This window comes from Pteropus medius, unplaced genomic scaffold (genome assembly GCF_902729225.1).
Source record: "Pteropus medius unplaced genomic scaffold, Ma_sr-lr_union100, whole genome shotgun sequence".
NCBI lineage: Eukaryota > Metazoa > Chordata > Mammalia > Chiroptera > Pteropodidae > Pteropus > Pteropus medius.
This window is the reverse complement of record NW_024349800.1, coordinates 61258771-61330859: the sequence shown is the minus strand read 5'-3', so window position 1 is coordinate 61330859 and position 72089 is coordinate 61258771. Positions and strand designations below refer to the sequence as shown.

At 40.7% G+C, this 72089-nt stretch overlaps 2 protein-coding genes, 1 long non-coding RNA gene and 2 pseudogenes across 3 annotated transcripts in view; 2 read left to right on the top strand and 3 right to left on the bottom strand.

Moving 5' to 3' along the window:
* ADAM17 (ADAM metallopeptidase domain 17) overlaps positions 1 to 14152 on the bottom strand; it is a 37027-nt gene extending 22875 nt beyond the window's left edge. Inside the window, exons 1-2 of the mRNA XM_039888084.1 lie at positions 13868 to 14152; positions 4628 to 4760 (exon numbers count right to left, since the gene is read on the bottom strand). Of these exons, the coding sequence (XP_039744018.1) occupies positions 4628 to 4760; positions 13868 to 13964 (230 nt within the window). The 5' untranslated portion in view covers positions 13965 to 14152. The remainder of the gene's footprint in view (positions 1 to 4627; positions 4761 to 13867) is intronic.
* On the top strand, positions 11101 to 11219 carry LOC120622256 (uncharacterized; annotated as a pseudogene).
* Positions 14153 to 18546: 4394 nt separating the features above from the next.
* On the top strand, positions 18547 to 18665 carry LOC120622584 (uncharacterized; annotated as a pseudogene).
* An 11033-nt stretch (positions 18666 to 29698) lies between these two features.
* On the bottom strand, positions 29699 to 59014 carry YWHAQ (tyrosine 3-monooxygenase/tryptophan 5-monooxygenase activation protein theta). Its single transcript, XM_039888101.1, has 6 exons — positions 58865 to 59014; positions 58119 to 58473; positions 35961 to 36084; positions 33628 to 33791; positions 32870 to 32965; positions 29699 to 31075 (listed from the first exon to the last, which is right to left on the bottom strand). Exons 2-6 carry the CDS (start codon positions 58410 to 58412, stop codon positions 31016 to 31018), a joined length of 738 nt encoding a protein of 245 aa, XP_039744035.1. The 5' UTR covers positions 58413 to 58473; positions 58865 to 59014; the 3' UTR covers positions 29699 to 31015.
* Positions 59015 to 70336: 11322 nt separating this feature from the next.
* LOC120622074 (uncharacterized) overlaps positions 70337 to 72089 on the bottom strand; it is a 4547-nt gene continuing 2794 nt past the window's right edge. Inside the window, exon 5 of the long non-coding RNA XR_005658414.1 lies at positions 70337 to 70369. This is a non-coding gene — a long non-coding RNA (uncharacterized LOC120622074). The remainder of the gene's footprint in view (positions 70370 to 72089) is intronic.

Genomic DNA, 72089 nt, shown 5'->3' with positions numbered 1-72089 from the left:
TTATTAAAGACTGATATTATTAGACAGCATTTATTGAACACCTACTCATTGCAAGATGCTCTGTATATGTTATTTCTACTTCACACAGTAAAAATTGAGGCTTGGAGGTTAATGAACATACTACATGGTGAAACTGAAAACTGAACTTGGTTTATTTCAGAAGCCTGTATTATGCTGCCTCTAGCAATCAATTTTGCACAGCAAAATGCTACTTTATTTAAAAACACTCACGCTTTTCTTCTCCTTCTAAAAAAAACCTATCTGGAAAAAAATTAATCCATAATACCACGAGGACAATAAATACAAGGCAAATACAATGCTAACATTAAAATACACACTGCAGTTCTTTAGTTGGCTCAATATTCTTTTGTTTACTACAAGTTTTAGTCCTGACATAAAAACTGGGCATGGTCAGCAAGAATTTTTCAATTATTATTTGCAGAGCCCTTTCGATGTGCCTATGAACACCAAAGATAAAGAAAGGTATGTTTTTCATCTCAGCCACAGAACAAACTTTGTCAGCTGTGGTGCTGAAAATATGAAATGTTACTTCCCTCATGGGTTTGCATAAGTCTAAACTGCCAGGAAGAATCTAGACTGAGACTGTCTCCATGGCAACAAATATTTTTAACTTTTTGAGCATACCAAGGTAATTTTAGTTTGCCTGTGGTTTTTTAATGGTCACTGGGAAAGACACAATAGAACATTATTTCAGAAAACCTTGGAACATTTTCTCCTGCTATCGCAAAATGTATCTTCCCTCACATCTGCAGTTATATTTTTTCTAATCAGCTATGCTGTGAACTCTGAAAAGCATTGGTATTATAAATGCCTTATTATTTACTTTTAGAGTCTCGATATTACTTTTACTTAATGTTCTTTCCAGAAAAATCACTGAATTGTACTCTTCATTTTCTACACTAATAATCTGCTGTTATAAAGATTAAGAACCAAATGATGGTAAAATTCCTGGTTTTTTTCTGAGTTTCCAATCTTTACCTTTGAGTTACAAAACTTCCAAAAGGATATGTCAGAATTTATACTTTACTCTATCCTTCCAAAATTATGTGAAGTCCTGAACTTACAGACTTCTTTTAGCATTTTCATTTATCTTTATGCCTTCGGATTTAAAGATTTACAGTATCTACAAACTGGTGTTAATCCACTGAGTTAAAATTATCTTGATATCTATTTTTTTGTATATACCACAAAATGATCATTACAATAACTCTAGTTAACACCTGTCACCATATAGTCACAAATTTTTTTGTGATGAGAACTTTGATGATCTACTCTTAGCAACTTTAAATATGCAATATAATACCATTAACTATGGTTGCCAGGCTGTATATTACATCCCTAGGGATTTTGTTTTATTACTGGAAGTTTTACCTCATATCTATTTTTAATGGTCCATTTAGCTGGGCATATATCACTTTCATTTCCTTATCAGTTCTAGCCCTCTTCAAATAATTTGATATTTCACTTATAAGAGGAACAACTATCTAACTTTAAAATTACAACATTATCAAAAAAGTATCAAAACAATATCTGTAACTTTTTTATTACTTTAGAATAACAGTATTTGATTTATTTAAAAAAAGAGAAAATGTAACTTCTAGACAAATTTCAGTTTTTCCATAAAGCTACTTTTTAACTCATCATATATTCTCTTGATAGTTCCATGCTTTTCAACTGCTAACAGTCACATTCAAATTTAATTTTATGATCTTTGCTTAAATTATTTGGCTTTCCACTACTATCTCAAAACAGAAAATCTAATCATTTACCATCACCATCAATGAGTGGTTTCACATAGGTTAAATTCAATCCTATATAAAATGATCATTTCAGGTAACTCAATTTTTTTCTTTTAAGCTTTCATAACAAAGTATAATAGAAAGAAGGGTATGGGCTTTGGAGTCTGACAAATCTGGCTTGAATTCTGTCTCCACCACTTACTGTTTGATCTTGACCTTAACTTCTGAATCTAAGTATTGTCATCTACAAGTAGACATAATACCACCTACCAAGGGAATGGTTTCCAGAGTTCAATGAAATAAACTATTTTAGAGTACTTGGTACAAAGTTCTCATACATTGTTATATACATTTCCCAATAAATATTTAAGATGAAAATTCTGTAAAAGAAGTTACAAATTTCTCTTCCTTATACAGAGAGAAGATAATAAGCAGATACTGTTTAACATTTTCTTAAAGAATCAGAGTCATGTGTGAAACATGAAAAAGTAGTATATAAGGCTATGGCACTATTTGCCCCTATAGCAAGGATTCTACAAGCCACCACAAATCTAACTTAAAAAAAAAAAAAACTCAGAAAGTTAAAATTTCAGTTATCATTTTATAGTTTCCCCTTCTCTTCTATTGCTCCTACTCATTTCCACTATCCATCCTTCACCAAAGTATTCATCAGCGTAGCAGGAATAATACAAGTTTTGGAGTCGGACTTGTGTTCAAATTCTTTATCTTTCATTTACTAGCTGAGTAACCTTGGGCAAGTTACCTAACTCCTCTGAGCTTTTTTTTTGCCTTCAAAAAGGAAGTAACAAAAACTTCTGCGTAGAGTATGTCAGAATTAGAGATAATACATGCAAAGTACCTAATGAAGTAAATTATACAAAATAAGCACCTGATAAACTGTAGCTATTATTATTATCACCACTGTGCTCCAATTTGCTATAGGCCTGCAAGCTAGATAACCAATATTGCAATATTTTGACATGAAATCTAACAGAAAGAAATTATTTAAAAATTACCTAAGGATGATGGCAATAACTAGGAAAAATAAAAAGATACAGTAAAAAGATATTTGCACAAAATATTAGTTACACATGTGATAAATATACTAAGCACTACAATTCAGTATGCAAAATGATAAACCCAAAAAAAAAAAAGGTAAAAGGATATGAAAAGGCAAACAGAGAGAAATAAATGACTATAAACACATGAAAAGATGCTCAATTTCACACAAAATGAAAATCAAAACAAGTATGAGCTATCACCCCCTTTCAGAAGGGCAAGAGTTAAAGGCTGATAAAACCTAGTGCTGGCAAGGGTAATAAGAAACAGGTAAACGCATATAAAGCTGCTGGGTGAATAAACTGATCTGACATCTTTAGGAGGAAACATGGTATCAATAAACATTTAGAATATGTGTATACTTGACCCATTCTCCTTTGAGGAATGCATCCTATAAAAAGACCTAGACAAGGAATATTTACAAAGATATTCAATTGAGCATTGTCTCTTACAGAAAAAAATCACTTTGGTTTTTAAACAATATCTTTAGGGTACTGGTCAATAAATCGTTGCAATTCTATGCAACTTATTTATGTGGCTGTTAAAAATAAGGTAAATCTGTTATCCCTATCACGTACATATGCACAGATCTAAATGCAAAAAATATGCATTAAAATCTTTTGGAAGTCTGTGCCGGAAACCTGTCTGCGTCTGAGAAGTGTGACTGAGTTGGGAAGAAGTGAAAACTTCTTATACCCTCTGTAGTTTGTTTTTTAACACCAGTCAACCTTCCGTATCCACATACAGGGATTCAACCAACCATGGATCAACATATTTATTAAAAAGTTACATTGTTGCTGGCACGTACTATGTAGTTAGGCCTATTAAGGTTGGTTGCATCTGTACTGAACATGTACACACTTTTTTCTTATTATTATTCTCTAAACAATACAGGTAACTATTTGGATAGCATTTATACTGTATTAGGTATTATAAGTAATCTAGAGATAATTTAAAGCATACAAGAGGATGTAGGTTGTGTGCAAATACTATGCCATTCTATATAAAGATTCTTGAGCATCCACTGGTTTTGGTATCCGCAGGGGATTCCGGAACTAATCTCCGCAAGCCTCTGAGGGATAAGTTTATTATTTTTATTGTATAAAACATTTGTTGGAGAAGGCCTATCCTACGAGTAAAGAAAAATTCAGCCCATTTATGTTCTCCCAGTGTTTTTTTGATATCAGTAAAGCTCCCTAAAAAGACTGCAGAAAGAGGCCTATAATTATCTAACAGAATTACATCTGCAAAACAAGAGACACTAAAATTACTGCCCACATAGACCACATCTAACAATTTATGCTATGATGTGAAAAGTCTAGACCCAGCTCACTACTAACTAGGCTGTGGGGTAGTGAACAAAATCCTTTAACTCTAAAACTCAGTGTCTTCATAAATAAAATAAAGGTAGTACTTAGTACTCAACTGATGGTTCTAAAGTTGTACAAAAAAACAAGTATTATAATCATTCGATTAATTAAAATTCTTTGTTAGAGTCCATATATTATTACCATCATTAATATCTTTGAAATACCCATTTAATTTTTTAAAATAATCATCAGCATGAATTTTAGAATAAGCCATACACTATGTAAGAATCACAACAGACTAATTATATCAATTACAAATCCTTAAAACTGTAATTTCCTAAGACTTCAGCAGAAACCCATACATACCTGAAACTAATATATGACAACTATACTAAAAAACAATAAATAAATAATCAATCAATCAATCAATGGAGGGGACTTATTTTTCCACTTTTGCCAAACCAAGTCCCCTTGCCCCAAATCAATCATTCAAATTACCTTTTCAGCGCTGAAAAGGTGAGTAGTGTTTCCAAATGCGTCGAGGCCTGTAGATCCCTTTTTCTTACCGAGTGCTGCTGGATATTAGATAGAGAGAGGATATCGTAGTCTGAGAGCAAAGAATCAAGCTTTTCTGAAAGAGAAGTAAAAAGGTTATTAACACCTAGACCCACCAACCAACTGTAATTTACTAAAAGGAGAGTCAGACAACAAAGTCTTCCTAATATAACACATTATGAATGCCCTGCTCACAACCTATGAAGTAGTCTTATAAAAACAAAAAAACAAAAAAACACAAATTGAACCTGAACCTAATCAAGATCTAACTTCTAGTTTTTAAAACATAAATGTCAAATGTTGCCAAGTTAAATAACTTTAGGAAGCAATCAGCCACATCCAGAACGTTAGAATTTCTGCAGAACACATAACTCATTTCTTTAGGAAATAAATGGCTTGGGAAAGAATGGAGGGGTAGAGACATAATAGACAAGAACACAGCAAGCGAGCCAATGTATGAACCTTTTTATATCCTAGGTCAAAAGAAACCAGTTTAAAGATATTTGTGACAGCCAGGGAAATCTGAACATGAATCCGTGTTCCATTAAATGCAGATAATTTCGATATCTCAGAGTATCATATGATGCCATGAGTGAACTTCTAAACTGAAGGCATTACTGGCTTGTTTGTTTAGAAATTCTAAGATCAAGGTGGCCAAATCCACTGGCCCACTGTCAACCTGTCCTCCGTCAATTCCTTATCAGCTGATGTGTATAGTAACAAAGAGCAACAAATGTATAAATGGCCTGAGCAAACCAAAACTGGGAAAGCAAATATTTTACAGAAAAATCGCATATTCCAAATTAAAGAGTAAAAAAAGTGGCAACATCCCTATAACTGCTACTCTCAACGGATACGGCAGAGTAGCAATCCAATGGACACCAGGAAGAAGACGACCAAACTAATTCCTAGAAAAAAAAAACATTAGTTATTTTACCAGACTTACTTGGAACCCAAGAAAAGCAAAGATGCATTGCCCCAAGATAGAACAAGCACGAAAAGTTACTTGGTAGAGAGCAAGAGTAAATACTGTAAAGTACATGCTATCCCTAAGTAGGTTTCATCAACAGCAACTCTGCTGCCTCTTCCAAAATCAAGAGGATTCTTGGAATACAATTTTGGTGACTTAGTCTTTGTAGAAACTGCCTAAAAATATTTGAGCTGAAGCTTTCCTTTTCTCTCAACAAATATTACTGCAGAAGCAATGATATTCAAAATCATTCCTCTGGACTTAGAATGTCTTCAAAATACAGTAGCAGGAGCTCAAAATACAAGAGTATTGCTCCTGAGGTTAAATGTGCTCACAAATCCATGTTCAAAAGAAAGAATCGACCCAATAATCTTCTTCTTTCCCTAAAAAAATTTCCTCAACTGGTTCATCAATTTACTCATTCACTGCTATGTGCCAGGCACTGGTCCAGGTAGTGAGATAAAGCATTAAACAGAACAAAGTCCTTGCCTAACAGTATTCATTTTAGTGTGAGAGACAGACAATGCAAAGGAAAATACATGTCAATGCCATGGACTTAAAGCAGGATAGCTGAGAAAGGGGGCAGGAAGGGCCAGTTTATAGACAGGTCGAAGGAAAAATGCCTCAGAGTATAAACCTGAAGATGGCAAAGGTGTAAATTTAATCAAAGTCCGCTCAAGGGTCTAACTCAAAACAAGACTAAAGAAGGTGGCAGCAAATTTCACACTTGCTGGGTACCGCCCATCTTCTGTTAACAAAATTTCCTCTTACATTGAATCCAGAGAAAAACTGTTTCAGGAAGCATGAATCACTTTTATGCCTATGGACGGTTAGTGGTGGTTTGGCCTTGCTAATTATAATGCTTAGCAGCACCAACAAAAAACCTTCGAGAAGCTTACCATTTACTCAACAATTTTTGAGTGTTTGATACAAGACACCACACTAGGTGCTTTTATGTTACCTCCACAAACATCTCTAGGGTATTATCTCCGTTTTACAGATGAAGAAACAAACTCAGGGAGAATATCACAAAGCGAATGTAGTACAGAACCAGGATTTGAATTTTGGGCCTGCCTGGCTGAAAACACCAAGCTTTACTGATGTCATACTTGTGAAACCCCTTAAAAATAGTCTAGCTCTTCTTGGACCTTCTACTTCTTGGCCTCTTACTTTCTGACCTGTCCACAAAACATGATCTCGCCTCCCTCCGAATTCTGAAGCCCTTTTCTTATATCTTTATTCTGGCACTTTGGAGTTACGTCTGTCTTATCTCACGGATTTATGGATTATAAAGTGGCCAAAAGGGAACTCTGTTTTACTCACCACAGGATCCTTACCTGACAATACCCAGCAGAGAATCTTGCACAAAACAGCACTCCTATGTTCACAAATTGCACACATTTTCAAGGCTGAGATGCTGATTCAATCTTTCACTCTTCAACTTCCTGATACAGGTTAGTACACGCACCCAGTTTCATTCAAGATCATAATCACTCCTACTGACTGAGAAACAACCTCAATACTGTAGTTTCATTGTCAATAAGGTAGGTCAGTGGATCTCAAAGTGTGCTCCCCACACAAGCAGCATCAGCAGCACCTGAGAACATACTAGAAAGGCCAAATTTCAGGCCTCCTCTCTATCCTACTCAACCAGAAATTCTTGGGGTGAAAACCAGAAGTTATGTTTAACATGCCTTCGAGGTGATGCTGATGTACGTTCGAGTCTGGGAACCACTGGCCTAGGCTAAAGCAGGAAACAGCAAAGAAAAAACCTCGAACGCAAAGATGTTCACTGTCCGGCCTTGCATTATTTTTATTAACAAAAATCAGAAACAAGGTAATAATTGGGAAATAGGTAAGTTATAGCACTTCTAAATGACAAAAAAAAATTGACAATCATTTAAAATGCTGTTAACGGGTTTTTAAGAACATAGTAAATACTTATAATACTAAACAAAGGTGGATTTAAAAAAACTTCAATTGCATGATTATCTATTAATAAAAAATAGATCTAGAAAAAAATAAGAAGAACAAGACAGTAACATTGCTGGTTATCTTTAGGTGCACTTTCTCTATAACGAGTACTTTTTAAATGTAGCTTGCTAAAGCACTTTAAAACAATGTTTCTATTTTAATCTATCCTCTTTTAATAACTAGATATCTCAAAATGGATGTCCTGGAACCATTCCAAACAACATGGTAAAAGCACTCCCCTGTCCAACAAACTGACCTGCTCTTGCTACTGGTCCCATAACCTCTCAGATACTCAGTATTTCATTGCACTTCATTTCCCAAATTTCAACCATTGGTAGTCTCAATTTTCTATAGCTTTTTTTAAAACAGAATTTATATTTCCCCATCTCCCGAGAGATTGTATCCTTTATCCATACCCAAATCTCTCAATAAACTTAAGTATAAACCACTTAACTATCTTAGCTCAGTGTAGGGTCATATTATTTTTAAAAACTCCACGATGGCTGTCCAGCACTCTCTAGAATGAGAACACCTTCTTTCATTTCTACAGATTACTCCAGCAATCACCTGAAACTACTGAGCTTTTCTCATTTCAGCTGGCTACAAACACGAATTAGAAAACAACGTAACTCAAAAGGTCAGACTAGAGTACTATATTATATAGGTGGTCCCCTACCCATCCCTCCCTGTTCTCTGCCACACGCTTTCTGTCACTCGGTTTCCTCTATCTAGTTGTCCTTAGAGACCCTACCCTTCTTCACTGCTTCTGTACCTTTTCCACCCTCACCCCTTTCTTGCATATACATTCTGTACTTAGTTTTTCTCCCTTCCCCCAGACCTCACCTATTCATTTATTCAATAAATATTTATTGAAAACCTCCTACTTTCCAGGCACTAGGGATGTAATGGAGAGAAAGAGAAATATACTTCTGATGCTGACATTGGTGGAAAGACCGCCACGTAAAAATTATTATAAGTACGTCAAGCGCCAAGGAAGAGGAAGCTGGAGAAAGACGGAGCAGGAGCCGTGCCCAGTGAGCCAAGGATGCTTTCCCAGGGACACAGCACTGAAGTTAAGAACCAAAAGTATGAGGAGGAAGCTAAGAGAAGGGGAAACGAAAGGAGGAGGCTCTAAGTAGAGGGCATAACATATGCTGAGGTCCATGAGAAACACAGATCGGAATACTCCTCAGAGAAATGAAAGAGCTCAGACTGGAGAGCCGAACGGCACAAAGGGTGTGAAGAGTTCTGAGACTGGAGAGAAAGGCAGAGGTCTGGTCATTAGAAGCCATGGACCTAAATTAAGGATTTGGCCGTCGGATAAGGGCCACAGCTGTTAGAGAAATTTCACTGGACTGCAGTGTGAAGAATGGGCGGAGGAAAACAGACTAGAGTCTGGGAAAGCAGCTAATAAGCCGAGCAATCCAGGCGGAAGTGACAAAAAGACCCCCAAGTTTCTGGCTTGGGTACCTGAGTATACAGTGGTACCACTTCACTGAGATTAATAGAAGCAGGTTTGGAGGAGGGATTGATATAAGAGGAAAGTGGGATGCTGACGCATTCTGGAGTCCAGACTACCTGTTCCTTATATGCAGTCTGCAATTACACTGGTCACTTACACAGGACTCTTTTGCACCACGTTTGCAATTATGTCACTGAGAAGTCATACAGTGATTTTAGGCGAGGAGAGTAAATGTTATTGTATGACTTTCAACACTGACATCAGCGGTAAAAAGCAGTTGATACTTTGTCCCTTGTATTTGTTCTCCAAGAATAAAAGCTGGACCTTCAGCTTTCTGGATGTAGGTGTGGAGTGGCCTACAGAAGATGTGATAAACATTCCACCCACCCTTTTCATCCGTAAATTGTTTTGTTCTCAGGATCAGCTCTTGTGGCCGCTGACTTTGGTGTCATGACGTAAAGTATACCCATACTGTTTTCATCGAGCCCAGAGTCAACATTTTAAAAATAAAACTGACTTTTAAACAATGAAGTATTGTATGAGAAGCATCTGGGAACATTTGTGGACTTTTTTCTTAATTCCTCTTTTCTTTGCAATAAATTCCATTTCGTGGAATACGACTTGAAAGTATGATGCAGGACCCCTGCAGCTCTCTGCTCACTCTCAACAGCTGCTGCACGGAAAACAAAGTGTTCCCCCAAAACGACACTATCAGTGTCATGCTCCTACTTCTGGTGTCAGAGTGGAAAAGATAAAGCCAGGACTGCTGTTAAGTGCTTATTCTGCTTGTGCAGAAGACACACGAATCTGACTGCTCTTCGGCACTCCCCAAAACAAGCAAAACAAGGGGATGACCTGGCCTCGTTACTGGGCAGTAAGCCCTGGGCGTGGGTGAGGCCCTCCTTGGAACTCGGTGATGAGAAAAGGAGAGCACTGATCTCTGCTAGACAGCGGACCCAAGAGCCTGGACACCAAAAACTTGATTTCATGGCTGTATACCAATTAGGGAGAGTGGAGGATGAGCAACTGCAAATAATTCCCTATTAAGAGCTCTTCACGAGGGCTGAGACTTAACCCAGGCCAAGACTCTTCAGCAAGATCAGTCACATGGAAACTAAGCCCAAATGAAAGTCAGCACAGCCCAATGGAACCTCTGAAGAAACCTGGATAGGTCCATAAGGCTCTGTAGCTGAGAGGGATACAAAGTCAGGTTAGGCAATGAGACTGCTTTCACGGTCTCCAGCACCCCTGCCTAGTCCCAGACTAAAATTTTCATTCTTCAGTCCAGCAAATAGAAAAGTCATTTTGGACATGTCATATGTGAAGTGCCCGTGAACACCAAGGTGGAAGCATCACCTGGGCAGCTGGATACATGAGTGTGGAACTTCGGTGAACAAGTCTATGTCAGGAATATGATTAGAACACAGTCCAATGTAAGTGAAACCAGGCAGATGAGACTTGTCAGAGCCTACAACTCATGTTAAAAGGATAAAAAAACCAATTTCTTTTTATGGTAAAAAGTGGCGGAAAATACCCATCTCTTTGGTTGGTTTCAGGATTAAGTTAAGGGATATACGAAAAAGCACTTAATTTCACTTCCTTACCTCGGTGAAACCTATTCTGGTCCCTCCTTCCCTACCAATCTTTTTCATACTTTCTTCAAATTATACTTCCAACTAGAAACACCATCTCTCAGAAATAAAGATAATGAAGACTCCAAAGTCAACCACACTTGGCCTTGAAGGACACCTATGCTTAAGGTTCTGGAAAACCTTGTAAAGGCCAAAAGGATTTCTTCAGTTTCCCCGCCATGGCTCTCTGCTTAACTTCTATCCTAGAAATAAAATTTATCTGACTGTATAAAGCAGAGTTGCATTAACACTCCCTTGGAACAGTTAGGGTTACGTGTTTGAGTTCCAAAGGAATGCAGCCTGTAAGCAAAATTAACATCAAAAGAGGAAGCCAGATGTCAAAATACTTAGCAAAATGGTGCTGTCAATAATGAGAAGTGACTGCGGCCATACTACCCTGAACAAGCCCAATCCTGTTTGATCTCGGAAGCTAAGCAGGGTTGGGCCTGGTTAGTACTTGGATGGGAGACCACCTAAGAAGACCAGGTGCTGTAGGCGTAAAAAATAAAAAAAATAAGGGACTGTAAGCTGACAAGGTCCTTGCAATCTGTGAGGTCAACCAAGGGTTGCCTCACCTAAAAAATAATAATAATGAGAAATGAGCATTGCAATGTGGAGAATCCCCACACCAATAACCTCAAGGTAAATTTCTAAATATATATTTCAGATACAAGCTTTCATCCCTCATCTGTGACCTATATATTTTCCTTCCGCCCACTACATCCTCATTTACTAAAAGTAATACAAAGGGAAACTACTTTCGAAATCAAAGTGAGACTTATACGCCCCAGCCGCAACTTCAACAAGATATCATCCTGACTAAGCTCACATGACTCATAACTTTCCTAAATTATGCAATTCATAACAGTTCAATTAAAATCATTTTGGGTGACCTATGGAGTACTCCAAAAGCCAGGATTCTCTTATATATTTTGTCCTTCGGAAAATGTCACATCCCTAACCAGTATTTAGTACTGTGGTTATGGTAACATTTATAGGATCAGTAGGCTAATGAACAATAAACCATGCTCTTTATGAAATTATTCATTGGTCTTGACCGATTAAATCTAAATAATAGTAGAGTTAAAGTTAAGCAACAAATTATACCCTGAGTGGTCAAACACACACGAAAAGTCAATTCTCTTCAAAAGAAGAAAAACCCAAAAGACATACATTCATCACTAACTAAGTGAACCTGACAACTTGCTACACCTTTCTGAGACTCAGTTTTCCCACCGCTTTAAAAAAAAAAAAAAAAAAAAAGACAAAAAAACTAAACACGATCCTTAGGGTTCATTTCAACTCTTATGGTCTCTCAGTGTTCCCGTCAGGGATTGGCTTACTTTCCCTCTTCGCCTAACCTTAAAGTCTGGGCTAAAACATCATCTTCAGGGAGCCATGGTTCATTTTACAGGCTAGGTTCAGTGCCCCTTCGTGATACTACAATACCTGCAAGATTTTGTGCTCTATTACTCTCCTCCAGATTGCTTTAGAATTGTCTGTTTGGATCTCTCTATTCCACTATGACAAAAGCGTTTTGAAGATGGATTTTGTCTGATCTTGGTATTTCCAATGCCACACATAATATGTGCATACAGTTTGTGTTCTTCAAACATCTGGTGAATAAATGGGAAAGTCTGTGCATTTTTCTGGCATTGGTGGTCTGCACTTCACAAATAAAAAACACGTGGTCAAAAACACCCTTTATGATATCTCAATGTTGTTGGTAATTGATCTAGAATATAAGGTTTTCCTCTATCCTATGTGCATCCCTAGCATTCATGCTACTTATTTTTCCTTCTGTGAACAGAATAATAAAGATGAAACAGTTGTATTATAGTGAAAATTTTAAGCTTTCAAAATGTTTATTTTTATTAACATTAATCCCTATGGAGCGGATCCTTACCCCAACCCTCTCCTTCATTCTAACCACCCGTATCTCAAAATTTTCCTTCAATTTCTATTGTGCACTACCTATCAAGCTCCCTTGGCTTTCATTAAACTAGTCACCTGTAATCCATTTCAATTTGAGATAACCACAAAGCAGCTGTTCAGGTGAGAATATGCAACACGTTTAATAATATCAATGACAATTTCTGCCCATTAAATTAAAAAAAAAAGGAATTGCCAGGTAAACTAGTGCGAAATTTTTAGTCGTAAAACTGACATGCTGCTTCAACCTGCACGATACCGTATGATGAATCATGACGGGATTTGGGAACCGACAGAACCGTGAAAATTCGCTGAAGCTACAACTTTGCACACTGGGAAAACACGTTTCATACTTTATTACTAATTAATCAAACTACCTCATATGTCAACTTTTGAAAGATAAAGAACCCTAACAGAAAGTATAAGTTTACACAAACTAACTTCCACCAAACTTCGAATCTCTTAATGTTACCTCCATCCTTAAAATTCAATCTCTTCAGAAAATCTAAATAAGAACTTTCTTTCTAGGTTCAATATTGATCAAATTTCTTTACCATGGCAAGGAAGGCATTCACAGCAGCATCAATCAAGAGTCGGCGTGGCAGATTTAAACGCCGCCACCACTCCTTGCCTACCCCGAGCACCTCCGACAAGTTACAACTTAAATAACGAAGTAGATGCTTACGATGTTCACAAAACGCCAATTCCAAGCTGAGTTTTCCAATCGCCGCCTTCCAACTAGATCGCTGCATAACCACCTCCTACGCTACAGCAGAAATTCTGGTTTGCCCCTTGGGGAGCCAGGAAGGGCCGTGGAGCTGTGGGCTCTACTATCCTCCCCGCGAGTCCTGCCGTGGGCAGGAGCACCTCAGTGGGGCAGGGACATGCACCACGTCTCCCTTTCCAACACGAGCCAGCACCCCCCACGACCATTTACCTCTTTCTGAACACAGACCCAGGGAGCAGGTTCCCAGGCCCCTCGGGTTACCACCGGGGGCCCCCCTCCACATCCCTTCCCATTCAGAACAAGTCCGTTCCATCCAGTCCCTAAACTCCGAGTGCCACACCCCCTTCATACACTGAAAACTTCGGGACGCGCCACAGTCGTCCCACACCCCGCCCCCAAACACCTGACCCTGCTCCGCGGCTCTTTCCTAGAAGCAGCGCGCTCCAGACGCCCGGCGCCGGCCTAAGCCAACCCACTGGGTCTTTACCGAGTCGCTGGGGGGAGCTGAAGCCCGGCTCGTCCGGAGGTCGCGGCGCCAGCACGAAAGGAACCAAGCTGGTCAGGAAGAGGAGACACTGCCTCATGTTCCCGGCCCGGCCACCGGCTCCACCTCTCTGGGCAGCCTTCGCCTGACGGAGGTTCGGGACACTACTCACATTGGGGGAGGAAGGGATCTGCCCGGCCCCTCAAAACCCTTTTCCCTCCCGCGCCGCCTACGGGAAGACCAGGGCCGGGCTCGAGGCCCCGGAAGTGCAGGCAGCGTTTCAAGAGACCGGCTCAGCCCACTTCCGGCCGTCACCGACGCCTGCCCTGCCCACAGCCGGAAGCCGAGCGCCGCGCGGCATGCCGGGAGGCCCTCGCTCGCCCCGCCCCTCCGCCCGCCCCCTTCCGCCGCTTCCGGACTCTGCAGGCGCCTATCCGGACGCGGCTCGCGACGTCCTGATTCGACCCAGCCCCGCCTCGCCTTTGTCCCGGGGTGACCGCTGCGAGGGAGGCTGGATCTCGTGAACAGGCCCTCGGGCACGTCTGGCTTTCTCCCTCGTTTGGTCCCCTATCTGGTTAGGGTCCCTGTTAACAGTTTTACTAAACGAGCCATAGAAACCGCCGTGGGGTCCAGGGCGGACGAGGAGGCGTGTCTGGCCCGGTGTGCTTTGGCTGAGGACCCAACAACTAACAAAGTGCCGAGGACGTAGGACGGGTTTCCGGGAGGAGGCGCTGCGTCTGTACCCCGAGAAGCACGTGTTCCCGGAGAAGCCTGTGGCCAGACGCAAAAACGATGTCGTGCTTGGCTTTCCGCAGCCAGCCTCGGACCACCAGCTACGTCTCAGGCCTCCGTCCATTGTAACGAAAAGGCTTTGTGGAGGGAAGTAAACGAGCTTCATTCCTTACTGCACTTTTTTTGTTGGCCCCGCCGTAGGTTGAGGGTCTGCAAGCACTTCCAGAAACTAGAATCCTAGACCTAACTCTATGTGAATACAGGAGCTGGAATCTTCCAACTAACTTTAATTCAACTCTGCCTGATCACTTTAGCTTAGACTGCAAATTCCCCAAGGCAGTTTGTTTTGTTCTGCAATCCGCATAATTTTAGCTGTGTAGTTCAGTGTTTATTGTACTGAATAAAACATTCTAATAACGTTGGGTATATATTATTTTGATTCAACTAAAATTTATGCACGTAGGACATAACACATTTTCCACTTAAGAGCGAGTGAGACAGTCTATTCAACATGAAATGGTAAATTGCTAGGAATAAAATACTAGCTCTACCTGGTCAAATTTCAAGGCTAGTTCCTAATAAAATACTCAAACTATGGTTCAGTTTAAGTTCGTTGTATGCCTCGGTACAATCTCAGCATCTTTTCTGACAGTTATCCATAATGACTGGCTTTGTGCATTTTGGCTTAACTGAACCTGGTCTGTTCATTTGAGGTATTAAACGTACACATTAATAGCATACCTAATCAAAATGTAAGCCGAATTTTACCTCTGCAAATTGTATATGATTTTTAAAAATTCTTCCATAAAAACGTAACAGATCTGTACAATTCTTAATACAATAAAAATGTCATTTTCTGAGCATCAAGCACTGTATCTCCAGCTTATAACTTTAGTAGATCCTAGATCATCTTTTAGTGTCCTCCCACAGTTCTACAGTGCCTTCTTCATAGAAGGCACTTAGCTGTCCGTTTCATAAATGCCAATTTTAAAAAAGTAAACCTGATCCATTTATTCATGTCCAGAAGCCCTAGATTTCCAGGGACAGTCTAGATTTCAAGTAATCCTTCCCATTCACGATTCTGGACCCAAGTTATGATTTCCAATTTGAGGTTTATCTTTCACTAATCAATTGTCCATACCTTTAAGATAAAAGAGCACCATGTGAGGGGAGATAAAGAGCCAGAGGAATATAAGAAGGACATGTTAGAGCAACTAGTAATGTGAGCCATTGGTCTTCAAACTTTTATTCTTTTACACCCAAAAGAATTTTTTAAAAATATGTGGCCCCTACATTAAAATTTTTTTTCATCATAAATGTAACTAGTTGCAAAGACTGAAATTTCCAGCGTAATGTAAATACTGACATTTAAAATTAAAACTTATGTCATTCTTTAAAGCTGACCTAATGGAATATAAATACGTGAGATTAGATTGCCACTGTGGTAGCTAGCCTCCTGGATGGCCCCCATTGATCCTGCTTCCTGATACACCCTTGTAGGGTCAGTCACCTTCCAAAATGGACCACAGTTGTTCTGTGTGACTAATAGCATATGGCAGAGTGGTGGCATTTCACCGCCAAGGTTAGGTTGTGAGAGACCATGCATCTTCCACCTTGGGTACTCGCTCGCTTGCTCACTCAAATCACTCTCTGGAGGAATGTCATATAAGAACATTCAGGAAGCCTATGGAGAGGCCCATAGGAACAGAGGCTACCAGCCAAAGCCCTCAAGGAACTGAGACATGCCAAAAACTATATATGAGGGAGATTCAAAGTGGGTCCTACAGTACCAGGCAAGTTTTGACCAGTCACCCCACCCAATAGCTCAACTACAACCTCGTTAGACCCCGGGCCAGAATGACCCAACTCAATCATTCCCACATTCTTGACCCTCAAACTGTGGGAGAGAATAAGCGTTCATGGCTTTAAGCTCTTACATCAGGAGCAATTTGTTACACAGCCGCTATCGCCCTTTTAAAAACTACATGAACAAGTAGTAGGAACCTGGATTCCAGGTTCTATTACTTAACAGCTGAGGTGGTTCTTTTAATTTAAAATTAAATAAATATAAGGGATTACTTGAGATTTGGTGATCCCATGCTGTAGAATGAATTATTCACAATTTAGATTCGTACTACAAGTGAACTTGAGTAAAATTAATTATTAAGGTTAAATATTTATAATTATTAAACATGCGTAGCCACATACGGTTCTAGAGTTAACTACCAGACCTACAAAAGTATTCTAAATGAACAGAGAAAGAGCTGTTTGGTTCTGGCTGAGTTCTCATTTTTTCTTTCATCATCATCCTAGCTTTATTTCTCTCATTAGGCATTTTTTTGTCCTGTCCCAATCCCACCAGTCCTTGTAAATGTATAGAGCCCTCATCACCCTATTTCCAAAAATGCTAGTTATTTCTACATCTGTATACTTTTTGGCCAGGGAATCTGTGAAGCTAACAGTTCAAGAAGAATGAGTCAATCCACAAATCTCTATTAGACAACAGACTCCACTTACTGGAATGTGACTATATACAAAGTCATGTACCAAGGACTGTCGTTTCCAAGGTTTTAGTTTAGAAATTTTAACCTATTTCAGATTCTTTTAGAAAGAAAAATGAAAAGTATGTTATGCATGGAGCAAAGCAATACCTGAGGATGCTAATAAAGGGATATTTTTTTAATGGGCAATAACCAGGCCTACTTGAAACTGGAATGTTTTTCCCAAGTTCAAAAAGAGAAGGAAATCGGCCATTTCATTAAAGGCTTTCAAGAAGATTCATTTCTAAAATATTAGTAACCATTTCTCTCTCTCATACACACCACACACACACACACACACACACACACACACACACACACACACAGCATTTTCATGACTCTTTCTTATCAGGCATCTTTGTCTTTATCACAGAATTATTCGCTCCTATATACTGTATGCCACACAAAGTACGTAGCTGTGTTGGTTCTCTTCCTTCTTAAATCCTTCCTCTCTCCCTTGAGATCTCAGAATAATTGAACCACATGAATAACTGAACATAGAGAGTAGACTGGATAAGGCGAAAAATGGAAAATGGTGCTGCTTCGACATTACCTCAGGCCTGAAGTGGCCAAACGCCATTACTCTTGGGTTGACGAGAGGCTATCACCAAGTGCCCTCCAGTTCTACAGCGGCCAAAGACCTTAATTGAAGACCTGATCTACTTAGTGCTCTTCAGAAAAACAGAACTCAGTTGTTGAATGTTTAAAATCTAATAATCTTACTAGCATTTTAAGAAGAATAACTTCAAAAGAAATGAAATCAGTATCTTGAGATCTGCATCCCATGTTCACTGCAGTATTAGTCACAACAGCCAAGATGTTTACAACCTAAGTGTTTGTGGTGGATAAATGGATAAAGGAAATGTGGTATACACAAACGATGGAGTATTTGTTAGCCTTAGAAAAAGAAAATCCTACCATTTGCGACAACGTGGATAAACCTGGAGGATGTTACATTAAGTGAAATGAGTCAGACAGGAAGATAAATACTGTATGATCTCACTTATATGTGACTCTTTAAAAAGTTAAACTCAAAGAAAGAAGCAGAGAATAGAACAGTGGTTGCCAGGGGCTTGGGGTGGGAGGGGTGGGAATGGGGCAATGTTGGTCAAAGTTACAAACTTTCAGCCATGAAATGAATAGGTTCTGGGGATCTAATGTATACTTTGGTGACTATAGTTAACAGTACTGTATTGTACATGCAAAATTTGCTAAGAGTAGATCTTACATGTTCTCACCACACACATGAAACATGGTAACTATGTGAGGCGATAGATGTGTTAATTACCTGATTGTGGTCAACTCACAATGTATGGGTATACCAAATCATCGTGCTACACACCTTAAATATATACAATTTTCATTTGTCAATTATACCTCAGTAAAGCTGGAAAAAAATAATACCAAAGTGTCTATGACCATGCCCCTCTGAACACACCCGGTCTCATCTGATCTCGGAAGCTAAGCAGGGTTGAGCCTGGTTAGTACTTGGATGGGAGACCACCTAGGTGCTGTAGGTGTTAAAAATAATAATAATAATAATATCAAAGACCCACATCATACCTTTGCCCTCAAAGGACTTACATTCTAAAAGATGAAAGACAGATACATAGAAACACAAAACACACACACAAAGATATTAGCTTAAAAAAAATTGACATATTTTTTCATATTTTTTAAAATAAAATTTTCATTTTGGAATTTTACATTTACAGAAAAGTTGCAGTTTCCATAATTCCTCACCCAGCTAATGTTAACATCTTACATAATCGCAGTATGTTTGTCAAAACAAAAACAGCAACGTCAGATTTCACAATTTTTAAAATAATGTCTTTTTATGACCTTTTAAAAAGTGTGATAAAATACACATGAAATTTACCATTAGTGACATTCGGTACTTTCAAAGTGTTGTACTGCCGTCACCGCTACCTAGCTCCGGAACATTCTGAGCGCCCCAGAAGGAAACGCCCTACCCATTCGCAGTCACTCCCCATCACCCGCTCCTATCAGCCTCTGGAAACCACTCGCTGTGTAGCAGTCTTGTAATTAACATTCTTTTTCATTCCAGGTTCCAATCCAGGATACCAACTGTACGCAGTCACATCAACTTCTTAGTGCTTAGGTCATATAAACCTCTACCTAAATATTTCACTCCGTAGAGAAGCACTAGCGACAATGCTCACTTGGCGTTCTAGGAAACCGCCCAGCTCAGCCCCTCCCTCCCTCTCCTAGACTAACAGCTCCTGAGGTGGCTTTCTTGCCTCTGGTTCCTCTCCCCGACATCGCTACTTGTCTTAGATAACACTGGCTAAGTATCTCCTCCTCGTGCTCGTCTATTGCCACTTTTATAGTCCATCCCTCCTTCTATCCTGCATTGTCGCCCACTGATGGTATCTTGCTTTTCACCCCAGAGCATAAGTCCCTCAGGGCAAGAATCCCGCTACCTCCCACAGCAAGTAACACAGTGCTTTGCACAAGGCTGTCAACAATATTTATTAAATAAGTATCAGTAAGTTGTCTGACATCCAGCCAGATATCTCACAATTCCCCCATTTTCATCATTTTAATGAATTAGACAATTTAATGCATGTAGTGGGTAGAATTGTGCCCCCCAACCCCAAAATATGTTCAAGCCCTAACCTCCAGTAAGTGTGATGTGACCTTATCTGGAACTAAAGTCACTGCAGATATAATCGAGCTGAGATGAGGTCATGCTAGATTAGGGTGGGCCCTAAATCCAGTGACTAGTGTCCTTAAGAAAAGAGAAACACGCAGACACACGAACAGGGAGAACATCGTGTAACAATGTAGAGGCAAAAACCGGAGTGATGCAGCCGCAAGCCAAGGACCACCATGACTTGCCCACAATAACCAGAAGCTAAGGAGAGGCAGGGAAGGAGCCTTCAGAAGGAAAATGGCGCTGCCGGCACTTGATTTTGGACTTTTAGCTTACAGAGCTCTGAGAGAATCAATTTCTCATGTTGTAAGCCACTCAGTCTATGAGAATTGGTTACAGTGGCTCTAGGAACTAATACATGCACATGGAACACAACCTGAGGTCCTCCCCTCTGCCTTTTCTGAAATTCCTCTTACCTGGAATATACTTCTAGCTATCAAAAACCTAACCATCCTTCAGTGCCCATCTTAAGATACTGTTGTAGATTCCAGATCTCCTTTACCATGTCTTAGTAGTCAACGCCTTTTGAAAATCCCTCAGTAACTGAAAAAGAGTAGGCAGAGACCTGTTAACCAGCACAATCTTAAGAGACATCTTTACTGGACACGATGCATCAACTAAACAATGAGAATCAGACAATCCCCTACTCCAAGCCCAACTCTAAGAAGTTTTCATGCAGATTTAATGTTTCCACAATATAGTATTTTCCCCAAGTTCTTCCAAATACCGTGTCATTACCAATCATGCAGCCCCCTCACAAAAAGTTATCTTGTCCAGGATCCATGTATCACCCTTTGTTACTCCATAATTTATACTTTCACCTGTAAATTCTGCTGTTTTTGAAGATTTCATTATGACTTAGAAGCTAGAGCACGGACTTTGGAATCAAATAACCTGGATTTGAACACTCCACCAATCACTTTGACATGTCACTTAACCTCTCCTAGCCTAATGTTTAAAATAGAGAGTTAAAATTATCCACCTGGGAGGGTTAAATGAGAGAGGCTGGTCTTTGTCCAGTAGAGATGTAATGAAACAACTGTAGCATTTCATATCAACAGAATGATCAAAGCAAAAAAATAGGAAATCCATATATTATGCAAATATTTGGTTTTTCAAAGCCATTCTGACAGAGGGTGGTGATGTCAGGTAACCAGCAAGAAAGAGAATTTACATTTTCTTCCACTCCTCCCTGTCTACTTCTAAATTTTAATATTAAAGCTCTCGTGAGTTACTTAGTTGTTATCTTCAACTGATCCCATTTTCTCCATGAAGCCCTGAGGGCAGGTCCTGTTAGGTACGGACCCAGCTTCTCTCTCCCAAGCTCTTTGCCTCTGTTTTCAGTTGAGGGAAGCGTTTTTAGTCGTCCTGGGCAGGACACTCTGTTTAGAGAAAACGTGTGATTGGGCATGGGGACTGAGTCCATTTAGGGAAATGTTTTTTCATCAATCTGTCCCCAGAAAATAACTCATTAGCAATCTTGAATGATTTGCTCTTTGCTTTTCGGCATATTCGTTTATTCTTGTTTGAGGTCGACAATAAAATCCACAGGTAATTCCCACATTCTGGACCTAGCCTAGCAATCGAACCCCCTTGCTCACTTGCCAAAGCTGCTATCAAGTAGCTGTGTGCCTGGCCTCCTTTCTCTCCTCTCCCTCTGCCTTGCCCGCTGGCAGAGAGCCTCTCGTGAGTGGCAAAGTGACCAAGAGTTCAGGCTGCAGATTTTAAAAGCGGCAAAGCCCTAGGTAATCTCTGACTGAAGTCTCAGGATCTGATGGGAGTGCTTTTCATACCTTTGAAAGAGCTCAGTAATTTTCCAGAGATGTGGGCTTGGGGCCGGAGGAGCGGTGCACTGACCGCCAATGCTCAACAAAAGTTTATTAAGCAAAGAAACAAATTTAGGCTTGGAGAGTCCTGGCTGGTGAAGACAGCCTATCTTTCTTGGACGGAAATGGACCATTTGCCCATAGCGTGGCTCAGGAAAAGGCCACATCAGGTGTGGGGTACCTGCACTGCAGACTCCCTGCTCTAAGGGGCGGCGCTCACATTGTAGCTGATGTGAATGGTGTCCCTGGAGCTGGACAGTGGGCAGTCTGCCCAGCTCACCGGTGGCATCCCTGCAGGGAGCCAAAGGGTCAGGTTGAGGATCCCCATCGATGAAATCTGCTGATAAAAAGACCTAGACTCTAAACAACAGCAAGAAGCACCTCGCTTTTGTGTTGTTCAGATCAGGCATGAAAACCGGGAGAATTGCCTGTGCGGGGAGCCCCACTGTGCCGGAGTCCCAGAATTCCGACCTGCGTGGTGACTGTGCAGTTCTGTGCTTCGCTTCTGGAGGACTGGTCACACTGAAGAGCCAGAACCTAACACAGTTGCCCGGGGGCACAGAACCATTTATGGATCGGCTCGCTCTGACGCAGTACTGATCAGACTAGTAAATCGGCGCAGAATTAGAGCACTGGCTCATTCTCGGGACATGGACAGCCCTCACGACTTCACTGCTGTGACTACCTAGTTACCTACTGATTTATTTACATTCTGCCTTGTTCTAGAAATAATTTCAAAGCAGACATCCATTAAGAACTCAAGTTAATGACAGAGGGGTGAATTTTAAATATACAAGGGAAAGTGGTTGTTGAGGGGGAGAAGAGTTTACCACCCCACAAAATGCCTTTTGGGATGTTGATTATTCAAGCTGGTTATTTCCAGGAAACGAGATTCAGAAGGAAACTTTGAGCTTCCCCCTTACCTGCCTAAAGGATTTGATATGAAAACCTGCTTACAGGAGGGGAGCTTTCACCTCAGCATCGGAACATAAAGTAAGTGCAGCAGACATGGAGCGACCTAGCAGTCCGGGAGACTCCATGATTGTTTACTCCTTCTGATTGTTTCTGGGTGGCCTGACAAGAATTTGTTTACAAGTCTGCTCCTTCACATCTGCCTGCGAATCGCCTGCTTTCCTTTTGAAATCTCAGACCCCTGTCTCCCTCTCCTTAGTCCAGAACGGCATATAAACGTTAACTGCTTGATTTGTCCTGGGCCCCCTATTCTTAGGGAAACCCTGTATGAATAGGTAATAAATTTGGTTATTTTCTTCTGTTAATCCATCACATTAATTTGATTATTAGTCCAGCTAGAACTTAGAAGGGTAGAAGGAAAGTTATCACCCCGCACCCCCAACACACACACTGTCATCTAGTTCAGTGTTTTCAAGCATTTTGGAGGTTGTTTTTAGGTATAGCTCTCTACCTCTAAAAGTAATCTTTTGCAGAAATTTACTGCATGAAATAGATCAGAGCAGAGCCGTTGGGTTTGAAGCGCTCCTGAACCATCTCTGCAGAGTCCCGAGGCTTCCTGGAGTTTACAGGACGTTCAGTGATTTTCTCAGGGGACCATCTTTGCCACACTTCCCCAGGCTGTACTCTCTTCCCCTTCCTCAACTCAGACATGTCTGTCAACGCACCGCATTTTATTCACTGATGGGATGCACTCATTCATTTTTTGAACTTCTACGTGTAACACTGTTTGGCATATTTGGTGTTTCATGTGTTCGTTATGTACCTCTTCCTACACTAGGCCTTTTGAGAGGTGAGGCCAGCTCTTTTATTGGTGCCAAATGCAGGTTTGGAAATACGAGGTGGGCAACGAAGACCTGAATAGTACTTTTCTATCCTTTTCGTTATTTGATCTGTCAGAAACTTAAGCAAGACTTGCAGAGATAACTTCCGAATCTCTCATACCTGACAAGTAACACTTGTGGTTTGGCCTGAAATGACTTTGACCCTTTTTCTACAGCTCTAAACCTTAAAAGCAACACAATGCAATACTAAAAGCTTATGTATTATTTCCTTTATTGTACCTTTTAAGGAGAGAAGTCTCCTCTGTATTTTATTTTTGCCTTAAATCGGTAATGTAGGAACTGGAGGGACTGGTGAATAGGAACAGAGGAACTAAAGTGCTCGGCCTTGTACCCGGAAGCCATTGGGCCACTAGCTTGACCCACGTGACCCATGGAGCTATTACTTAGCGCATATGATGTTCGACCACGGTTTCTGGGCCTTCTGCCCTTCACTGAGATATATTCTTGGCTTCCTGTTTCAGGCGTTAGGCCAATCTCCCATCGACTGATACTGAATGCAGTCGGTGGGAGCCTTATCTAATAAGACCTTATGGATGTTCTTCTACATTATCCCCTTGGAAACTTGTCAAACCATGAAATCTGCTTGGTTAGGATTATAACTGTATTTTCTTACTTTAATACAAAACCATTAAAATGGGCAATGACTGAGAGGGGCCGAGGCAGTTAACGAGAGCCTCCTGTGCTCTTTTGCTGTCTATACAACGCAAGTAATGTTCGTTGCTCAGACCTTCTCATTCTCTAGCTTCAGGTGGGCACGAACCCTAACAGTGTGCTGCTTGACTCCAGAATCCTTCAACTGACTTATTTTACTCCCCTGCTGAGAAACGCACCTGGTTTTTACTCTGGCTTAATTCTTCAGTGATTCTCTAAGAACCAAGCCCTGGCCAGCAGGAGCAGCAGCAGCAGCAGCTGGGAATTTGTTACAAATGCACATTATCCATCAGGCTTATCTCAAACCTAGGAATCAAAAACTCTGTTTTAGCAAACCCTCCAGGCGATTCTGAAGCATGCCTAAAGTTTGATAATTACGGCCTGGAGGCACTATCAATCACTATCAATCACTTACCAAACAGTTAACTCGAGAAATAGCAGTTTCTTCTTGGCATTTATTACTCTAAGTCTTGGTTTTTCTTCACTTATTTCAACAGAATGACCTTTCCCCTTTCTATTCCATCAGAGAATGCTAATTAGAAGAAAAACCACTGCTCAATATATTTTTTTAAACTTTGCATTCCCAAGTTACAGTCGATTTCTTTTTGTGTCCGTCCTTGAAAATCTGGGGCAATAGGTCTGCTGAAAGTGTGCTTGATTTTCTTATCCACGAGACTGGTTGCACTTGCTTAGAACTTTCCAATTCTGTAATTAGGCTGTCCTGCTCCTCCTTTCCCACCTGAGTACACACATCCACCACCCTTTACACTCGGAAGTACTTTCAGACAGTAGCTCATAAGCTGGATGGGTGTCTACTTTCAAGAAAACAGAGGCTGAGAGAGATTAGGCCCATAATTTTAAGTGGTGAAGTTACAAGTTCTAACAGCCAGTACATACTGTCCTTGGTTCACAGCAGGCACTCGAGCGAACGAGCGAACGAGCGAACAAACATGTAAGCCCGCCCTTCGCCTCCCAGGCTGCTTTTTACGAGGTCACACCATCACTCAAGTTTGCAGTTGCGGGAACAGACAAGTCTAGCTCAGAAGAGTTAATAATCTTGTCCTATTTATTCTCCTCGCTCAAAGCAGTGGTGATGCTACCAGTCTGAGGACACAACGGTCTTCAGAAATCTTTCCAGTGACTCCTCCGAGGTTCTAACCAAGTTCCAGAACAGCCGAAAGAACACATGAATTTCAGGAAGAATGGCTGAAACACTAGGCCCTGTCTAAAGACCCACAGATCTAGAAGAGGGAAAGAGTGCCCAGCACTAATTCCAGGTGAGTGGAAACTTGGTCACCGCAGCAGCAAACGAGAAACAAGTATCTGGTCTCCTCAGGGGCCCGAGTTGTCCAGGCCAGTTGGTGTGGAGTGGAGGTCGCAAGATGAGTGACAGGGATGTTTATTTAATAAATGCCAACTTCCAGTACACACATCCACATGTCCTCAAAACTGTAGTTAACCTGAGCCTCATTACGTGAGTTTGATGCCCTGGTATCTCCGGAGCAGAAAGGCAGGATGCTCGCTGAATTTTGGTTGCCCCTTAAACAAACCAGTTCTAGTTTTCAACCATTTCATCTAGGAAACAACTGTAGGCTGTCAGAAGAAAGTGATAATTCCTACCATTAATCACAATAGGCAGCCTAGGTGACGAGAAGCTATCTTCAGCCCGTATCTTGGGCAAGAGCAAACAAAGCACACACCCTAGTGAAAGAGAACTAAGCTAACTCGCTGTAGGCTGGCCTTTCAAACATACGGGGCTCGATCACTTCATTTGTCTGAATTAGCAAAGAAATTCCTAAATCTTCAGTTTAAATTATTGTGAACAACCCTTTTGATTAAGTATTTGGGAGAGAAGCCAATATCCCTGAAAGAGCTATATCTCAACCCATTCTTATTTGAGGCTCAACTCAGTTTCAAATCCCCTTAGTAATTTTTATCCCATGAAAGCATTCCACAAAAGCCCAGTAAGCCTCTTTGCCAGTTGAGTAAATCCCAACTCTGCCATGCTTGCAGGGTTTAAGTACTTCCTTAGTAGTCTTACGCCAAGGCTGTGATATGTTGCAGAAAGAAGATAAAAGAATTAATCTTTACATAATCCTTTGAGCAATGTAGACTAAGAGTGTCTTCTCAAAAGGAGTCTCCCCTTTTTTCCCTAAATGGCATTAAGGGACTCATTGCTCAGCACATTCCAAAGCAGAAAGTATTGCCGTTCTCACAATGCTCTAAGTGTAAGGGACCCGATAACGTCATCATTACAAACTGATATTATCCACAACTGTAAACTATGAACAACTTAGCCACAGTCTAGGCCATGGATGCAAAGAAACCTTTAAGATTATCTAGAAGAAATGGCTTTCGAACTCATTTTACATAACCCAGTTCCCATAAATATGTTTTGCAAAGTATCACTCTTATTAACATGCATGTATTTTCCATTCTATTTCACTAAAAAAAATAAATAAATAATAACTGGCTGTGACCCATTAAGTTTCCACTATCCACTAACTGGTCACAACCTAGAGTTTTAAAAAAAGCACTGATCTACTGTTACTGCTTTAATCTCCCAGAAAGGGCAATCGAGCCCAGTTGCCATGAGTACCAACTTTGAACCCAGGTTCAAATCCTGGCACCACTTAGCCATGTGTCTTCGCTATGAGACCCAGTCCTAGGACATGTCATGAGCTTCCATGCCTCAGTTTCCTCATCCAGGAGAAAAACCTACTTCAAAAATTTTATGAACTGAGTTGTATTTGTGAAGATGTGTTAAATCAGGACCTGGGAAGTCAAGCGTCTGTGGGAAACCTGAACATAACCTTGGCAGAAGGCCCTTCTACTCTGATGAAGCACTGTGTACAATAAACATTGATTATAGGGGCCTTCAGTGTGAAGCACACAGAATGAAGGACATATTTGAACCATAAATTTGACAAATGTTTGGTAATGCTTATTCCTTACTTTCTAGAGATTATTAGAGGGCTCACACCTTTAAAAGAGTTACTAGAGAAGTATAAATCAAAGCCGTCATCATCTGAATGGCAAGAAATAATTTTCATTGAAAATTATTTTCAATTTGTCCAGTAGAGAATTACTGAGAATTCAGTTGAGTCTGGTTTTTCTGCCCAGTTTCAAGCCAAACATTAGCTAGTTCCTGTGACCTTGGAAGTCACGTGATCTCTTCAGACTTGTTGCCATAACCATGAGTTAGGTCCAACATGTCCTAATATTCCTGGAGCTGCTTTTGGGGTTTTCCTCTGAGGGCAAAATAGATTAAGGGGGAAGTCAAGGAAGAGAAAAACAAAAAACTCAAACTTCCAAATGACAGGAAAAAAAAAAAGGTAAATCATCCTATTTATTTGCCAGAGTAAGCAAGCTGAGACACCCACAGCAGGCAACAATGGCATAGAAATGAACTTGGTATGGCATCTGAGTTAAAACTCTAGGCCTGTTATAGACATATAATTTTGGACAAATAATTTCATTTTTTCTTCTTTCTGATCGAAGGTCCTGTGGGTCAAGGGGAAATTTACTTGGCAGGGCAGTTGAGAGGATTAAATATGAATATGTGTAGCACATGACTGGGCATCAGAATGCAATCAATCAATCTTGGTTCCCATAATTGCAATGAAAAGGCTAGACCACTTCCGGATATGCTCAATTTTAATTTTAAAGCGAAGATGCAGAAATCTCTGGCTTTTCATCCTGGGTATTTCTTACTTACTCCCTCTAAGGCACTGGCTCTGAAGGCAGGGCCGCCTGTAAGTGAAACGCTGTTAAACAGCAAATGGCAAGTCTGCCCCAAACTGGATTTCGTAACCATGATCTCCGCAACCTCAGGTACCACGGGTTCCTTAAGCGCCTACTGAATGGGTCAAAAAGGTTGGAGGCAGGTGGTTTATAGTGGTAATCTTAACAGCCTCAAAATTCAAAAGTAATATACATGATATACATACATGGCAACTCTCCTTTTGCCAAGCTGATCAAATACAATTTATACAAGGAAAGACTGACAGGGATATGGCAGAATAAAACAACATACCTGCCTTCATCAGTTTAAAGTGAAAGTCTCCTAAATTTTAATAACCTTTAGTTTTAATATGTATCAGATGACACCTAGTCAGAAGAAAATCATGCTCATATTATGATAAAGTCACACATCCATGCCTATATAGGCCTCAAATATTTTTGAATGGCTCGACTCCTTAAGTATCAGTCCATTTAAAGATAAATGACTAAAATTCTGACCTTCTTGAAATACTTTACTCTTCAATTAGAATTTTTACATCTTTAAATGATCCTCTTAGTGTTTTTTCTTAATTAACGAAAGAAGTCTTTAGGATAAATATTATAGACATGAATGTATGCTACCAATCCTGTCCAAAAAAAATTATTTCTCAATCTAAGATTGACAAATCATAACTGAATGCACTGTATGTACTGTATGTAGTACAGAAATCCCTAATGCTTCTATTTTAGATAGTGTTAGAACGTAATCCCCACCAATTATTTTAAATTATTAAAACCTAAATGACATTTTAAAGGAAAAACTGCCAAGTAAGTTCTAACTATAAAATGGGTATCACATTTAAAAATTCTGAACTATCTCAAAAATAATTTAAAAAGTTAAAAGAGAAAGCTCCGACATGGCTTTAAACCTCCCTCCACCGCCAAACCTTACTTACCCTTCTCCCCTGGAGAAAGGTACCTACCTTCTCTTCTACTGAGCTCTCAGCGGTGTCCCATAAATATCCTGTACGTCTAGTGCAAGGAGGCCCAAATGCAGTCAGAAGGAGAATACGACATGCTGGGCCCCCTTGTAAAGAGGCTGATTTCTCCTAAAACAAGGAGAGATTAAATTTGTGACTAAATGCTGAGAATAATCTGCTCTTTAAAACACTGCTTTGGGCTCATTCTCGCTCTGCCACATGAAGACACATCAAGAAGGTGGGTCATCTGAGAGCCAGGAAGAGTTCTCACTAGAACCTGACCATGCTGGCACTCTGATCTCAGACTTCCTGCTCCTAGAACTGTAATAAATTTCTATTGTTTAAGCAAAAGAAAAAAGTTACTTTGATAACTCACTGATTACTTGATTCAGTACTTAACCACTTTATTGTTACGTGATCATTTTTCCTAATTCACAATGTTCTTCCCACGTTTACTGAAAGTTTTATTTTAAAAAAGTAGTTTTACTGTTAGATTTTGGTGGACCAAAATCCTAATAATCTTATTTAAATGAATATTTTCCCAAGTCCCATTCAATTCTCTTTCATTTTCCCTCAGGAAACAAATCAAATGCAAATGAAACCCTGTTTCAGAGTCACATTTTAGGAGATAAAGGATAATCTTTCAATCTTACAAGGATAATCTTGACTTTAAATTCTCTGGCTAATATAATACTTAAGACAGGTGAGTGAAACAGCCATTGTGATAATATAAAACTAAAATTATTTGGAACTCACTAATGATACAACGGAATGTTTATAAAGGGAATTTTTGAAAACTAAACGAAGTATTCTTGTACTTTGACATTGTTTGAATATCCGCTAAAGCTTAATTCTAATACCACCCAAAGCATTCACAATCACATAATTAACTTTTCTAGTTTTAAAATGTCCACTTTATTCCATATAACACTTAACTAGGTATCATTTACATCTGAGAAAGAGATGGCCCACAAAACCGATCTGTGAATAAAACACTAACTCTAAGAAACGTAGGCCAATTTTATACATTTCCAGACATCCCTAGACAAGTGTATTACAATGCAGAAATATGGGCATCACTACATTTTACATAAAAGGGAAGTATCAATAAACTTCAGAAAGTAGTAAATTCACTTGTCCCTTAAAATATGAGTATGCAATTGTTACAAAGCCATAGTAAATGGTTTATAAAATGTAATTTTATTTTATGTTACTCTGCTGTTACATAGGGCATAACATTTTCACAAGGCTTTTTTGGGACTACAGTCAATGATTAGCAACACACAATAGTGGTCCAACTCTCTAAATAACAATCACTAGACAAACTGGACACCCTCTCACATGTGCACAAATCTGCATGGAAAAGTACTAAAGTTTTAGACTTGGACTTGTGTACTTAATTTATTTCCCCTTTCTAGTGTATTAAGAAATGACATGCACTTTAATTTGCCAAAAGCAAGGCTTGTATTCTGGCAGCAACATGCTACTTCTATTACATAGTAAAGTGAATACCAGAACTACAAAGGCGGGAGGCGTAAGTGAATTTTTATTGGGAAGGGAAGTTGTCAACTGAAACAGCAGCAAATGAAGAGTGAATAAGGAAACTCCCTGTTGTCACAGATACACAGGATCCCCATTGTATGTGATACAGGAGGCATTTTAATTTGTGACCCCCCCAGCCCGGAAATGTCAAATGCTTTTCCATTCAATCTAATACTTCTGAATTCCTACCAAAAAGGAATACATTAAGAACATGGAAAAGTTTTTACTGAAAGGAAACCCCCAAAAAAAGAGTAAGGGAGGGAATGTAGAAATTAAGAAGTTATGTAGAACACTCTTTAAACTGTAATTAACTACATTTTCATATCTTCACAGTAATACAAAACACAGTCACTTGCAGAACTGGTTCAGATTACTTAAATACCAGATACATTTTTAGTCCTCTACATAAGTGTTTGGAAGTTACTTATGTTTATGTGAAATGAAGCTATTAATACTTTTCTACAGCAGTAACTGCACACCGGGAAGGCCAAGACAAACACAAATCAAGGAATGGAGTTTTCCCAAAGCTGCAGTGTGAAAAGACTATAAACAGTTGATTCCATACACATGAATGCGTTTCTTCGCTATAGGAAATCCGAATGGAATAAGGAACAGAGATATGTAAAAAGGTTTCTGGAGGGAAGAAGGACGACATCCTGCGTGCAGTTAGTTTTCTGCCCCTTCTGCCGCATCGCATTCTTCTCCTGCACTGTCTGATGTCCACAACTGGGAGGGAAAAATCGTACTGTTATTAGACAATCATACCAAGTCCTACCATTATATCAAAATGTAATTCTGAGAGCAGTAAATTATTCACACAACAGGGATTATGACTACGACTGGATGCTGTATTTCTCAAAATCCCAAATACCATCAACTCTTTCCCAAAGTGTACCGCTGCAGACTGTTCACTACGCATTTACAAAGTGACACACGTAACAGACTATTTGAGTACATTTTTAAGGCTCACTCTTTATAAGTTCTATAATTTCAGGAAAAAAACCAAGGTAACATCATTAGGATTTATTGCTCTCTCCACTCCCAGCAGCCCAAAGCTCTTCATGAAAGCAGTATTGAAATGTAATTTGAGATTAAGATGGCAAAAAAAAAATTTAAGGGGGGAATCATGGTTATAATAATTATTTTCGAGTGTCTGAAGAATGATCACAGAAAAAGACGCCAGCTTACTTTGTGCTGCGGCAGTTAGATAGGAGTGGCTAACGCTAGTTAGCGGGAAGCAGCACGTGTATGTGAAGAGGTACTGAAAGGGTTCACGAGACAGGCAGAATATGAAAATTACCAAAACTGATCTCTAAGGACCTAATTTTAGGGTGGAACAATAAAGTGAAGAAGGAATAGTCAATATTTATTAACTATATCAATAGCTCACAAAATGGATTTCTATTAAACCAACACCAAGACTCTGAATTTCAGAGAAGATGGAATCTTATCTAACCTTTAAGTTATTAAGATACTAAGATAAATAAAAACAAATATCCTTGAAGAACTATCTCCATAAGAAAGAAAACAAAACCAAACCAGTTAAAATACAGATAGCACCAGATACCTAAGAAGAGATATAATAGCTCAGTTTGCTTTTCTTCTATAAAAGCTATTTCTGTTGATCATTCTATTATTACCCTGTTACAGTTACAGGAATTTCTAATGGCTGGGAATGAAGTATCTTCATAATTTCCCTGTTCGGCAAAATCGAGTAGATATGGTGCTAACATTAAAAAAAAAAAAAAAAAAATCCTAACAAAAGATAAAAGCACCAAATGGAGGGACCAGAAGAACTACATTTATAGTAAAAGGTATATTTCCTTCTTCCGCATTTTGTGATTTTGACTTACCAAATTTACTTAAACCTATAAAAGAAGCTAAGTAAAGCTCAACTCCTATTTTTAATCCATACTTTTTCTTTCATTATCTTCCTATATAAGAAGTAGGGAGAAGAACAAAAGAAAAAACAAATTAAAAAGACAAAAAAGCAAAACAGGTTTTGGCCTAGAAGTAGAGGTAGAATAAATTGAGGTACAGGTTTAATCCCTATCAAATGCCTACAGACCATGCACAAATAAAATTTTATTAGAATAAGGCACTTTACATGATTTTAGAAAAGCTTAGATATCTTCATAGCCCCTAACTTGCTATAGCTAATATACCCACCAAAGGAAGAAAATATTGAAGCTACACAAATTCTCCACTTTAACATAATTTATTAATATCCATTGTCATCCGATGAAATAGTCAGTGATGTTAAATTGATTTTAAGTTTCCGCCATCAGTGCCTTCTCAGGTGTGATAAAATGACTATTCGATAACCAGAAAACCTGCCTACAAAATAGCTGTCTTATATAAAATACTTACAAGCACTTACTACTTTTACTTATGTAGCTACATGTTCACCTTCTCAGAGAAAGTGTAGCTGTTATATAACTGCCCCAAGAGATAGGGAGCCCAAAACAAAATATAAGTACTTTCATTCCTGAAAAAGAAATAAAAGAATGAACCACTCACTGTTAGGTTGTCTCTAAGCAACTGCATGATGAGGGTGCTGTCTTTGTAAGAGTCTTCATTCAGTGTATCAAGTTCTGCAATAGCCTCATCGAAAGCCTGGTAAAATGTTAACGTTTATGGTAAACAACATTTGCATTGACACGAACTGGTTAGCCTACGATTACAAAGCATTTTTACAAAATAGATGACCATCCACTTTATGTTCTATTATCGATTAAAAACAAAGCTCAGCGGAATCATTTCCTCGGATTTTCAGTTTAAGAACTTATAATTATGATATGGAACTTATACAGCTATACATACTTCATCAATAAACAAGCGTTTCCTAGTTCTTTCACAGGACGCACAGCTCCGTAGCTATGCCTAATATATTTCTTACCAATAAGAACTAGTATTTATTTGCAAAAACCCCTCCAGTAGTCTCCTTTTTTGAAACACTTTGAGGAATGCAGCTATGTTACTGACCATACCTGGCAGGCATGACTTTCTAATCCTTTACAATTCTTTCATATTTTTTCGATTACTCAGACCATTATGCTCTTTAGACAAACATTACTGCTTATAACCACAGCTGGGAGAGAGCAAGGTATTGAGAGGGGTCGTGGCAGGTGGTCGTGATGGTAAGAAAAAGGAGATATCCAAATAAATACAGGAGAAATCATCCCTGGCTAGCCAAGTAAAATACCTAGACACTAACATACGTGTGAACTCAAATAACCTTAGCTAAAGAGGGATCTCTGGACATACACGCATCTTACCGTTTTAGCCAGTGTGCAGGCAAGCTCTGGGTTATTAAGGATCTCATAGTAAAATACAGAAAAGTTAAGAGCCAGCCCCAGACGAATTGGGTGTGTGGGCTGCATCTCTTTCTTGCTTATATCAAAAGCCTCTTGGTAAGCTCCTTGGGAATTATCTATCGTTTCTGTGAAAACGAAAAATAAAAAAAACCAAGATACTGAAAATATCCATTCAGTATATAGCATATCAACAGCTTTAACATATGATGCTCCTAGCTCTTGGTAGAACCAGATTTTTCTCAGTAGCTTTCTTTGAAAACCATAGAAGAAAACCAAAATCATTATCGTGTACTGTGTATTTAAAAACTAATTTATAATGTTGCTGGCTTATAATCAGTTTAATAAAAAAGAAACTACAAGATAGTACATCAGATTTTTCTACCTCTAGGGCTAAAACAGTTTTTTTGTTTTTTTTTTTTAATTAAAAATTATTGGGGGGGGTGACACTGATCAACAAAATCCATTAAGGATCAAGTGTACAATTCAACAGTGTGTCATGTATATATTGCACTGTGTTTTCTTTCACGTCTTTTAATTTTATTACGTGGAAATATAGCATTAAAAATAAATTGACTGGCATATGCCAATAATATCTTAAAAAAACGGAGAAGAAATTGGCTGTAATACTCTTTCCCAAAATAATGAAAAGAGTTTACAAAGATGACTGCCACCAAAACTTCTATTATTGTGACTTATCTGTAGAAATGATACTTATCTTTAGTATCAAGATGAATTATGTGAAAAGCAATATAAAAGTGCCAACATACAGTACAAATCTACTCTGACCCGAGTTTGATTACTGGCCTAATAGAAATGTTACCTTCCTAAAATAAAGAGAAAGTTGAGCCAGTAGCACCACCACTAACCTAGTTAGAACCATATTTTGAAAGGGTGGGTTTTCTGAATGAGGCCACTGGCCCATTATTATGGGAACACTGACCTAACAGAAAATAAATTATCCCTTTGTGGCCCGAATGTACGCATCTTCCTTCCTCTGAAACGACTGGTCCAGCCCTATACGCTGAGGAGCTCTGCTGTCTGGCAACCTACAGAAGCACTGCAATGAGCAGAAGTAATGTGTCTCAGCTCCTAGGCCGTAGATACAGACTACGCCACAAATCCCAGACCACTGAGTAGTCTACACACGGGACTAGGAAATGCCAGTAGGCCAGAAAGAGTGGAATCAGATTAATGGGGGAACTATGTCCCAATTTCCCAAAGATATCCCTCTGACTTGCTGATGTTTCAATGTACTGTCGCCTTCCATTTTGCTTATTTTTAAAGCATTAGAAATTATACATCAATAACACAGAAAGTTTAGTATATAGATTTTGTTACAGCAGGGTATAACAATTTTCTCTTTATATTTTTCATTACACTGATATTTGGATGCTAAAACTGTCTCACTTTCAGTTAGTAACTAACTGTGAGGGTAGGAGACCACGGTAACTATTTGTGGGGGGGAGGTACACACCCTTTTGGGATGGGGTAAAACTAAGAACAAAATAAGACGTATTTGAAAAAGATAAGCAGTTAAGTGGTACTTCTACCTAGAACTGGCTTGATAAATTTGGTAACAGGCACATACACAAAATTTAATAGGATCTATATTAAACTGAGCTACCAATGCTCCAGGAGACAAAGTCCACTGCTAAAACATTTCCTTTGATTTTTTAACAATCGAGTTAGGCAATTCAGTCACTCTTTTTCCCTTGTCTATGTTTTTCATGAGAAATTATATACCGGCAATAACACTCTCATTTCACTTCTCAGAAATTTGGTTACACATCGTTAGTAGTCAATGTTCTGATCCTTCAAAGCAGGTAGTAGTTAAAAAATTAACGTCAAACAGAAAAAGTACAACATCCTGTTTCTATATTCTATATGTAGTTTCTTCCATTGATCTTAAGTTTCAAGGTATAATGACACTATAAAGGTCATATGACTTAACAAAGTCAATCAACGCATATGCAAAGAACTCTGGGGCTAAAAATATGGTAAACCGAATTCTAAAGCATAAAAGATGAAGCCTATTTTTAATAACATCTTATCAAAGTATAATCGGAAAGTTTATAAGATGAGTTTAATTTTTTTAAAGGGCACATAATGTAAATTCATGACTATGTTTATGAGAACACAAGATAATGTTATTAATTTTCTTTATACACAGATTCCAAAATGTTTTTTAAAGTTATAAAGGGCTTGGAGACTACATAGAAACTACTGGCATAGTGCCCATTTATCCTCCCTTTCTTTTTTACATTTTAGCTTTACTGTAAATCAAATATACTTACGTTTTCGATCATCACCACATGCAACTTCTGCAAGGTACCGGAAGTAATCTCCCTTCATTTTCAGATAGAAGACCTTACTCTCTGGATTAGTTGCATTGGCTATTAAATATTTATCCAACAATTCCTGAAAATAGTAAGATAAAACATTAGGCACTAATAAGAGGCTATTACAATCAGTAACTCACAATGATATGTAGTTGAATCATTCAATATCATAGTAACTCTACACCACACCACCCTAGACTTGAAGCATGCGTCAGGTGGCTGCCACTGGTTGAATGCGTTGGCTCAGAACAAGTCAGTTTCTAAAGGTAAAGTTGGATTACACCAAACACTAATAAGAAAGAGCTTGCCTGTTCACGCACCCATTCATTCAGCATTTCCTGACACTTGCTAGCTGCCAGGCATTGTATCTGACATGAGATTACTTCTCGTCCTCCAAGAGCTCACAGTTAATAAGGAAAGACGTTACGAACACCGTTACCTACACACCAGGCATTAAGAGACATGTGAATAAGGGGCTGGAAGCACAGAGGAGTATCTGGCTCTGCTGGAGATGGCCGCTGTTAGACAGGATTCCCTGGGGAAGGGACATTTGACTTGTCAAGAAGAAACAGGAGGAATGCAGCCCTTAGAAACTGGGGGTGTGCGACCCTTTCAGGGAAAGCAAACAAAGTGATTAAGACATCCAGTACGAAGAACAGTATAATCACAGAACGAGTCAGGCGTCAGGGCTCAGAGCAGGGCTGCAGTGTCCTTCACGGACCAGTGCCCATCCAGAACCAGGGTCCAGAACCAGGGAAAGCACAGGCACCAAGAGTGAGTGGGCTAGAAACTTACACAGCAATTTGACAGTCATGTCTACTGAATATAATTATTTTTAAAAACTGGGCTAGTATTTAAGTATGTCTTTCAGGCTGCATTTCATACACAGAAATGTACACTTGATCCAATGAACTCATGCTTCTCAAACTGAGGTATTTTATGAGGTGTGCCTGGAATTATAAAAAGTCACAAAAGACAAATATGAGAAGTATCCTGAGACTATCAATTTTACTTAATGTTAAGTAATTTAAAAACCTTTTTGAATTTAAAAATATTACAAAAACGAAAAAAATTCTCATAGAGAATTTAAGATACTAGTAAAAACAATAAATAGATGTAAAAGCACAGAACAGTGTTGCATGTTAAGTGCTCAGTAGATGTTAGTGACGATTAGCCAGCCAGGTGAGGTGCTCCACTCTTCTGCCGAGGTATAAGTTTGGGGAGCACTGACCTAGGCAAAGTGAAACTAGTGAAAAATTTTAAGCAAGTAACAGACATGATCACGTGTGGATTTTGGAAAAATAGCCACAGATATTACCAGTTATCATTAAACAAAAATGCCAACTATGATATAAAATTGGGAAGTCTGGAGAATAACTCACTAAGACTGTCCCAAATTCACATAAATCTATTATTAAAGAAGTAAAAGAAGGTTATTTATAGATAAGAAGTTAGAAAATGTAGTTCTAACTCAAGAACTCTCCTGTTGTTTATCTGATTTAAAATGGCCTAAACGAAATACAATGATTACATCCATAAGTTATTTTAAAGGAAATAAACAGAAAAACATTTTAAATCCTTAAATTTAATTTTTAAAAAACCGTTTAGGTTAAAAAAGTGTATCTTGAAAGGGTCCAAAGCTCAGGGGAAGTTAAACTTAATATTATAGTAACATAATTTCTAAAACCTCTTAAGTTTATACATTAAAATGGCAAGTATAAAATTGTGGCTAAATCTGTAAAGTCGCTGTGCCTCCAATGCAACCACAGATGTCACAGAGGGGTACATCCAATCGCTAAAGGCAACTGTGAAAACAAATGCTATTTCCACACCACCATACTCTTAAGTGGATAATCGAAGGATCAGACTAATAATTTCTTCTGCTCAATATCACGATACAATTTTAATAGTTATTTATTAAAGTGAACCCGAGAAATTGTTTCTTAGAAAATCATACTACTTTAACTTTTCCCTCTAATACCATTTTAATATATGGTGAGACAGCCACAAAAAGTTCACTTGTTTCTAAATCTCAACTGACTCACGGTCATTGCTTTCTTAAAAAAATTAAACAATAGTGGGAAATTAAGCAATGCTGAGAAGTAGTCAAATAATGGAAACGCACTATTTACGCTGTGGAAACCACCACCTCTTCTTGCACCCATACTAGGGAACCATAATGTCAAATAAAGTGCCTCTCACTTTGCTTGTTCTCCCCCGAGTCAGTCAGCTAAGATGAGATCCCACAGAGGATTTCCAAAAAGATGCCAGCTCTGTTGAGGACCTTTTTGTAGTCACAAAAAAAGCTACTTGGTACTTTTAAGACCCAGTCCTCTGTGATTAAACACGGTAAAGTGTGGTAGCAAAGGCCGAGAAAAGTCTGACTAGAATGAGGTCTTGGGGGGAAAATGTGAGCCAGATGGGGGTGTGCTCCCAAGGCCTGTCATCTTCCCCGGCACAGTGGCCTTCCAAGGATCGGAAGGCTGCTGGGCAGCTACTGCGTTAGTAATCACACAGCCACTTATAAGCTAACTGCAAACTTTCTAAAATGATTAACTTTGATTACTAGTTTGTACATAGCCATTACGTACGATTTACAGTGTTGGCTTTTATAAAGTGACTTGTGCATTACTTCCATCCTGGAGTTTCAGCCAGGTAGCATGGTTCTTTGTCAGATGCCACTAGCTCTCTGTGAAGGAAACAACAGGTACAAAATAATTGTGTCTTTCCATATGCTACCAGTAGTAAAGATGTATATTTTAGTCCAATTAAAAGACAGTGGATTCTGCTTCATGTCTTACTGAAATGATCATGGCTATATCAGGTATTATCAATACGTTATTTATTATTAATATTACAGGCTATGAACACTCAAGGTTTTAGCCTTGGTGTACAATTTTTGTTAAAAAACAAACAAACAAACAAAAAACAAACTTAAACTCAATATAGATCAGAGAGAGAGAAAAACCAAAATAACAAGTGACTCCTTGAATAAGAAAATCTTTCCAAATAAGGTCATTGGTAAAAAGTCAGGAGAGGAAGGGAATCAGTTTTAACATTTACATAGTTAAAAGTTCCCCCACTGATTTCTCCTGTACATTATTCTTGTCAATTAAACAGCAGATCCTCTTTGCAACTCTTTAACCAGCAGGTTTTATAATCCCGGGAGGCTTGGCGAGCTAAGATGGGGCTCCCTCCAGCCTGAGTTACTTGACTGAGGAGTGCATTTCCTTTTGAGAACCTGAGAGAGATGTGAAGAAGTCAGTGTACTTACTGCCCAAAATTATAAGATGAACTAGTAACTGAGGATGTTCTAGACCAAAAAAACTCAAGCATGAGCAAACTGAGAGGGAAAGGATGTAAGTCAGCATGCAGGTCACTTTGGGACAGGACTAAAGGTGATCCACGTTACTAGAAGCAGTTCTTTCTTCGAACTTTTTTTTTTTAACAAAAAGTCACCTGTGTGTCAGATGAGTAGATATTAACTCAGACAACCATTTGCAGATATTAACCTTATTAATGTCCACCCCTCCAAAAAAATACCAAAGTAACTTTAGTAACAATATTGAAATTTTAGAGCTTTTACTTTTTTAAACCTTTGCTCCCCCCTCCCTACTCAAATATCGTTTAAGATAATAATCCCTTTTATAACTATTTTATGACTCTTTAACTAACCTAAAATGAAATCGGTAGGTAATAATATATCTACACACAATTTAAAAATATATCTCAATGTCCTAATTAAGATATGAGAGAAACAAAAGTAATTTGTAATGAAACAGTATGTACTTGAGCATGTCAATGTTCACATGTCGAAAGTGTAACACATAGTATAGTCAGATGTTTGCCTCGAAGAATCACCAGGAGTGCCAAGAACCTGGGAATACAGCCTTAGACTGCATGATCTGTTCAACTGCCACGAGTAGCCCGATCAGTCAGGTTAAAACCAAAACAAAGTACGATCTTCCCTTGATTTTTACATGGTAGTTATATTTCTGGTTAATTTTGTATGCGTTACCATGAAAAACATAGAACTGTTTAAATGTAAAACAAAATGAGGTTTTGGCCTCAGATAAATGTAATAAGTTTTCTACTTAAATAAACGAGCAGCTGGAGGATCCATTACATAGGACTATCCACTTATTAAGGGATGTCCAGCATCATCAGCATCCATCCACTCACTGTCAGCACTGCGCTGTCCACACCTGTTCAGAAACACGGGGTGGGTCCAAAAGTATATACAAAAGTCCTTTGGGAACGCAAACGAGGACATAACTATTTTGTTAAGGATTTGGAAGAGTTTTTCTTAAAAGGTACCAAGTGACCTGTGTCTTTAAAGGGTAAAATAGGATTTTAAAAATAAGCAGATGGCACGGGAGAGGAAGGAATCCGTCCCAAGACAGAGGGCCTATGGGCATGGGAAAAGGCACAAAGTGCACAAACAGGTAGAAAGTCTCTGAAGATGGTAATCTTTTCAAAAGAAAAAGAAAAAACTCCGTAAGTCACCAAGTATACATTTTTAAAAGGCACCAAGTTTCACAATATTCACCATGAATTACATTTGAACATCTAAGAAGAATAAGTGCGGAACTGATAACTGGGTTCCAGAGTCTCTGTCTAAAGCAAGTTCCTTAATTTCCTCTTCTATAAAATGGTCAAAATATCCTCATTTTTAATAATCTGTGCTAATTCTAGGTACTACATCAAAAGGGCAACCTGTTAGACAGATCAACTGCTAGATAAAAGTATTTCCTTAATATTTCTCATTCACAAAATTCTGCAGGTGGCACGTCAAGCGTTTAGCACAGTGCCTATCTCACGATGCGACTCATTTGTCAAATGAACATCAGCCACGGCATGGCAACATGCTGAAATGGATGTGACAGCCACTCATATAGTACAACCTAAAAATGATAGAGAGCTTTTCTTGAATCATTTTTCTAATTTTTCAGTCTTCATCAAAGCAATAACATGCAATACTTATCTACCACTCCAAAAATTCTAAAGATAAATAAAAGTCTCCCCATTCTGTTATCTCGCTGTTTCACTCCTTCAGCGAAGTTTTTCTGAGCAAAATCATTAGTTCATACTGGTATCTTCCATCCAAATTCAACACCACAGGAGTCTTCCTTCCCAGTATCTTCTCTTCACACACAGTAAGACTGCTTTCCATTAAAGTGACAGGCAACACTCATACATCACCTAAAATTCCAAAGTGAAGAATATAGTTTCTCTTCTTTCCCTGGGTCCTTATCGATATCCAGTTCTTCCCCCGACAAGGGAACCACCATGACCAGTGCCTTGTACTTTCCTCCAGATACCTGATACCTCGAAAACCCACGTATGTTCCCTTCCATGTTGGCACACTACACTGTTCTATACCTTGCTTTTCCCACGTCATACTCCCTCTGAGATCATTTCGTCTCCATGTAACTGCCTCACTCCATACATGTCACTGATACTGTTCCACTGCATGGGCGTGCCGTCATTATTTAAGTAGTCTGCTCTGAGGAACATTTACGTTGCTTCAAATCTTTTGATATTTCCAACGATGTACCAAATGTACATGTGATCTGTAGGATAAACTGTTAAACTGTCCTCCCTGGAGGCAATTTCAATTTACATTCCCACTGGCAGTGTATGAGTATTCCCATTTCTCAACATCCTCCTGAACACGGAGTATCCGACTTTTTTTTCACCTTTTCCAATCTAATAAGTTAAAAATATCTTATTATAGGTTTTTTTCAATTTTCCAGTTTTATAAATTGCAAATTAAATGAAGCTGAGCCTCATTTAGGCATGTGCGCCCTTTTCTATGAACAGTGTGTGGTTATCCTTTGCCATTTCCTAAAGAGTTTTTTTCCTAACTGACTTATTGGAACTCTTTATATTTAAAGATTCTGTCTGGCAATAAAACTGCCTTTTTAAATATTTTTCTATTATATTAAGTCAGATATATTTCCATCATTTCTGACCAATATGAGAATAAGTTAATATGACTATTCGACTCTAGAACAAATACATGAACGGAAGACCTGGAATTGAAATACGAGTCTGAATGTGTGATTTAGTGCATTGTCTACCTGACCATATGAAATGGTAACACATTTTAAATGTTAGCTGAATAGCAGTGTACCAGATTAACACACACTCACACACACATACAGCACTCATTCTTAGTATGGAATACTTAAGGAATCTCTGACTCAGCACCTTAAAATAGATGGGTAGAAACATGACTTCTGGTAACACAGTAAGACTGAGCAGACTTTCCCTTCTTCTAAAAATAATCAAAAAACTTATTTAAAAATAAAATAAAATAGAAGAAAAAATATAGCAGAGCACCAAAGGAAGGAAGAAAGATATTCAGGTGCTAGAAACAAAGACAAAACAAAGAGCGCAAAGAGAAAGTTCACAACACAATGACAGTGGTGTGAAGGAAGTAGGGACCCTAGAGAAACTATCGATCAGGCAGTGAAGTAATAAGAAAGCTATTAACTGTGCTTCTCTTTTGGGAGGAGGGGAGTGGTGCTCGGGAGGGGAGGGTGTAGTCCCCATGAAAAACTAAAACCCAAACCCATGTTCTGTGTAGGTGCTATTCACATTTTTATTTCATATATGATGTGTAATACCACAAGCTCAAAATGTGTGTACTTAGTGTGCCCAGGAGAAACAAATCATCAAAATCACTGCGTAAAGACACTTCCATAATCCAAGGCACACACAACTTCCAGAGAAAAAAGCTACATCCATATTATTAAAAATAATGAAACTACTCAAGGGACAGCTCCACCATAATGAGGGATCAGCAAACAAATAGGATGGTTAAGACCTCAAGACTTAAAAAATGAAAAGTATGTAATAAAATGTAAAATAAGTATGCCAAAAATGATTAAAGAATCTTTTAAACATATACATATTTTTTAATATTTATGAATTAAATAGAGATGTCCAAGATATGTGATCTAAAGTAATTCATAACAGGAATTCCAGAGGAAAGAACAGAAAGAATGAGGAAGAAATGTGATTCAGAGATAATGGCTGAGACTCAGTAATAGTATAAAAGCAAAAATTTTCAGAGTGGGCAAGCACACTGAATCCCAAGCAAGATAAAATAAAAATAAATTCATACCTAGACCATCATAGTAAAATTGCAGAATGCCAAAGACAAGAAATTCTTAAAAGCAACCAGAGAAATGACACATTACCTATAAGGAAGAAACAACAATATGATTGACAGTTGATCTTTCATCAGAAAACAAGTATCTTCCAAGTGCTGAGAAAAACAACTGTCAGAATTCCACAACGAATGAAAAGTACCACATGAGAGCAGGTGCAAAATAAAGGCATTTCCAGAAAATGACAGAGGTTCCCACTCAGATCTTTACTGAAAGAACCTTTCTGAGTGGGAAGGAAGAAGTAATGGAATAAAAGAGGTCACCAATTACAATAATTACAGCAACTAAAATAGCGAGTAACTGAAAAATTCCTGGTCATCATCTGTTAAGAGTTTCCACTCTACAAACTAACAATACGGAATCATTACAAGATGCTGAATAACAATACATGTGACACCTGTCTGCAGAGGACAGTATTATTTCAAGTTCTTTCACATTAGTTATATGCAAAGGATTGAGCTGGCTTTCAAAGGACACGTGTTTCCCAACCCTCTTGTAGACGATTAGCTAAAAATTTTAAGGAGTTATGTTTTTTCTTTAATCAAACAAGTGTCTGCCTGTAAGACTACACTTTCTAAAATCTGACACCTATGATAATCTGCTACTGGGAGAAAAATGTTTCATTACAATAATCAAGAATCTCAAATATTTCAATAGTTCACTATCCATTTTAAGATAACTGACAAGACTTGGGTTCATTTGAGATTTCACTGGCACAAATTTAATCCGTATCTACACGCTAATGACTCACAAAGCTTACCTAGTTGGACAATTTATTTTTACAGCTCTGTATCTCAGTTTATTCACCTGTAAAAGAGTTAATGACAATCCCTATTTGTTGTGAAGCCTGCGTTAATACAAATTACTCAGAATCCTGCTTGGGACATAAACCTCCATCACCATGCACTGCCACACAAACCTTTCTCTGAAGTACCAGACCGACGTGCTCCTAAATGGGCCACTGGGACTTCAAACTTTACTCATTTAAAAAAAGAAAAAATATTAAATTTGCCTTCCTAACACATCTACTGTTGATTCTCCTCCCCCACTCAATCTTCAATCTCAGCAAAAGCACTCAGTTGCCCTAGTTTGAAACCTGGGTGTCATTCTAACGCTTCTTTGGCCTCACTCCCCTGGCCTCCCATATTGTCACCCAAGCCCCCAGATGTAATTTCCTCCAAGTCAAGACTTTGTCCGGAAAACTTCTCAGACAAATATGCACAGTGTACTTTGGGAACATGTATCTTTTAACTATAAACCACTGAAGGAATAAACTTTATCTTTTCTTGATATGTGTGTGTATATACATGTTTGTACAGCAAATTAATAACAATGCAAGATTTGATTATAATCTGACAGTATGTAAAATAAATATACTTTAAAAATAAGAACGAGTCAGTCAGAAAGAACAACAAGAGGCACGGAAACAGAAAAGAGACAGACACTGAAGGAAAAGGGTGCAATATATAATCTAGAGGTATGTGAATCATAATCCATCCACTGACAAATCCACGCCCTACCACGGAGATGATGGCCATTAAACATCTGAGCAGCCATGCAATGTCTCGTTACGATGCCACATTTCACAGGCAACTTCCTGATTATGACTCAATTCCTATGTCAGTCTATCTGCCTCTTGAATGAGAATGGACTGGTCATGTCAATACAACTATTTCAAACTTGTGCTAGTGATCTCTTACTGTTTTTAGTTTTATCCACCAGTCACATGAGCTTGATTACTGCAGATCAATCCCTGAAGATGGCTCTATCTTGCTCATGTGTTTGAGTCTGCAAGGCTAAAGGCCATCTTATGAATTGCAGTAAACTCACAGAGGTAATGCAACCCCGATCACCCATTCCATACTGTCAACTTCTCTGAAGAGTAACAGAATTGAGTTTCCTTATACACTTTGAAAGAGGAATATCTATTAGATCTCAATATGCCCTACAGAGAAATTTATTTCCAAACCTGTTTCTATACTTATAGTCCTTATTTCTACTAATTATTCCGCCATCCTCCTACCTCCTAGCAACCCAGGCTCATCAGCACCACCTCTGGCTTTTTACTCTCCATTTCCCATTCTAGCTGCTGTCAAGCCCTGCTGATTTTACCTCTGTCACACTATTTTGATATATCTCAGTCTCCTTACTGTTTATTTTTATTACCATAGTTAACCGTATCATTTCACCTCAACTAATCCAGGTTTTAGGGTTTAGGTTTTCTCTGATCCATTTTTTATACTCTGCTGCCAGACTAACTAAATTCCATTCTGGGCATGTTAATCCCCTGTTCAAAAATCCCGACGGCCCGTTAAATAAACTTATAAAGCCTAGCACTCACAGTTCTCTGGGATGAGACTCTAACTTAGAGCCTCCAAATAATACAAAGAGATACTGATCCCCTTAGCCAGTGTGCCACACAAATACGGTTGTTGTGTGTCCTCACACAATAGGAGTGGGGAAGCACTGTCGTAACTGACATCCAACCTTATTTCTATTACCACCATTCCTGCACCAACAGAAGAGCACGGTGCAACAATGAAGTACCTGCCAAATGCCTAAATTGGCACTTTAAGAAGCAAAATATATAGGTATTACGTTAGATGCTGGAAATACAGCAGGTCTTGAGGGGAAAGTACAAAAGCCAACAATGATAGCATCTCCAGCATTATTAGGAGAAGAGGGTACTTGGGTCCGTGAACACAACAGTGAGACCCCTATACACTGAGGCTGGATGCAGCAGTGGCAGAGCATCCAGTCATCCGACCACTGCCTCTTATTTCTGTGCTCACCAACCAATCTTCTAAATGCTAAGTTGGTTCTTTTTGTAAATATGCCTGTGAATAATAAACAATAAACTAGACCAAGACCCTCTGCACAATTTATAATCCTTAAAGTTCCCCTCTTAGTGTGCCAACCAATTAGATTTGGAGCCCATAAGGCCAAGGGGACACATCCTGGACCATATCACACACTACTGTTTGACTCATCTGCACAGCTGACAAACAATTCTTCCTTGTCCTAATTTGGGGGAAGGAGGGGTGCGGTTAATGGGACTTCACATCTCCTACTTCTGTTTATTAAAATTCACACAACTCTGGAGCATCCATGAATGTGAATATGCCTTCCTGGGAGAAAGGGGTAACTAATATCAGTGTTTGTGCAGACAAAAACTTATAAAAAGTGTTCAAACTTTTGAGGTGTTCTAAAAGTAACAAAGGACCTAAAACACAAAACTGGCTGGAATATTTGTCAAATTAATAAACAAATTAATATGAATTAATGTGTCACAATAAATTATCCTAACGGCCAGAGAATGTATATGGATTCCCCAGACACAAAGGTGTATGTGCCACTGTAGTTATAGTGAAAGTAAAAATAAGCCAGAGTAGTCCATGCAATTAAGTGGATAATTACATTTGTGAGCAAAAGAAAACAAGGAGCTAAAACTCAGAGGACAATCGGGCAGAGGGGAAGGGAAAGAAACAGATGAAAAGAATCCAAGGCTCGCAATAAAAAGAGAAAAAGCTTTATCTACCTTCCTGCCCTAAATATTTTTAAACTCTTTCCCCTGGCCCATAAGATCTCTAGCCACTACCATCCCATGACCCACACAACATGATCACAAATTAGTTACCAATATCTGCTACAGCACACTGGTGCTTTTTAGGGGCTGGGGTGGCACTGTGTACCTCCCTTTCCTCCCCTAAACAATTAGTACTTAAACCCAAAACAATAAAAATGCTTTTGTATAAGAATGTTCATCCTATCTTCTAACTCAGCTACAGAGATGTTATAATTGTAGTGGTGAAGACACAACAGAAAGAGTTTTAGCCTCTGGCAAATAATGGAGTTTGTGTGAACTATAACGTGCCAATATTAATCACGGTCTTTGTCCCCTTACTTCACCCAAAGCAGCTGAGCCAATTCCAGATATTATTAGAAACAAATGTAATGCCCAGCCTTTGGTCTCTGAGGGCTGTCTGCTATATCCCCACATTTCAGCAGCTGATACTGAATAGCCACATAAAAACGTTATGCCCGCTGCTCAAAGATCCCCAGCTCTCTGGCCAGGATACATAGGTTTGGAAGGACAGTTTAATATATCCACTGGTGACACTAATACTACTTTCTGAACCTGTCAATCTCCATAAAAAACTATTAAACATATACATACATAATTAACTGCCATTTACAGATCAGTGCTACCGAAAGAACCAAGGCAAATACCAATGTCTGTACTCCCTTACCCTCAGAGAATCTGCAGTTTACCAGTTAGCATACAGAAACTACTTTAGCCACTGATTTGTAAAGGAAAAGACAAAACAAAATAGAACAGTAAGTCAAATCTCAGTTTGGTCATAAGTAATACAACTGAACAGACATCCTGATACCTAATAGAAAGAATATTCTAATAATTAAAAATAGGTCAAAACTGCCTTGCTAGCTTATAGTATATAGGTCAAGTTTTGCTATATCCTAGGAACTCTATTAAAAATAGATAATAGCCTGTACTAGCAAAGACACCAGTGTCCTTTCACATGAGCTTTATCTTTTCTAAGTCTAGGACAAATTGATTTAAGCCATTTCCACATCACAGAAATTATATAATTATTTGCAGATGAATTTCCCCATCTATGACTAACCTATGCCACATACATTTATCTCTGCTGTAATAAATACAGTTTATCCTCTAGTCTCCCAGCTCTGATACAGGGAACAAAGGAAAGAACAGGGTGGAAGAGAATTTAAGAGGCAATGTAAGAAAATTATTCTGCATTTGCAACTAAACTTATATGGGTTACTACTTATAGTCAACTGAACTTCTGGGTATAGCACAAAAAATAACTCTGAAAAATAAAGTAGTGCTTAATAGTATGCAGAGGGAAAAAATAAAGATGAAGTCTCTATTCTTACATACTCTCATACTCTTAACAGCTTACCAATATTGATCTGAACTGAGTGTTAATTAATTTTGGAAAAAGCCACAAGAGGAACTCAGGACACTGATCAACAACAGTAATATAGAATTGGGTCTCATTACTAGACTTGGTGAGAAAGAAAATACTACATTAATATAATAACACATTATTATAAAGGGGAGAGAATCAGAGCAAAGGTAAGAAAGTACACAATACAGGAGGGAACCATACACAGGTAGTTTCAAGTGGCTGGAGCACAGAGGGAAGAAAGGAGGCTGAAAAGAAAGGCTGGAAGGTCTGGTAAGCCCTGGTAAGGAACCTGGACTCCATCTAATCTGGTAATGACTGTCAAAATTTTAAAAAGCAGCAACTATTTCCTCCCAAGTCTTTTTAAGCAATACCAGAATATAGCAAAAGAGATCAAAGGGAGCCACTCTAGCTAAAGAGCATGGATGAAGAAAGCCTTGATTCTCCCCCATTTCCACACAAGAGAGAATTCGGAGAAAGGAGAAATGATCATAGAAGAATGAGCCTGTAACGGAAGGCTTTACAATAAAAGGCAAAGGGAATGGAGAGAGCCCTACTCTAGAAAAGTTGGATTTGAGTTCACAGCTAACTGGATGAGCAACTAAATTAATATGGCTCAGCTTCCTTACGGGTAAACACACCTCACCTATCCATAACTGCACACAGGACAGTGCATGGAAACAGATTTGAAAGTACTACTAAGCTATAATGGTAACTGACTACAGAATGAGTGCAGTGACACCTAAATCATATCTTGTAGGACAGGTGTGATTTCAACACACAGAAATGGGAGACAAAAGGCTTTACAAATGAGAACAGCAGTAAGTAGAGGGATGGAAGCAAAATACTTTTTCCTTAAGTGAACTTTATGCCAAGCCACGTCTGATTATTTTTTTCATTATTTTTTCCATAAGTTGAGAATTTCAGGTCAAGGATATACGAAGTAGTATTTCAAATGGTCCTGGGACAACTGGACAGCCACATAAAAGAATGACAGCTGGATCCGTTCCTCACACCATATGCAAAGACTAACTCAAAATAGACCAAAAATCATAACATAAGAACTAGATAATAAAACTCTCAGTGAAAGATTAAGTTTAAATCTTCATGACCTTGGATTAGGCAATGGCTTCTAAGATATTACAACTAAAGCATAAGGAACCAAAAGAGAAAAATTAATTGGACTTCATCGAAAGTAACAACTTTAAACACCTTGGCAGGAGGAAGTAAATATTTCCATGGGACCATCAGTATGTAGTACCCCCTTATGTGTGGTTTGGCTTTCCTTGGTTTCAGTTACCCACAGTTAATCACAGTCAATCATGGTCCGAAGATATTAAATGGAAAATTCCAGAAACAATTTTGAATTGCATAGCGTCATGAAATCCTATGCTGTCCCACTCCATCTCACCCAGACATCAATCATCGCTGCCTGTTAGTCACGTAGCAGTCATCTCCGTTATCAGATCAATCGACTGTCACGGTATGGCAGTGCTTGTGTTCAAGTAACCCTTACTTTATGTAATTATGGCTCCAAAGCACAAGAGCAGTGACGCTGGCAATTCAAATATGCCAAAGAGAAGCCATAAAGTGCTTCCTGTAAGTGAAAAGGTATACTTTTCATTTAAAGGGTTTGGTACTACCCACCGTCTTAGGCATCCACTGGGTCTTGGAACGCATCCCCCAAGGACAAGGAAAGGACTACTATAATTTGACAAAGACTCCTGTCTGATGTGTTGAAGAACATAAAGTCAGCTTCGATATATACCATTTCCCATTTCAAATGTCGGTCTTTGGGTGTTTAAAGATTATATATGTTTATAAATATATTAAAAGCTAAATTACATGAAAATTAGCTTTCATATCACATAAGTGTTAACAGAAGAACCAAATACCTAGTGGTCTCTGCGGTCAGGCCCAAATAATCTAGAGTATTTTGGGATTAAAGGATGTGTAAACATTTACTGTAACCTTTCTAAGCTCTTCACTAGTCCATCAGAATCCTGGGAAGGTCTAAAAAGTATGCATCCTGCCAATACTTAGGAACGGCACCGGGCTGAAAGATCAGAACACTTCATATACGTTTCACTGCAACTGCCTAATACTAGTTTTTAAAACAGCAAAACTTTTCTGAGCCACGTTCAAGTAATGTCTGTTTGATGGAATGAGCAAAACAAGAAGAAAAATCAGAGTACTAATTCTACATGAGTAGTATCAGTAAGAGTTACTTGGGGAGTAAAAAGTCTGATCTGAAAATCGGTATCCTCATGGTTTTAAGGAATGATTTTAAAACATTTTCATGTACTGTCCCACTTATTTCCCACAATCACCCTGACATTTATAAACAGCAATCGAAGACTGTCCTTTAAGAAAGCATTTACATTAAATTTACAGAAGTCCCTATAGTCGTGGTCTTACTACCTGTACCATTGTTCCGCTACTTCTCTACATAAAGCCTGCAGCAAACATCCAGGAGAGAGAATGTTCAAAGTCAAAATCAGTAAATTAAGAATATTACATAATACATATTTAGTTCCATACTATGCCAAATCCAACTGGAGCAAAATGTCCAAATGACAAAGATTATGGAATACTGCTCATCTGGCTAGAAAAATGTAAATGGAGAGTAGAGATCTGTGTGAAAGACAAGTTTCACTGAAAAGCTTCGACCAACGTTGGCTAACAGCTAATCTGACTTACTATCTCTAAAAGCCATATAATTTTCAAACCTAAATGCAACCAGTTCCAAGAGAACATTATCTACTTATTTCATTCATGCCAACTCTGCTTTTGGGCTGGGTATTGGGGAGTGAAGAGAAAGATCATATTAACCTTACATTACCATTTTTAACATAAGGAAGCAGAAGCTAGTTTTTTAGGAATTAACAGAGACTCTTTATTACTCAATATCTAAAATCAACTTTTTTCTTTATTATCAAGTCTGACTTTTCTGGTCTTGAAGCCTATACTCCTAGAATAATTTGGAGGGTAAAGAGACAGGAAAAAGAGAAAGGGAAGGTTCTACAGAGCTCATTATCATCAAAGACAACCACTCAGGGAGCAACTTGCCACCCAGCACACAGATGGTTAGCAAGTCTCACAGCAGAATCCGCTGTGAGCCGCATTTTCAAAGTCTGGTCTGAAGACCTCTAGGGGCCTCTGCCACACCCTTCTGGGTGGGTGACTGGGGCACAAAGTCAAATCATTTTCACAATACTAAGATGCGATTTATTTCTTCATGGTCATTCTCTCCTGGGTGGAGTTTCCCAGAAGCTACAGGAGAGGTAATACTGAGACAGACTGCATGAAAAGCAATGCCGCTGTTCTCATTCAGTTTTGTTGAAAGTTATATTTTTTTTAAATGTTAATATTCCATTTATATGAGGTATCTAGAGTAGTCAAATTCAGAAACAGAAAGTAGAATAGTGGCTGCAAGGAGGAGAGAATAGGGACTTCGGGTTTAAAAGGTACAGCGTTTCGGTCGGGGAAGATGAAAAAGTTCTTAAATGGCTGGTGGTGATGGCTGCACAACAATGTGCATGTACTTAATGTCACAGAACTGTACACTTAAAATAGCACATTTCACATTATGGACCTTCTACCACAAATTAAAAAATCACAGGTTACATTGACTTCCAATGGGTATATTATTCTAAATGAATTAGTAATTAATCTAAACAGATTACAAAATTCTCAGTTTCTAATAATGTAAATATCTACAGGAATAATCTACACAAACAAAAGCTTTTGGGTTCTACAATATTTTCAAGGGTGCAAAGGGACCCCGGGACCAAGAAGTTTTGAGAACCACTGCCCTAGCGTACGGTCAATATGTAAGTCTTCCACTGCACCCCGTAACTCCATCAATCTAATTAGCATTCACCATCAAATAACAAAAAGCTATGGTGCCAAGTTCTATCAGTCCTAGCTCCTAGGTGGGCATCAACACCTTTCTATTCATTCTCATATCTTCAGGTCAACAAGACACAGGATTCACGGTCTTTCTTGCTATAGGTATTAAAGGCACACAACCACAGCAATGTAAAACATCATACCCCCTAATGCAGGGCAACCAACAATTGCAGTAAACATCCACATATCTACCCCCCATTAACCTTTCCCCATACTTGCTTTATCACATGTCCATCCATTCCTATTGGTTTTGATATACTGAAAACATCAGTACATGCGTATCAATCACTAGTTTTCTTTTGAAGCAAAATTTAATGCATAAATGTTAGCTGCATATTTGTGGAGTTTGGACAAATGCATATATCTGAGTAACTCAAAGCCACATCAACACAAAGAACATTACGATCACTGCAGAAAGTTCCCTCCTGCTCCTTCCCAGTTAATCGCTACCTCCATTCCCAGGGGCCAAGATTTTTCACCCAAAGACCTTTCCTCATTCCAGAATTTCATATAAATTGAATCACAGTATACTTTTTCATGCAAAGCTGCTTTCGCTTAGCATGTTTCTGGGATTCATCTATGTTGTGGTGCGCATCTTAATCCATCCCTTCTCACTGCCAAATAGTAGTCCACAGTGTGAGTATACCACAGTCTGTTTATCCATCTTCCTGTTAATGGATTGTTTCCAGTTTTCCGTTCATAAAATAAAGCTGCTCCGGACCTAAGTTTTCATTCCTCTTGTGTAAATAACCTAGGAGTGGAATTTCTAGGAGGACAAATAATCTTTTAATTATGGACAATCTCAAATATACATAAGAAGAGGGTGGTATAATGAATTCCCATTAAAACCAGCTGCAACTATATCCACAGATGCTCTTGTTTCATCTCTATTCCCACCCATTATTTTGAAGTCCTAGGTATCACCACCACCGTTTCATCCTTAAATATGTCAATATGCAAACAATGTTTTCAAATTCGGTCAAATTATCATGAAATAGTCTAGAAAGCTTCATCACTGATTTACCTATGGACTAAGTTTAATTAAAGTAGCAATGAATCAACTATAATTTTTCTTCTCTTCACTTCTTTTACATGATGTCTTTCCACCATACTTTCTTGATACCCAGAAAGCCAATGATATAAAAATACTTTCCATTGTTACTCTAAAAGAACTAGTACTAAATATAAAAATTGACATTGATAAATATAATGAAGAAACATCAAAACAATCAAGTAGATATCTCAACTGGCAAACACCGTTAATTAACTAATCCTATGCTATGGTATCATTTTATAAGAACTGTATACGAGACTTGAAAAAAAAATTCTGGTACCTAGTCCTCTGTGAGAACAAAGGTAATCCTCGATACATTCCATACTGGATGCAGGGAGGTAAAATTTCAACCCTTCCACAGTCACTAGATTTTTGTTATCCTCAAAATCTGTCTAATTTTAGTAATCAATGTCACTCCAAAAACAAAAAACAAACAAACAAAAAAAACACAAAAAACAAACAAACAAAACCCACCACCTGTTAGCGCTGGAGAGGTTAAGGGGAAATTCTCAACAACTGCCGATGACAGTATAAATACATATAATATTTTCAGAGGGCTATCTGGAAAAAAAAAAAATAACAGCAAATCTTTTGATTTGGAAATTTTACTTCCAAGAACTTAACCTAAGATTCCTAGCATGAAGCATGCAACAAGGATGTTCTTCCCAGCGCTGTTTGTAATAGACAAAAATTGTTTACCTCCTAAATGTTCAATAGGGTGCTAGTATAATTATGTAACATCCAAATGAACACACATTACAGGATTAAAATCTGAAACCACATGTGCCAAATTATTAATGGCAGTTATGAAGGAAAGGAGAATATATGCTATTCATCCACTTTACCTCCCTCTTCCAAATAGATGTCACTATAATTTCAGCTGGATCTTCTTTCACTGTGCCAAGTTTTCAAAAAAGCAAAGCTTAGGGCTTTTGAGGCAACTTAGAAAATATAAGACCTACTGAGTAAGTTCTAGAAAGGTGAACTGTACAGTTATATAGCATACACACAACAGTGACAAGAAAAATGAAGTCTAGACAAAGGATTCTGATAAGATGCCAACATATTTATAAGAATTCAAAGAATAGGTATGATACAGTTCGGTATAACTTAGTATTTCCATTTTATCTATGATCTAACCCAGAGTTCTCAACCTTGGCATCCCTGACACTGTGGGCTGGGTAATTCTTCGCTGTGGGACTCTTTCTATGCATTATATGATGCTTAGCAGCATTCATGCCTCTACTTACCATGTTAGTAGCAGCCCTCTCCCCAGCCAAAAACTGGCTCCAGAATTGGCCAAATGTCCCCTGGTGGGTAAATTCATTCACCCTGGTCAGGAATCACTGATCTAACCTTACATTTATATGCCTGTATATGGAATATTACATCTCATTTCACTCTCAAAACAAAAACAAAACAACAACAAAAATACAACTCTTGGCTTCAAGGAGTTTATAATCTAAAGGCAAAAAATCCAAAAGTCTATACACTCAGGCAGTTTTGTCCACCACAGAGCTATCTCTCCTCCCTCCTAACTTACAAACATAATATCTATACTAAACTGTACAAATTCCTCGAAACAGATTCACACTGTGCTCTTCAGTCAGCTACCATGCATTTAGGGCCAAATGAGGTTCATTTCATTTGGAGTCACACTGCCTGGGTTCAAATCCTTGCTCGATCATTCACTAGCTTTCAGATGTTGACCAAGTTACTTAACTTCCTAATGCCCTAGTTCTTTCAACTTTAAAAGAGAAACAATACTACAATCTAACTTATGGAAACAAAATGAGTGTAATGAAGTGCTTAAAATAATGCTTAGTGTATAATAAATGCCAAAAAAATGTCAGTTATTGTCTTAATTACAAGCTTATAAAGGTAGGCACCATCATTGCCAATTTATGGATAAAGAAACAGCTTGAGAAATTAAGAAACTTGCCTATGGTCACAAAATCAAAAGGTCATGGGGCAATGATTCAAAAACAGTCTGTCTTGATTCCAGAGCCCATTATTTTTCTATTTGTCAATGATATTACATTAAGATTCATTAACTATTAAGAATAATTTATCGGTCTTATTTCAAAATAACCAGTACTACTCATTTTCACTGAGATTTAGAACACTTAAATTCAAGCATATTACTTAATTAAGTTTACAGAACTTTTACACACTGACACAAACAACTTTCAGTTTCTATTTGCTATTTAAAATTTTTATTTTAAAAATCAGAACACAGACCGCAGTTCCTAGAATTGTTTATACATTATACCAAAACAGCTTACTGAAATCAGTCTACTAACATGAAAGGATAACATGGGGTTGAGACAGAGATTATCTTATATACATTCTAAGTGACTCCTTCTTACTCCAAGGTCTGACTTGTAAATGCTAGTTCCCAAGTCCCAGAAGGGCTCTGTTGACCCTTTGATTTAATCGATTTGCCCTTACCTCCTACCCAAGTTCTTAACGACTCTCCAAAAACTTACACATGCTATTTAACCATACAATTTATAAGAATTTTTCAATTAGACTGCTATTCCTTACACTCCTTACTAGGATCACCAATGATGTCTGTATACCTATTCCTGAAGCCATTTCACTAAAAAGCCATCTCAACATTGGGAGGAACTCAGAATGCAGGTGGAATGGCTAAGACTTAAATAATTTTATAGTCCCAAAAAATTAAAATTAGAAGAGAACTAGAATCTTTAGCCTAAGACTCTGGTTTCACAAATGACACTGGGAGACAGAGACAACTTGGTAAAACCTTCTCTAACTTCTCTCAGATTCTTCGAAGAGTTTTTGGTCTTGGCCATCTGAGCCATCTCCCTGGAATATTGACCCCCCTCAGATTCCCCCCCTCAATGTTCACTCCAAAAGCCACTCTTTGTGAAGCCTTTCCTGACATTTGTTTCCTTAGAACTACACATAGCATTTTGCTCATAACCATCTTACGGGAATTATATATTACTTAATTTGTCTATTTCTTACATGCACGCATCATAAATTACTGGAGGACAAAATTCTATGGTTCTCAGCTTTGTTCTTCCTCATGTTGCTTACTAGCACAGTGCCTTGCACATACGAAGCTCTCAAACAGTTTGACAGTTTGAAGATAGGCTTTTCTCAGGTTTTCTTTATAGGTTAGTCGGTAAATCACGATTAGTCTCTTAAGCCATTTTACCAATAAAAATATTTTATTTATGCCTCAGTGTCTCAGATTAATCAAGTTAAACTCTATTTCACTTGGTATTTAAAAATTGGCCTAATTTCAGGGGTTCTCGCCTATTGAAATGATCTATACGAAAGGTCTACTCTACTATACTTGGTTTCTCTTTGGAGTAATTCATCGATTCTGCAAAGCTCTCTAATTACGCCATCACAAAAACTTTATAAAGAGCCACAGAACAAAACAAATATTCCATTGACTCAGTTAACTTGCTAAAGAACAGGAAAATTTTTGTGGTAATTCTGAATTACTGCAGGGTAACTAACAAACTGCAAAGTAGTAACTGAACAGAGACTGAAATATGCTGTGATCCCCCCACATATCTAGAAAAGAAAGCTTCTCTTTAACATACGGAACTCTTATGAGTCTTCCCTAATTAGTAAGAGTCAAGGTCAATAGCCATTACCATACTCTACTGAAACCTACTATCACTTTCAAGTTAGTACACTTGAGTATAAGCACTTCAGTTCAAAAAGCTTTTATAAGTGCCTCCTCTATGCCAGGCAGGGAGTGGAAACTAAAAAAACATAGATGAGTATAATGAAAGTCTCACTTTCATAAAGCAAATAATCTCAATGAAGTTTTCTCCACTTAGTACACTCTCTGCATTTTCTTTTGCCCTTTACCAGCTATCTCCATCAGCGGTGATTTTGTTCAGATTACCTGTTACTGTATTGGAAAAAGAGGTTAAAGTTAAAAAAAAAAAAATCTTATCCTACCAATCTGACGGAACAAGAAAGAGAAAGTTAAAGGGAAAGAGGCATTTCCCCCCATTCCCTCTTGAAAAATCACCAATCAAGCATGCTCGTCCTTCAAAGCCCACCTAAACTACAATGAGGAACAAACACGACAAAAATCAGTAGGCTTCTTGTAAATGTAGCACTTAAAAAAAGGTAACCGATAATTTCACATTTTGGTAGGAACGACTGCAGTATTAAAACACTTAAAAACACTCCAGGATATTACGCTGGTATTTAAAAACTTATCTTCCTGATCAAAAGACCCATGCAATGACAAAGCTAAAAATGTTCTCTCACTAATAAGGGTGAATCACAGCAGTCACCTACTCCACCCAACAGCCACCCTCGCTAAGACTGGACAGTTCAAAACCTGGAAAGCTCCTCTTGCCTACTCTACACCAGAAATGAATTAAATACAATATTTTAGTGTTTAAGTGGAGCCATATAACAGCAAGGAAATGTTATGAAGTACTGAAATTTACTAGAACATTTTGTCCTTTAGATTCTGCTGTGCTTTTTTCACATTTACCCAACTTCACTCCTCCATTTTTAACAGGGAAAAAAACTCAACAGAATAATGAAATATTTGTTCAGATTTTCGAAGTAAATTCCCATTAGCAGGTTTGAAAAGAAAACCTAATACATACATTGCGTATGGAAAAGGTATCTGTGCCTTGCGACTGAAGCCCGGAGCCTACGAATTGATTAAATACACAAAGGGTTCCCAGACAGCCTCAGTAAGCTTAAAAACGACTTCACAGTCTCGTGCAAACCTGCTCCGACGTTTCGAAGTTGTGCTGTGTGGCAGCAACCTGGGAAAAGATCTACTCACCCTGGGAAAGCAGCCTCTCGAGCCTCAACTGAATTAACACGTGAGGGATGCCAAAGCTAACCTTCTCGAACCCTCGACGTCGGCACACGTTTCTTTCCCGTTCTCAACGAAATTCTCAACGAAAAGGCCTCACACAATAGGGCCTCGGCGCCCCGGACGCACCGTTCCCGGTTCCCGCCGCCCCCTCTCCCACCGCCGGGGCGAGCGCGGACTCACCAGGACGGTGGTGCAGATGGACCGCAGCTCCGACTCCACTTTCTCCCGATAGTCCTTAATCAGCTGCAACTTCTTGTCGGAGGTGTCGGTTTTCTGCTCGATGCTCGAGATGACCCTCCAGGCGGACCTGCGGCCCCCTACCACGTTCTTGTAGGCCACCGAGAGCAGGTTGCGCTCCTCGTTGGACAGCTCGGCGCCCTGCTCCGTCACGGCCTTCATGCAGGTGGCCATGTCGTCGTAGCGCTCGGCCTGCTCGGCCAGCTTCGCCTTCTGGATCAGCTCCGTCTTCTCCATGGGGACTGGGAGCACAGCGAGGGCGAGCACCGACCGGGATCGGGAGGAGCGTGCGGAGGGCCTGCGGGCGGGCGCGGAGAGAGAGGCGGGGGCGGCGCCGTCAGACAATGCGCCCGCCGCCCCGCGCCGCCCGCCGCCGCCGCCCCTTTTGTCTGTCCCCGCACGCGCGGCCCAGCTGAATGTCCCTCCCCCGCCCACGCTCCCCGCAGGGCGCCCGGGGCCGGGGGCGGCGGCGGAGGCAGCCCGCGGCGTGCGGGCAGGAGGCGCCGGAGGGAGGGCCGCTCCCGCCCGGCGCGGCCCAAGATGGAAACGGCCGTTGGCCCGCACCTTCCCGCCGGAGCCGCCCCTGAGGAGCGGGGCGTCGAGGCCCGCGGCTCCCGGGGGCCGGCCTCCCGCCCTCCCCCCGGGACCAGCGGGACCCGAGGAGGGCCGGGGGCGACCCTGATGCTCACCTTCACGTCTCCGCGGCCGCGGCGCGAGTCCCACCACTTTGATCCGCTTTGGGCTTTAGCCGAGGACCCTCCCGTCTCAGCCTACCACCGAGCCGAGGGGCGGGCCGCCGCGCAGCTGCCTTCGCTCCCGCGGCCCAATCACGCGCCGCGCTGTCCCCGAGGGTCCCGCCTCCCGTCCCGCCGCTAGCCAATGAGGACTGAGCGCGCGGAAGGGGGCACAGTGGGCGGGGCGGGAGGGGAAAGCCGAGGCTAGGAGGGTGGGTCGGCTCGGGCAAGTTCGGTTGGCCGGCAGGCTGCGGCTTCGGCCACGGGGTTTCCTCCAATTAGATCCAGGGTAAAAGGACGTCACTGTTGCCATGGCGATGCTGTTACCAACTCCCCTCATCCTCCCCGCCACCCGCGGCACTTGTGGGTGCGGCACGGGAGCGCGAGGCTCGCGCGACCTCTCCTGCGGTGGCCGCGTCGCCTGCCGCAGCATTGGTGCGGTTGGTGCAGTGCATCTTGTGGACTAATGCAGCTGCGGCCCTAACGCGGCCCTAGCGAGGCCCGGCTTGGGAGGGTGACACAATCGGCTGTTTTGTTGCACAAACGCCTTTCTTTCCTCTACCTTCCTATTCGTGACAAAGGTTTGGAGCGCCGTACACAGAACAGAGCCTTTGATGACATTACGATTGGGGCCGCGAATTAGAAATAACCCCATATCCATTAAAGAAGAATTAGCTCCTGGAGAAAGCGGTTTAGGGATGGCTTTTACGTGATAAATTTAAATTTTCAGATGGCCACCTAAAACCTGAAATTCCCATGTAAAATACTTCAGAAAGTCCAGAGAGGCCTCTCTGGCAATGCCAGATATGATTTCCTTTAAAATGAGAAATGACATTAAAGATAATTTAGAGGAAAATACCCATTAATACCCTTCTCCCCCAAAGCAACTGTTTGTATATTTCCTTCTGGCTTTTCCAGGTTTTGCATCTAAATACACATTTTTCACATCTTCGTCTAGTGTGCACACACTTTATTTTCTGGTATTATTTTTGAGAGGACACTTGAAAAGCTAAACCTCTCTCCCTAGAGGTTGACTTCTGACTTTCACCTAGTGCACACCCTTCTGAAACTAGAAAGACTGCCCCAGATGCCTTTTATTTAGGGTCACCGATGACACTTTCTCTTTAAACTAGACACTCCCCTCCAGCCACTCCCTTCTGGCACTTCCCTAGTGCCTGACTCCAAATAAGGTGGATGTCCTGGGTGTCTGAAAAGTGGCCTTCGTGTCATCTTGAGGTGAAAATTGACATCTGGGCTCACGCTGCCGTAATTCCAGTTGACGACCAAGGGAGAATAGGTCACCGAAAGCAAAGAATGCCATAGCCGAGAAAGAATTTCAAATTCTAAGTGGAGACCAGAGCAGATCTAGAGAATCTCTAGAACTGAGGATCCAAGTGCAGACAGATAGCAGGAGAAGGTGCCTACTTTCCAGAAATCTACACTCCCTTCCAGCTGCCCCTCCCTGTCCTGACTTGTAAAGGTTGCTTTGTGCTTTGACAGACAGGAGAGGCCTGGGCTGGAAAGGGCCTGTGTCTTAACGCAGAAATGCCTAACTATGTTCCAGCGTGCTAACGGAGGGCCCTGCTGTTATTTCTGGAATCCCTGGGGCCAGGCTGCAGACACACGAATGTTTATGGCCATGTGGGTTGGGGTGGAGACGGACACCAAGAAATCCCATTGGAAAGAATTTGCATGTGGAAGGTCAGATAAAATGCTTTCTGTATGACCTGTGAGTTTCAAGCTTACCAGAATTAGAGACAGCCGAAGCAGTGGGGAGAAACCAGTGGAGGTGGATGGGGGATGGCGACTCTTGAGGGGGAACTCTCAGGAGACTGAACCTCTGTGGTAAGGAGAAAGAGAAGGGGCAAGCACACTAATGCTTTGTCAGAAAGTCTGGGCTGTACTGCCATCTCCCCCGGTGACCTTGGGCAAGATTTTCCTGCTCTCTGTAACTCAGTCTCTGGCATTTCTGTTTTCATTCAATCATCAAATGTTTACTGAGCACCAACTCATATAGTTATGATCATCTGGAATCATGGGTGAAAAACGCTTCGAAATGATGGCACACTATGAAATCGTTAAGTATTTTATGAGAGACCAGGGGGATGAGGGCATCTCTAAAGGCCTCTGCACCTGAAAAAACTCAGGCTGAGAAAATTATAGCTCTGGGAACTTGAAGTCTCTGGGCACATAAAGAGCTAAAATTATTCGAGTGATTACATGTGTCAAACACTATTTTAAGTCTTTTGCAAGTACGTATTAACTCACTTAATGTGCCTTAATGCCACTGTGAGGTAGTTGCTATTATGATCATGTCCATTTCACTGATAAGGAAGTTGAGGCGCAGGGAGGTTAAGTATCATGAGAAGAGTCACACAGGTAGTGAGTGGCAGAGCCTGGATATGGACCAGTGCACACGGTCTCCCACTGAAGCCCATGCATGTAACTGCCCTGCCAGATCTTTGCTCGTTGCTATAGGGATTCTAGGAAAGATCAGACTAGTCTCTGTCCTCTAGGAATTTCATCCTAGTAAATACGATACGTGTTAAACATCCACATCCAACATGCTGGGAAGAACTCTAGGGAATAGACAGCTAACAGAGAAAGTACTGAGAAGTTATTTTATCTGTCGTTCTTGTTATTTTTTTTCTAAATTACTTGGTGAGAAGAAACTTCTGGAGCAAGAGGGAGCACATGGAAGCCAGAAGAGCCCAAATCCCAGCCCTGCTATTTATTTCTGGTTTGATCTCAGACACGGTGATCCTCTCTGAACCTCAGTTTCCTAATTTGTCTGATAGTCCTACCTCTGAAGGTTGTGGAGCTACCCCACAGGAAGATGCTGGGCATAGCAGTGTTCAGTAAGCACCGCTTTGTCCCCCTCTTTCCCTCTGCTTGCGGGTGGGAAGCTAAGGGAGGGAGGGAGGGAGATGCTTGTCCTGTTGCAGGGAGCCTTAGAGCCTTCCAAACCGTTAGTGAAGGCTTATCTCCTGAATCACTGCTGTAATTAGTGGAGTTAATGGCCTGCAGAATGGCCACCTACAGTGTACATTTCAGAATGAATGAGTCCTCCTGGTTGAGTTTACTCTCATAAATTGTTTCAGTTTGGGTTTATTTGCCCACAGCATTGGGTCACTGGAGAGAAGCTTCTTCCTCTCCTGCCATATGGCGGCTGTTTTACTAACAAACAAGCATTCGAGTGGGACTTTTCAGCAGAAATTCCCGTATAATCATTCTCGACACTTCTGTTTAGCAGATAATTGAGGAGTTTCCCCATCGTCCACTGTACCTGGAAGTGCTAGATGAGATTCATGAAGAGCCAGGACAGATGGGGAACTCAGGGGAGTTTCCCCCTCCCATTCCCCGACTTAGGGTCCAGGTCAGACTGGTGGAATTCGGTCTCCCATCGGGCCTGCAGCGGGCGAGGCTGGTTCTCGCCATCTGCAGCAGCCCTCTCTGCTCGCCGTTGTCCCACCTCCAGCATCTCCTGGACACCCCTCAGCCACAGATGGTTCTCCAGTTCTCACTGTGTGCTCTCAGGAAAAAATCTAATCGAATCAGTCCATCGTTAAAAAACAGAGAAGTCTTCAAGCAATATTGCTTCTGCGATGACTTGCGTATTAAGAGGAAAGACAGCTCTTACATTTGAAGACTGAAATTTCACTGGTAGAATTTCAGGCTTTCTGAACCAGCTTTCGGTCAGCTGGCCATTGGGTCAGGGCTCCAGCGTTTGGACATTTCTCCAGCCTTTGCTATCTGCAGGCAACAGAGTATTTTTTTAAAAGCTTGATTGCTTTTGTAAAGACGATAGTGATGATAATGTTGATAAGTGTAATAGTACTCATTATACAAAATCGGAAAAGAGAGAGAGAGAAACAATACATAAATGTACAAAGGAGGGTAAAAAGAACCCGAGAACGTGACTCTGGGAGGTGACCACCGTTAACATTTTAGTGACTTCTTTCTAGATATATCTCTTTTCATTTAGACATATGTATGTGGTTTTTTTATACACAAGATTTCATTCTTCACTTTTTTCAGTGTGATGATTAATTTTATGTGTCAAATTGGCTGGGCCACACGGTGCCCAGGAATTTGATCAAACATTATTCTGGGTGTTTCTTTGAGGGTGTTTTGGGGAGAGAATAACATTTAAATTGGTGGACTTTGAATAAGCAGATGGCCCTCCACATGTGGGTGAGCCACATCCAATCAGTTGAAGGCCTGAAAAAAAACAAAAAGACTGATCTTCCCCCAAGCAAGAATAAATGCTCCAGTGGGTGGCCTTTGGACTTCATCTGCAACTTCAGCTCTTCCCGGGTCTGCAGCAGACAGCCTTCAGACTCAAACGGAAATGTCAGCCCTCCTAGGTCTCCCGCCTGCAAGCCCACCCTGCAAATTTTGACTTGCTAATTTCTTCTAATATCTATCTATCTATCATCTATCTACGTGTCCATTTATTGCCTATTCCGTTTCTCTGGAGAATCTTGACTAATACCTTCATTCAACAAACAATAGGCTATCTTTCAATAGCTTTAAGTGTATATCCATGGCCTATCAGTCTCTCCTCTCTCCCCTGCCAGACTGTGAGCTTCCTGAGGGCAAGGGTTTTCTTTTCTGATTTGTATCCCTCGTGCCCTCTCAACAAAAGTTGAGTATTACGATCCCCACTGTACGGTTGAATAAACTGAAGCTCAGGGAGGTCGAATGACCTGTCTAAGCTGGTAAGTTAAAGAGTTAAGATTCAAAAGCAGGTCTGTGTGATTTCAATCTTCTACAATATACAAGAACTCTGTACTCTCTTCAATGGACGACGGAAGCTCCGATGTTTGCTGGCCGGGGAACAATGTTTAGTTATTTGAGGCTGATAGGTTGGCTAAGTATATATCTGCCGGTGAGTCAGCCGCTGATTTTACTTTCATATGAAAGTCTCAATTTTGACTCTGAATGTATCTGTAAGGAGAGGGGGCACCTCCTTGTCCCTCGTCTGTATGTGATTGTCTCCTCCTCCTCTCCCAGCTCCCCCATTAGACTGCGACCTTCTAGTGGGCAGAGTTTCATCCGCTCTCCTGTTCCTGGTGATTCTGGCCCATAGAAGGCGTTCAGTGAGGGTTGGTTTTGATAATGGGTACATGTCATCAAGAGGGCATTTCCAGTAACAGAGATTGTTTGCATTGCATGCTTACTTCGTGTCCAATCATACATAAAATCACTAGAATGGTCGTAAATTCACAAAAGAAAGCGCACAAGTAGAACCATCTGTTTCCCTAAGTATTCCACAAATGCTGGATTGTATCTGTTATGATGAGCACAGTAAGAACCCTGAAGTTAGCACGGAAGGTCCCTGAGTGGTCTGAAAAATGTCTTAAAGTTCTCGCCCTAACATGCAACACAGTACACGCAAGGCGTGATCCCAGCCGCCAACTCGGGCAGTTTCCTGTTAATTCATTCAATAAAATATTTAAGGGTCTACCACGTGCCTGGAGGCAGGGATTCCACAAATGAATAAGACAGCCTGTGCCCACAAGGAGCCTGATGGAGAACACAGGGGCGGGGTGCTTAGCCTATAGCTCAGAGAAGGGCCAGGAAGGTCTCACTTTCTTTCCAGTGTTCGGATGCTCTGTTACATGATTTCCAAGCCTACGATGGTCTCGAAGTGGCAATTTGGAAGGTGGGAAGAGAATTACTCTCGGGAGGCCCTCTGAAATGCATCCCACCTTCGCACCAGGTCATTCAGTACAGAGGAAGAACTGGGGCTTTGGGACCAGCCCGGGTCCATTCCCATGGGCTGACCTGGGATCTGGTCTACTTATAAGGTCTATGCAAGGTAATCAGTTCACAGGATGGAAATGACAAAAGCTGATGAAAAAGCCCAAGAGGCTGACACCATTTAGAGGAAGGGCACACAACCCATACGTCTCAGGCAGGGCCTAGGTACATAGCAATGAGCCTTGATCATCACAAACCATGTTCGTTATGTCTCTTTTTCGTTGTTGTTGTTGAAGTCAGTAATATATATATATACATATATATATATATATATATATACACATTTTTTAAGTGTCAAGAGTTGGGATTTTTAAAAAAGTTTTGGTACATAAAGTAATAAATATTCGACTTTCTCCCAAATTCTGACTCATCTGCAGACAATACAGGATAGTTGAAGGGGTGAATGAGCACAGAAGAGTCAGGGACAATGCACACAGGAGTCGCTTGTTCGGCTCAGTAAGGGGACACGAGTGTGGGCTGGAGCAGCTGCAGAGGACGTCAGGCATGAGAAGGTGACGGAGAGACGGAGAGAGAGGGGTCACGATGGGAAGGGGAAGGGCCACTGAGGTGACGGCGTCTGTGTTTCCATCCTTTCTGCTGCCCGGTGGGGCCTCTGGAGGGGTGGGAAGGTCACAGTGGCTCCTCCTTGTTCAGGGTCGGCTTTGGACAGGGCCGAACCCAGAGAAAGTGGCTCTGGACAACAGGCTGGAATGCAGACCACCCAAGGAGAGCCAGGCATGCACAGTCCAGAGTTGGGCTCTCTTCTGCCTCTTCACCCCCCTCTGCCATGACCAGCTCAGACAGGTAGGCAGCTTAACAAGTGCAGGCCACGTGGGGGTTACGTGAACCTCCTGGCCCATTATCATCCGAGGTGATCTTGTAAAAACTGCAAGTCTGACCTTTGTATTACTTTCCTGTTTAAACCCTCACATCTTCATTTAGCTGCAGCTCAACACATCGGTTGGACTCAGAAGCCAGATGGCCTGGATTTGAATCCTGCCTTCATCCTGGGCAGGCTACCTAACTCAGTTTCCCCACTTATAAAATGAGGATGATGATAATAATAATAATATCTACCTCATAGGGTTGTTACGAGGATTCAGTGATTAGTAAAGTGCTTTGAACAATGCTACGCATGTGTTTCTTAGATAAATAGAATGGACTCATACCCCTTGCGGTGGCCGGTAAGCCCCCCGCGATCTCGCCCCCACTTCTCTCCTGTCCTGTTCCCCTCCTCTTACGCTTCCGCCCCTTCTGAGCTGTTCTCCTGCTGCCTGCTGTCTCCTCTTCCCTCACATCTTCGCCTGGTTAACTTCTCATCTCCCGAGTTTCAACGGAAATGACACTGTCTCTTGGCGCTGTCCTTGGGCTCCTCTCCTGTCCCAGCAAAGTGAGCTCCTCCTGTCCTGTGGCCCTCCCCCCACGCTATCACTCCTGTGTCTGCTTCCTCACTGGCTGAAGCCACCAGGAAGGTGGAGCTGTGTCTCTGTGATTTGCCTCGGTAGCCCCAGTGACTAGCAGAATGCTTGGCAGATACCCTGGGTGCCAAGAAATGGACAACTTAGCAAAGGATGGATGGAGGAGTCACAGGCAAGTGCACCTCAGTGGCCAGGGACAGAGTGCACTGTGGCTGCTGCTCAGGATGGCTTCAGGGTTTGGCCTGGGTCCAGCTCCAGCTGGAGGCACCCGGGACTCTGGCAGGGAGGTCCTGGAAGCTCCAGTCAGCCCCTGCTGGTCCGACTTCCCCTCAGTCCTGTCCAGCTTTATAAACAAACTCGCAACTGCGCCAGAGGCCTGGTAATTAAGAGAATGCAGTAAAAACAGCCTTTTGCAGAGGAAAGAACCCTTCTGAATATGAACAGTCCCCTGATTTATCTGGACAATTTCTCGTATGGATTTCCTTAAAGCCAGGATAGGCCCAGGTAAGCGATTTGGGGGCTTCGTACATCTAAACAAAATAAACAGAAGCTGTTCCATTAAAAGCCGACCCCAGAAGAAAGGCAACAATGTCACCCTGCTCAGCAGTTAACATACCACAAGGTGCCCGGAGTCAGTGACGTCTCTAATCAATGTCAGTGAGCAAATGATTCCCAGTCACTCTCCCTGATCCTGGTTCAGAAACTCAGAGACGCGGCCAGCCAGACCAACGAGCCCGGCACCACCTCGAAGGACCATACGCGGGCCAATTGCCGAAATGTGCTCAAGGGAACGCAGCAGCAGCTGCTACCGCTGTCACACAGGCTTCCTGAGACAATGGGGAAAAGGCAGCAACTTGTCGCTTCTTGAGCCAGTGGATTTGGAACATGAGACCAAATAAGAGAGATGAAAAAACAAAACATATAAGAAGTTGGTGAAATAAGAACTTAGCTCACCAGGCCAAAGGAGGCGGTCTTGGGACTTTGATGGAAAATCGTAGTCGCCACCCAGGCAGCCCCCATAGGCTGGGGACAGCGGCTGAATCTGAAGTTCAGCCTGGATGTGAGGAGGAGGCAGGGACTCACTCTCACAGGTCAGGCCAACCCAGATAACACCATCACAGGGCCAGAGGGTCCTCAGAGCTGTGAATAAAAACACGTTTAGCCTCATTAGCTAGTAAGTGCTCAGAAAATGCACGTTTCCCTCCCCTGCCTGAAAACTGGAGACCTAGCATGGTCAAGGTTAATTTCTACATCAGAGTCCTTAGTCGTAATTAAGAGAAACTGACTCTGACTTAAACGTAAAACCATTACTTATTATTGATCGTGAGGAAGGCTGGTGAAGCAGGCTGCTAAAATGGACAGGCACTGGGGAGGATGGGCAGCCAGAACCATGGCCCAAATCACGTTGCAGACCTCGCCAGAGAGATCCCTGTTGCTTCTGCCACTGGACCCCAGATATGGGTCCCTACTGTACTGACTCCGTGGCACCCTGGACTCCGAACCCTGTGAAATCCAAGGCAACTTTGCCACTGCCCTCAGAAAGAATTCTTTACAATCCCTACCTCTTTGGGTCGCTCACTCTAGATTTGAAATCCCAGCTGGGGTGTCTGGCCAAGCCTGAGTTAAATGCCACACCTCTCTACATGACAAGCTAGGGAGGTAGATATCTAGAACATATACCTCCCAGAGAGAAGGGATGGGGTCCGCCTCCCAGTAAGACTCTAGAGCAAGGAATTCCTTAAAGGAAGGGGTTTCAGATACTGGGTAGCCTGAATACAGCCCACATTCCCTGCGATTATCCTTGGGCTTCTGGTCTGCATAGCAGAGAAGAGCAAAGCCATGGGGCATATGAAGATTGGAGTCTGGAAAAGCCTTACTCTGGATCTCATCTTTCTCTTTCTGGAAAAAAAAACGGGGAGAATCGTTGTTATCATTGACACCCCTACCTGGAAGGCTTGTCCCCACTCAAACTTGACCTTTTCCCAGATCCACAAAGATCTCTGTCTTGTAGACAATGCTATTCCACCTCTAGATTGCATCATACTTTTTAGAAATGAATGACTTCATTGATGCATGTCTTGTAAAGCTCTCCCAGGATGGAGACAAAAATCTTATTCATGAAACAGTTAACAAACATTTATGGAGTGTCTGTGAGGCCCTGAGGAGACTGAGGGGACAAAGACAGGGCCTGTGCCTTAGAGAAGAAGGTCCTGTCTGGGGCCGGGTGGGTGTAGGGGTGTGAAGGACTCCCAGAGGAGGCGACCCAGTGTAAACTGGTCTTAAAGATGAGATGTTCTTGGCCACCAAAGGGAGGGAAAGCAGTGTGCTCCAGAGAGGGAACAGCTGGGACAGAGGCGAGGAGCCACAAGAAGGTGTCGCGCGTTTGGGTAACAAAATGGACAGGACTTAGGGTGGGGGGGCGGGAGGACAGGCAAGAGTGAGACCACATTCTGAGGGGCCTCGAATGTCTTCCTGAGGAACAGGTGCTGTATCCTGAAATTAAAAATTATTAGCAATTATCAGATATTCTTTACTTTTATTCTTTTGTATTGTGGTGAAATACCCATAAAATCCACTGTTTTAACCATGTGCATGTGTAAAGCTTAGTGGTGTGAAGTACGTTAGCGTCGCTGTGCACCAGTCACCACTACCCATCTCCAGAGCTTTTTAATCTCCCCAGACGGGATCTCTGCGCTCATTAAACCAAAACTCTCCTTCTTCCCCTCCGCCCGGCACCTCTGACAACCACCATCTACTTCCCGTCTCTATCATTGGATACTTTTAAGCAAGAGAATGACCTGACTGGATTTTCTAGAAGGAGCCCTCTGCCTGCGATGCGAAGGATGGGTTAGGAGCCTTGGTGTAGGAAGTGGTTGCAGAAAACTCGAGAAGAGCTGAGGAGGCCGAATCGAGGCAATGGCGATGGTGGCGAGAGATGTTTCAGAGACATAGATTAGCCGTATGAGGTGAGAGCCATCCAGGGTTACTCCGGGGCGTCTCTTCCTACTTTATTTTCTCTGTATTGAACCCCACACCCCTTCTTGAATGAGGAAGAGAGAAGATTTACTATCCCATAAAATTGATTTTTAAATAATTCTCTGACCCGGTCAATGCACAAATATTTCAAAATTACAGCTTATATAGATGGCAAAATATATCCCCACATCATTGTTGCAGGACGTGGGAGATGATTTTAGAATAGATTTGAACATCGTGTGCTTTGACCCATTTTGTAAACGAGAAGTAATTTACGAGAGTAGTTTATGGTCATTAAATATGCAATGGCAATTCGGAATAATTTTCTGTGCTAGGAAAAGTCATCTGAAGCTCGTGGTTAAGAGACAGCTGAGTACACAAAGGGTCTGGACTGGATCTCAGAAAACCTGGATTCCAGCAGGTTCTTGCCATTCACCAGCAGTGTGGCCCTGGCAAGTTACTTAAGCTCTCTGCATCTCTGTGTCCTCTTTACTACAAGGGTTCTTGATTAAATGAGCCGATTCATGTAACGTGTGAGATGAGAGACGGGGCTGATGGCAGAGTTGTAAGAACACGAATGGTGGTAAACATACTTCATATTTGCAGAGATCTGCAATTTACATGTTATGCTATTTTAATCCACAATCATTTATTGAGTTTTTCCTGTATGCGAGATATTTGTCTTCTGATCCTCCTACCAATCCTTGTTCACTTCTGTCACTAACTAATGGGACATCTGAGACATCACACAGTCTAGATCAATTTTTTAGATGAGGAAACTGAACTCAGACTGGTTAATGGGACATATCTGAGAGCACCCAACTAGTTAGTGGCAGAACCAGGACAAGAAGAACCCTGATTGCCAAATTTCCCAGTCGTGGGTCCCATTGAAAGCAAGTCTTTTGGAGCTGAACTAGCTTATTTATTTAGGGACTGAAATGGCTGACGAAATGATACTCAGGGCAAAGAAATCCAGAATCTCGTCTGAAGTTCAGAAAATCAATGAAACGTGTGACTTGTTGAAAAGACTTCCATTGTGTCAGCGTAATTCTTAGTTTGGAAAAAAAAAATGTGCTTGTAAGCACGAGGCCTCCTTCTAGGCTCTCTTAGAAGTCCACTTCTGAGGCCACCTGTCCTTCGCTCGCATGTGATACACCTGTGGGAAATCGATGCCTCTCCTGATTCTCCAGCTGACTTCACTGTCCTTGAGTGAGCTGTTTCAGGCCTGTGCCTGTTTTCCTTCAAAGTCACCCTCAGATGCCATCGATCCCATCAGCATTCTTTGTAGGCTTCAGCCTTACTGGTTTGCAGAGAGAGTAAATATTGGGAGATTAGAAGCCGTGCGCTCCTGGCTTTTCTGGAATGTGCTAGGCCAGGTGGGGGTTGCAGGGACAGAAGTAAGGGGCAGACAGTGCTGATGCTTGGGCAGAGCACGTGAAAAGGCCTGGCCAGGGTAGGTGGTCTTCGGGTGACAGCTTCATTCCTTGAGCCTCTTGGCTGCCTTAATACCAGTCTTCCCGCGGCCCAAGATCGTGACTGCATCTTCCTGCCCCTGGTCCATCCCGCTCCACCCCTACCCCACCTCAGGTGCCATCTTCTTAACCAGAAGTCAGTGGGAAGCCCTTCTGCCAGCCAATGTGGGATGCGTGGAATCGGTCTCGGATGTGCACCCTTAGGCATCTTAGTTGTGTGGTGTAGTGGGCAAGGTGCACGTTTGGTGTCAGACAAAAGGCATGTCTCGACTACCAGTTAGTTACTAGCTATGTGACTTTGAGAAGGTCACCTGCCTTTTATGAGCCTTTTTTTTTTTTAAATGAGTATAGACCAACACTGTCCAACATTGTAGCCACCTACTCCATGTAGCTACCGAACACTTGAGATGTGGCAGTTCGAAATGAAATGTGCTGTGAGCATAAAATACAAAGTGGTCCCCCCCTCACCACCCGGTCCAATAGCGACTGGAGATGCCATTAGGAGGGCTATGTCCCTCATCCTCGTGAGGCCTGCACGACACTGGCGAGGCCCTATGGAAGCCTTCCTCCTGACTCATCACACTAATGGGGACGTCAGATGTCTAGAAGGCCAGGAGGGTGATGCAGATGGTAGCCCCTTGGTGCTGGGCCGCACCTTGTACCTGGCATGTCTGTGGTATGGCATAGAGAGAGCATCTCACCTTCCTACTCGGCTTGGGCCCTAGGGCGCCACTGTGGGGGTAGCAGAGTATAGATCGTGTCAATAGGAGTTTCTGGTTCAGGCTCTGCCACTTACTTCCGGGGTGACCTAAGATAGCTACTTCATCCAAACCTGAACTTCCTCCTCTCTAAAATGCACTGGCCTGCCTGGGCTGCTCCTGAGTAATTCTTCAGGCTTTTGTTCGTTGTCGTTGTCACTGTTTTGTTTGTTTTTGCCTAGCTGGCTTGTAGATGCATCATCGCAATCTCTGCCTCTGTCATCACATACCCATCCCCTCCCTGTGTTTTTGTGTGTACATGGCATTCTCCTCTTTTGTAAAGACACCTGTCATGTTGGATTAAGGGCCTGTCCTACTCCAGTATGTCCTCATTTTAATTAATTACATCTTCAGTGACCCTTTTTACAAATAAGGTCACATTCTGAGCTATGGGGGTTTAAGATTTCAACATATCTCTTTGAGCGACATATCAACCCATAACACCTTAGGGGTTGCTGAGGTCAAGGTCTTCTGCCTGCTCCCTGGTTTGGCTGCTTCCCTTTACCGGAAGCCACAGCTTCCTCTCCTGTCAGATACTCTCTCTCAGTTCTAGTAATCATTTTTTCCCTTTGCTCTGGAACTACATCCATTTCTTGTTGATTTCTCTAAACCCTTTCCCACCACTCTAAAAATAGCTCTTGCTTAAACTCTCTTCCAATTTCTCAATTTGTGTACGCGGTGGTTTAGTATCTACCCACTTACCCATGCAGCCGTCCTTTCATCCATCATCCATCCATCCATTTATCCATCCATCCATCCATCCATCCACCCACCCATCTACCTGCTCACT

What these genes read in the sequence shown, in the direction of transcription:
- YWHAQ (XM_039888101.1), bottom strand. Translation starts at nt 58,412, where the DNA reads ATGGAGAAGACGGAGCTGATCCAGAAGGCGAAGCTGGCCGAGCAGGCC. An exon ending in CCATCTGCACCACCGTCCTG is followed by an intron (nt 36,085 to 58,118) that starts GTGAGTCCGCGC and finishes TACTATTTTCAG; the next exon opens with GAATTGTTGGATAAATATTT. An exon ending in CCTGCACACTGGCTAAAACG is followed by an intron (nt 32,966 to 33,627) that starts GTAAGATGCGTG and finishes ACATTTTACCAG; the next exon opens with GCTTTCGATGAGGCTATTGC.